The 72,089-nt window shown below is 33.3% G+C and overlaps 3 protein-coding genes across 6 annotated transcripts in view; all 3 read left to right on the forward strand.

Moving 5' to 3' along the window:
- The first annotated feature begins 571 nt into the window (after positions 1-571).
- Positions 572-26,691, forward strand: RNPC3 (RNA binding region (RNP1, RRM) containing 3). Of its 2 annotated transcripts, none has more exons than XM_012751618.3 (15): positions 572-1,119; positions 2,609-2,656; positions 6,996-7,114; positions 7,998-8,081; positions 8,480-8,591; positions 9,326-9,394; positions 10,498-10,640; positions 14,173-14,298; positions 16,469-16,620; positions 19,090-19,251; positions 20,335-20,429; positions 21,075-21,133; positions 23,008-23,140; positions 23,814-23,885; positions 25,001-26,691. In XM_012751618.3, the coding sequence occupies exons 1-14, from the start codon at positions 928-930 to the stop codon at positions 23,871-23,873; spliced, it is 1,554 nt and encodes a 517-aa protein (XP_012607072.1). In that variant the 5' UTR covers positions 572-927; the 3' UTR covers positions 23,874-23,885; positions 25,001-26,691. The 2 variants fall into 2 exon arrangements, with proteins under 2 accessions (XP_012607072.1, XP_012607071.1); XM_012751617.3 differs by having other exon boundaries at positions 26,487-26,691.
- A 6,799-nt stretch (positions 26,692-33,490) lies between these two features.
- On the forward strand, positions 33,491-49,878 carry AMY2B (amylase alpha 2B). Of its 2 annotated transcripts, XM_075999903.1 has the most exons (11): positions 33,491-33,587; positions 41,884-42,097; positions 42,448-42,594; positions 43,452-43,649; positions 44,047-44,277; positions 45,057-45,190; positions 45,956-46,078; positions 46,170-46,269; positions 47,903-48,021; positions 48,135-48,260; positions 49,656-49,878. In XM_075999903.1, exons 2-11 carry the CDS (start codon positions 41,930-41,932, stop codon positions 49,843-49,845), a joined length of 1,536 nt encoding a protein of 511 aa, XP_075856018.1. In that variant the 5' UTR covers positions 33,491-33,587; positions 41,884-41,929; the 3' UTR covers positions 49,846-49,878. The 2 variants fall into 2 exon arrangements, with proteins under 2 accessions (XP_075856018.1, XP_075856021.1); XM_075999906.1 differs by lacking the exon at positions 43,452-43,649.
- A 10,956-nt stretch (positions 49,879-60,834) lies between these two features.
- The window catches only part of LOC105864005 (alpha-amylase 2B), a 14,144-nt gene continuing 2,889 nt past the window's right edge, over positions 60,835-72,089 (forward strand). The window contains exons 1-7 of one of the 2 annotated variants that reach the window (XM_075999907.1): positions 60,836-61,094; positions 67,914-68,127; positions 68,489-68,635; positions 69,429-69,626; positions 70,024-70,254; positions 71,024-71,157; positions 71,914-72,036. In XM_075999907.1, coding sequence (XP_075856022.1) covers positions 67,960-68,127; positions 68,489-68,635; positions 69,429-69,626; positions 70,024-70,254; positions 71,024-71,157; positions 71,914-72,036 — 1,001 coding nt within the window. In that variant the 5' untranslated portion in view covers positions 60,836-61,094; positions 67,914-67,959. Of the gene's footprint in view, positions 61,095-67,913; positions 68,128-68,488; positions 68,636-69,428; positions 69,627-70,023; positions 70,255-71,023; positions 71,158-71,913; positions 72,037-72,089 lie in introns of both variants that reach the window. The other variant, XM_075999908.1, reaches the window with a different exon arrangement.

Raw genomic sequence — 72,089 nt, forward strand, 5'->3', positions numbered from 1 at the left:
CACACAGGCTACGTTTATCTTGCAGCGCTGCCATCTCAATATGTGGCCACCTTGCATGACACCGTTTTCACACACCCTCTTCTGTGCTAGTCTGAAATTGAAACACGATGCTTTCACTGAGGCACCATTAACCAGAATGAATCACAAAGTCCCACCTAACAACAAGGGAGTTCAGAAATGTAGAACACATGAAATAATTATTGAGCCTTACTTATTGACTACGGTCCCTCTTACAGGCTGCCAATTCTGTGAACCTAACTGGGGAAGGAACAAACCAAGTTGTTACATGCCCACTGATTCAAGGAAACAAAACACTGTTCGTCTCAACTTTTTGTCCCTTACACTTTCTTCCACTTGGGTCCTAAGGTGCTGACTAAAGAACCGGAGATCTTTAGGTTTAACCACCCAGGACTGTAGAACACACGCCACATTTCCCTATCAAGTCCCCCTCCCAGCAGGCCAGTCAGATTCACTTCCGCAAGGCGGGAGATTACAGCCCAGCCCCGCGGCTACAGACGCGCTCCCCGCTCGCACATGCGCAGTAGTGAGTCCTTCTGTCCTTGACCGCCCACAACGCTTCACGAGGCTGAGGTTCCCCTTTCTTTCTTTAACAATTTTTGTTAATCTTGGAGCGGCTCTGGGCCAGTTTTTGCTTTTAATACTTTCAGCAGCTTCGTGGAATTTAAATCACCTTGCTCTCCTACCACTGTAGCAAGCTCCTTTCATACTGAGGAGTCGCAGAACAAGCGCCGCGGACCTGCGGCCAAGTTCTCGCGAGAAGGCGACTGTATCGCGGTATTTCCTTGTTTCCAGAATCCTTAGCGCGAGGCGGAAAAATACTCTTATCTCAGCTTCTGCTTCTGGTGGTTCTGCAGTCCGACTTAGGCTGCCTCCCTCGATTTCTCAGTTGTTGTTTGTCCAAGGGAAATGGCAGCCCCGGAGCAGCCAATGTCATTATCAAGGGGATGCCCGAGTTCCACTTCGCTTTCGCCGCCTCGGGGTGACCGAACCCTTCTGGTGAGGCATCTGCCGGCCGAGTTGACCGCTGAGGAGAAAGAGGACTTGCTGAAGTACTTTGGGGCACAGTCAGTGCGCGTCCTGTCGGATAAGGGGCGACTGGTAAGGGCGCGCCCCTCCCGAGTTTCCCGGGAAGGCCCTTGGATAGTGACCCGGGGAGGGGAAGGGGGAGGTCCTACAGAAGGAAGTAGACAGAAACGGGTGGGAACGATGCGCTTGTGTGGCGGGAGCTTCCTCATCTTTCCTCTTTTATATCAAAATATCTTGCGTGCGAAGTGGAGTTGTAACTGGCTGGGGTCTGGATTAGTTACAACACTGCGGAAAGGGGCAAGTGGGAACGACAAAGCAAATGGAAAGTAGCTTAGTTATGTTCCCTTTTCGGACCCATCCCGAGAAACTTTCGACGCTTCTCAATTTAGGGGTATTTCTCTTAGACTCAAGAGTACTCCTGCAACTATGCAACAAGGGATTTTTTTTTTTTAAATCCTGGCTCATTTACAAGCCAGTGTTAAGTCATTCGCCAAAATAGAGTTTAAACTGCAACAGTTATTTAACTAATCTCGATACAAGATTCCTACTAGATTTTTGATAAAGAGGCTCGTCATAAAAAATTCCAGATGGCATCGTTTAAGAAACTATTTTAAAACTGTTAAATGTTCCTGCGCAGAAAGTTACACAGTTACTTTGTTTTGCTTTATACCTAAAGGTATTTTAGATGGATTTTTCTCCATTAGAATAGTAATAGTGATGTTAAGCTTCTGCAAAGTGATCTGTGAAAGGGCAAGACATCAGTGGTTTTAAAGTCTCCCCAAGTGATTTTAATGTTAATGCACAACCAGAGTTGAAAGTCACAGAGTTAGAAGACCAGTTTTGATCAGTTTAAGTGTCATATTTACCAACAAATACAAATAAAAGATTCTATATGGTTTAAATTAAGTACACTTAATTATGTCATCTTGGATCATATTAGACAAAATAGAATGTGTGGTATATTACTTGAGCAACTTCCAGTAAGTATTGACAAGATCTCTTCCTTAGCATAAGGAAGATCTCTTGCTAAGGAAGAGATCTTATTTACTTTTGACTTATTTTTCTGACGATTTAAACTTTTCTTGTTGAACCTTATTTACAAAGATAAAATACAAAAGAAACGTACACCTTGAGGAATGATTTCTCTGTTGGTAAACGTTTTTAAAGTTTTCATTGGGATGTATGAAGGAAAGTGTAAGATCTTTAGGTGTGTCATAAACGGGAGATATTATATGTTTTTAGATGGTTAAGCGTGACCTATGTATAATAGAAGTTTTTAAACTTCTGGTCTGTTGAACTATTTGTATATATAAAATGTGCTATGTATGTACAAACATTTGTAAGAAAAAGTTTGCATAGCTTTCATCTCAGAAGTCTGACCCCAAAATTATTGAAAACCACTGGATTGAAGTTAATAATCAGTTAAATGGTCTCAATTTTCCAACCTTCCCTGTGATTTTATTAATGTGTCAAATTACTCTATGGATAAAATGTGAAACTTCTTTATGAAAAACTGAAATTATATTGGAAGTAATTTGTACCATAACACTTTGTTTTTCAGAAACATACGGCTTTTGCTACTTTTCCTAATGAAAAAGCAGCTATAAAGGTATGACTTTTTCTTTACTATTAAAGTTATCAGTAATATTCCATTATCTGATCTTGGTTCAAAAATGGGAGGCAAGTTAAACTGTACTTTTTAAAAGCAAAAGGATTTGTATTACAAGCGTTTGCCTAACAGGCTACATTTCATTTGTCAGTTGGCAGATCTTGCATAGTGTTTAGGCATTGGGATGTAAGAATAGTAGATTAACTATAAAGTAAATTAAAATTAACTGCATCTATAATTAAAAGTAACAAATTCTAAGTTGTAGAAAGATTTGTAACTGTCTCTGTAACTTTTTCCAATTTTATGTATATATAAAATTCCAGGGATCATTCACAAAAGAGATAACCTTTGAGCTAGACCTCTAATAACTAGTTGGATTTTGAGAAGAATACAGAAAGAGATGGGCCTTCTAGGTTTAGAGAACACTAAATAAAACTGTGGGACATGGAAATTTATAAGTGGGGGAGGAAATAAGGGTTGAGATGGAAATAGGACTTGCAAAATAGATTGAGTCTAAATTTGGATGGGAGAGAGGTATTGAATTTGGTTTAGTAAGTGGGCATTGAAACTTTTGAGCTAGCTCATGATATCATCAGACCTGCAGCTCTACCTGGTAGAGTTTATGTCATGGATTGAATGTAGAGAAATACTAGAGGTAGGAGATCAAATAGAAAGCTGTTACATAATGACGAAAGCAAGAATAAGCATCTGAAGAAAGCAACAAGAAGACAAAGGGGGAAGTAAATATACCCTTGGTAGAGATTGACTTTGTAGGTTTTATGATGTAGGGATTGAGAGAAAATAGTTCAAGATATTTGGACTGAGTTATTGAGTTGTCACATTAGCTGACTTGAGGAGCCAGAGTAAGAGGATGTTTACAAAGGTATGTAATGAATTCAACTGTCATCTGTTAACTTTGAGGAATTATCTGGCCTCTTCTGTATAAATATTTGGTAAATATTTAAAAATAATAGTCTAGAGCTGAGGCAAGGTCAAGAAAGGAAAATTTCTTCAACCATGTGACTAGATACGGTGAGCCAGGAGAGAAGACTGGGAGAGAGTAGTTAAAGTAGGAGAACTAGAAAAGAAACTATCATGGATGCAAAGAGTAGAGAGTTTTAAGAAGAGGAGATCCTGTGGCAATACAAACTGAAGAATGAACACAATCTATTAGTTAAGGACTTTTTACCATGAAACAATAAAAGTGACCCAAATTCTTATCAGTAAGGAAAAAGGATACCTTAAATTTTAGTATATCCATATACTAGATTGTAGTTGAGAATGATGTCAAAGGGTATGTATTATATTGATAGGGAATGATAACCCAGATTGAGTACATGAATAGAATTATGAAGCCTTAGATATGATATAACCTCAGATTTTTTTGAAAACCAATAGTATGTATACATGTTAGTATATATACACACACACAAAATACATGGTAGAACTGTACATCAAATTGTTAAAAATCTCTTGAGAATGGGATTATAGAAGGCTTTCTCATTATATGTATTTTTATAATTATAGGGAATTTTTTTCCAGAAAAAAAAAACTTTTTTTAAACATAGCATTGAAAAATTATAAATAAAATACGGTGATGAAGGCATTGTTTTAGAGTCAAGATTAATTTGGAGATGGGACATGGAGCCAGTCATTGTCTTTGGAAATGTTTGTAGTGAAAGGAAGAGGTAAGGGATTAATGGCAGTGATAGGCTAGAATGTACTTGACCTTATTGGTAACTGATAGATTAAGAAAACAAAAGGAAAGATGTTTAAGAACAAAGTAGGTAGCTGAGAGAGGCAGAGGGATTAGTTAACATTAAAAATGAGAAGCCATAAACACTTGAAAATAAGAAAATCTGTGATATCCATTTTGAGAGTAAGAAAGTTGAAGTAATTCAGGTTAGATGACCTCTAGTTCAAGTAATTAAGGGTTCACTGATAATGAAGAGACCTAGAGTTTGTTTAGGATCCTGAAATTATTGAAACATTTTAAAACTTGCTTTGTTTGATGACATAAGAGTCAAATAAGGATGCATAAGGATGGTAAAATAAAATTGTCCCAGTTAAAGCATATATTTCCATGTATTTAAAAAATACTAAGTGCCTACTATGTGCTAAATGCTGTTTTAGGTCTTAGGATATATGTGAACAAAACAAAGATAACCTCATTGGAGCTCACATTCTCAAAAAGGAAGACAGATCATAAATAATAAACTTAATTGTTTAATATTTTAGAAGATTGTAAATCCTGTGGGAAAAAAGAAAAAGTAGAGTAGTAAATCAGGAGTGCTTAGTGGGGACGGGTCAGGTTGCATTTAGAGTGTTTAAGGTCATATTTGAGCAACAGTTTGGAGGAGATGAAGGGAGTTAACTAAGGGATATCTGGGAGAGGTGCTTTCTGGTTAGAGGAACAGCTGGAACAGAGGATCTGGGATATGACTGTGCTGTCATGTTGTTCAGGGAAACCACTGTGGCTGGAACAGACAAAAAGTGGGTGGAGGGATCATTGGGTTTGAAGTCAGAGAAGTAATAAAGTCCATATTATATAGAGTATGTTAGTAGTAAGGGAATTAGATTACTCTGAGCAAAATGGAGAGCTACTAGAGCAGAGGAGTGACATGATCTGACTTATATTTAAAAGACTCACTTTGGCTGTTGGGATGAGAATAGACAGAAGGAGGAGAAGGATAGAAACAGGGAAATCTGTGAAAATATTATTGTGGTAATTCAGCCCAGAGATGATGGTTGCATGAATCACAGTGATAGAAATGGAGGTCGTAAGCAGTGGTTAGATTCTGGATATAGTTTGGAGATAGAAGCAAACAGGATTTCTTAATGGCTTGCATATGTAATGTGGGAAAAAAGCATTAAGGATGATTCTAAGATTTTTTACCTGAATAACTAAAGAATGGAATTACCATCAACTGAAGTGGAGAAGGCTCCAGGTGAAGCACGTTAGGGTTGGGAGAGAGTTTAGTGATTCAATTTCTGAAACTGAATCAGTATTGACTTTGAAATGTTTGTTATACACCTGAGGGGAGCTAGCCATTATTTGGATATGTGTTCCTGGACTTTAGGACAGAAGTTTGGGCTGAAGTTATAAATTTGTGAATCATCAGCATAGAGATGATATTTAAACTTAGGATGCTGGATTAGATCACCAAGAAAATGCATTTAGATAGAGAGGAAGACCAAGACTAGAGCTCTGGAGCATTCCAACATTAAGAGTGTGAGAAGGCACAAGCCAAAGAGATGGAGGAATAGATACCAGTGAACTAGGAAGAAAACTGTAAGAAAGTATGGTGTCTTGAAGCCAATTGAATGCCGTATTGAGGAAGTGATCAATTATCTTAAATGCAGTAAAGTGAAGACTAAGAGTTGACCATTGGCTTGGCAATACCAAATTTGTTGTTGGCTGTGATAGGCAGTGTCAGTGGATTGATTAAAGCATAAGACTGGTTGGAATAGGTCTGAGGATGAACGGGAGGAGAGGAATTGTAGCTATAGGGTGTAGATAACTTTTTAGGCATTTTACTGTGAGTAATAAAAAGAAAATTGGGATAGGAGAAATAGGAATGTGTTTTTATACTGATGTGGATAATCCAGTAGGACAGAAAATTAATAATGGTGGTAAGAGCACCCCCCTATACATTTCCAGAGAATAGCTAAAGAAAGACCCTTGAATAGAAAAGAATGGATGGAATTTAGTATACAAGTCAAGCAGCTGGATTTAGATAAAGGCAGGGAGAGTTAATACATAGTAACAGATGGAACATAGAATAGATGCATATGTTGGTAAGTGGGGATTTATGGTGGGAATCCAAAATTCTCATCTTACCATGTCACTTCATTTGTCTCAAAGTAGGAAGTGAGGTTATGAGGCTAAAAGAATGAGAGAGAAATATTGTGAGGTTAAGGAACAAGGAGAAAGTAAAAAATATTTTTAGATTTTAGTAGAAAAAATGGACTAAGATTGTAGTATGTAATTGTGTGGCATCATTAAGGGCCACTCTGACATTAGTTGTGGTTATATTAATAAATTTACAGTGAGGTGAGGCAGATTTGTTAAATGATTGTTATCTAGCCATTTTTTAGTCACCTGGGTATAAGCAGAGTTGACAGAGTTGGATTTAGCCAGATTTTTGTTTTGCTAGGTTACAGAAAGCAGTTCTTTATAAAGTAATAAAGCATTGGTAGCCTGAGTTTGAAAGTAAGTAAGAAGTAGCTAAAGAAATGTTTACAACATTAACAAAAAAAAGTATAAATAAATTATTTTTGTAAATAGTCTCAAACCGTTTTTGACACAATTATGAAATTTTTACTCTTCTAACTTCAGGCATTAACAAGACTCCATCAGCTGAAACTTTTAGGTCATACTTTAGTTGTTGAATTTGCAAAAGAGCAAGATCGAGTACATTCTCCATGTCCCACATTAGGCTCTGAAAAAAAGAAAAGGTATGTAGATACTAGGTGTCTCTAACATTTTTAAAGTGGCTTTTAAATCAATTGTACAGTTATTGAATTATTTTTAGACTAGCAAGTAACTAATTTAAAACAGTAATAACACATTTCTCCATTAAATCAAGTACAGTAAAACAATACCTTTATTTTTGCTCCTGGTTATGCATTAGGAACCACAGTGTTGATTTAATATTAGGGATTAATAAATGTAAACTTGGAGGGGAGTGGGCAGAAAAGAATTCAACTTCAACTGTAAATGGAGGGATGTTAAGTAGTATGAAGTCTTTGTATTAGAAATAGCACAGTGTCATGAATGGGCATGGCTTTTGAAATCAAGGACTGATATTTGATTCCCAGCTGTGACTCTATAGGTATACCTTCACAAATTTGCTTTACTCTAATGGTTCTAAAAGTGTGGTCCCTAGACCAGCTGCATCATCTGAGAACTTGATTGAAATACAAAACCATGGGCCTTAACTCAGTCTTACTAAATCAGAAACTTAAGTGTGTTGGGGCGGGGAGATTCTGGGAGGGTGGAGGAGGCTCTAGTGATTGTGGTACACAGTAAAAAAAATTGAGTACCACTATTTAATACCATGTAAACTTCAGTTCTCTTTTTGGTCAATGAAAATTATTATCCATTTTCATAGGCTTGCTGTGAAGAGTAAGTAGAAATGTGAAATGCCAAATAAAATAATAATAATATACAAGGATTCAGTAAAGGTTAATTCTAGTTCCATTTCTTTTTGTTGTGTTTGCTTGAGAATTACTTGGAAATTTTTTTTAATGGAACAGTTTTCATAATGCCATGTTTGAAAAGTATGCAATTTTGCACTCTTTCTGAAGATAAGATCAACTTTGATTCTGTATATCCTAGGTCTGATGACCCTGTTGAAGAAGATAAAGAAAAGAAAGAACTTGGCTGTTTATCAATAGAAAATGGAATTGCACCAAACCATGGGTTGGCTTTTTTTGTTTATTTTTTGTTTTTTTTTCTTTTATGTGTACATATATTGCAAATAAGATCGTTTTTAAAATGTATTTTAATGTCATGTATATTTTTAATATGTTAACTAAACCTTTTCAGTTATGAGTTTGTCATTGAATTCAGTTCAAAGAAACCATCTACTACAATAGTTAAGACTATAAGCTCTGATAAGAGATGCAGCACTTCATTTTTCTTTAATGCAATCAGAAGACATGTTTGTTTTTAAATGTACTTACTTGAATCTTATAGGAACAAGATAAAACTAATAGTACTGTATTGTTTGGGCAATTTTGTATCTTACCAGGATACCTAAAATGAAATGAAATTATTAAAACATGGTAAGCATTTTAAATTTTTTTTTTATATTTTAGGCTGACCTTTCCTCTTAATTCATGCCTCAAGTATATGTACCCACCACCTTCTAGCACAATCCTAGCAAATATAGTAAATGCTTTGGCAAGTGTGCCAAAGTTCTATGTTCAGGTAAGTAGAATGAAGGTTATTTTACTCAAAGTACTTATTTGTATAGTATGATACTTTATTTTCTGTGCTGATCCTCATACTATTTACTTGTTTATATTAGTTGTTATCAAACTAATTCCACACAGGCAATAATATTACAGTATTGTAATTATAATGAAATATTACTAACTTTAAGTATGGGCTTTTATAAACTATAGCATAAATAGGTACTAATAAACAGAAGCTAATGTGGGAAATGTTATTTCTGGTAATTCTTTGTTACTTTAGGATACACCTTTAACATAGAGATTCTTAAAGGAAAAGATATAGTAGACCCCTCAGCAAGTGCTTAAAAATATTGACAATAATAAGATACTACTACTTTGAAGTACAAAATTTAGATGATGTTTATTTTCTTTATTGTACTTCTCCATGTTTCGTAATTTCATAATAATCAGAGGAAAGCATACAAAAACATTTCAGTAGGTTTTATATTGCAAGAACATAACATTTTTAGTAATGGGAATAATTGTATTTGTAAAAATGACAAACACTTTAATAATAATCTGAGTGCCCATTTTACCTTGTCCTGCAATTATAAAGGCAAGAGATAGGACTTCTTTTATAATAAATTATTCAATAGTGTTATTGCAAAGATTTGAGTGCATAAAATACAAGATGTGAATTGAATCATTTTATATTAAATGATTTAAGCGTGTTTTTTTTGTTGTTTGTTTGTTTTTAACCACTTTAAGGTGCTTCATCTTATGAATAAAATGAATCTGCCCACACCTTTTGGACCAATTACTGCACGACCTCCCATGGTAAGAAAGCTCTTAGAATTTTAAAGAGTCAAAATTCCTCTTCCTGAGGGATTAGTGAAGCTAAATTATGCAAGTGTGGTAGCAACCTCTGATCCATATTGGAAACAAGGAACAAATACAAAGTAATGTGATAATAGGAAGGCTGAGAACTGAAAGTGGGAAAAGCCAGAATATGAAAGAAATGTTTTTGATAATAGAGGCCATTATATCTTCCAGTGTTGTTCAGTTCTTTAATTTAGAACATTGTGCCATCCTAAGATAATTACATTTAACCAAATTATCTAAAAATTCTGTCCTGATTTTGTTGCAAGTAGAGCTTCATTTGCAAAAGACAAAAAAGATTGCTGATATTTTTATTAGAATTTACTGTGCAAATCTATCAGTAACTTAGTAGGCTCTGCCTACTCTTGAATAATTTTAGTTATTTTGCTATAGTATTCTTAGTATATAATAGCAATGCAAAATTATTTTGAGTGTTGGCATATAAACAGAATTTGGGAGTTGGTTGCTTTTCTAATTTAATTACTGTTAGGATCCTAATTTTTCTTTGTAACTTTAAAACCTACTCAATGCTTGGTATATTGCAGAGATATTAATTAAGGTTATGCTGGCTGCTGTTAAACAAAACCAAATTCTTCATCATTTAATACAATAAAAATTATTTCTTGGTCATATCAAGTGTATTCCAAAAGCAGGGCAGAGAGATATTCTGCTTTACTAAGCCACTCAAAAACCCCGCATTATTTTCACCATGTACCTTCCTAGGATTATGAGGGCATTAACACACAGTCTGTAGGAAGGAACAGAATTATATGTGGGAGTTTTTTGTGCTCCCATTCCACTGGCTAAAACTCAGTTACTTGTGCAATGTAACTGCAGAGGAGGTTTGGAAATTTAGTCCAGCTGAGTGCCAGGGAAGAAGAAACAAGTTTTATGATCAGCTAGTGGTAGTCTGCCACAGGAGGTATTTCCTGAATATGTATAGAATATATAAAAGAATATTAGGAGATAGAAATGAGAATCAAATATTCAACTGGAATTGGCTTATATATTCCATAAATATCATAGATTGCCATCGCATATTTGTTTTTTTCTTTTATTAGTATGAAGACTATATGTTATTGCATGCACCTCTTCCACCCACATCTCCTAAGCCACCTGAGGAACCTCCTTTGCCAGATGAGGATGAGGAGTTATCTAGTAAAGAATCAGAATATGAAAGCAGTGACGATGAGGACCGACAGAGGTTTGTAATGTGAAATATTTGTTTAGATTCCAAGGAACATAGAATATAGAAAAGAGACTCTTGTTTCCATAAATTTTTTTATATAATTCTTCATAATTTGAGGTCATTAGAATTTATTATCAGTTCCCCAACCCCTTAAGCATACATAGTAGCTATAGATTGAGACCTAAGAATAGATATCAAGTCTTAAAGGAAAATTTATGAATTATGCATACTTTTTCAGATTAATGATTAAAGTATTATATAGTAAAGCCTCATTATTTGTGAATTTCATATTTGCCTACTTGCTAAAATTTGTTTGTAACCCCCAAGTCAATACTTGCGGTGTTTTTATAGTCTTTAATGGACATGGACCGTGGACATGTGCAGTGTGGTGAAAAATTTGAGTCATTTGACACACAAGTTTCCAGATGAGGTCAAATAAAGTGATCCTCTGCCTCTGCCTTCTTGTTTTAAGCTCTTGCACTAGAAACAAGTATCCTTTTCATGGTCTATTTGGCATCATCTTTTTCACATTTTTGAGCCTTTTGTTGATAATTCTGCTGTTTAAAATGGCCCCCAAGAATAGTGTTGAAATGCTATCTAGTGTTGCTAAACTCAAGATGGCTGTGATATGCCTTATATTAAGAAAATACATGTAAATAAGCTTCTTTCAGGCCAGAGTTGTATTGATGTTGACTATGAGTTCAATGTTAATGAATTAACAATGTATATTATGTAAGGTGTCCTTAAACATAAACACTTGTAAAACCAGATAATGTATTGATCAGATGATGAAATATTGTATAAGGAGAGGCTTCCAGAAACCTAACTCTGAATTACCCTAGGGACAATGATTCAGTATTCAGTAATTGAGTGTTTGCAGTGATCTTATAGATCATAACTACTGTGAATAATGAGCATCAATTGTATTCATGTTTTGATACGTTAATCCCCTGGACTCTATTCACCTCAGAATAATTTCTAGAGCAATTCTGTAGGTTTTGTACAAAACTGTTCATAGTAAATACTGCAGATGAATTATTCTTTTTATTGATTGTTGTTTCTTGACAATCTATATATAGTTTTTTAAAGGTTTTTGCTAAGAGTGGTAAGTTGTTAATAATGTTCAGGTATATAATGCACAGCCTCACTTAGGACAGGAATTGCCAGTTTTTTTATAGGTCCAAAGAGTAAATATTTTTGATTTTGTGATCCAGATGGTCCCTGTTGCAGCTATTCAGTTATACACTTGTAGTAGGAAAACAGCCATGGAAAATTACCTAAATGAGTAGGTGTGGCCTTGTTTCAGCAAAACTTTATTTACAAAAACAGGCAGCTAGCTGGATTTGGTCCTTGGGCTACAGTTTGCCAGCCCCTAGTGTACAAGACTGTTATGGGAACTGGGCACAAAATTCAGGTAATGAAGGAGGGGTTGACATGAGTTAGCACTCACACAGAGATTCTGGGCAACATATACAAATAATCAGCAGTAATTTGACATTCGAAAGAGTTATGTCTTAAACCGAGACATTTAGGGGAATTGGCAGTTCCTGATAGATGGTAACTTTAACTTGTTGCTAAATAAAGAATAGTGTAAAGTGTTGCACTGGATTAATTACTTAACCTCTGTGAGCTTTATTTATAAAAAAAAAAAAGTGGTAGTAATTAGAAATGCTATGTGTAGACTGGCCAAACTTTTGTTTGTTTGTTTTTCTTTGTTTTTGTTTTGTTTTGTTTATTTAGGTTTCCATTTAGGGATGTAGCATGACATTCTGCCAATAATTCATCTTGAGTCATCAGAGAGACCATAGCCTTTGCATGTACCAATCTCTGGTTTCATCCTTCTCTACTATCTTTTGGAAACGTAGCGAACCTATAAAAACAAACAAACAAAAAAACCCCAAATGATACAGGTGGAACATCTCTAATCTAAAAATTTGAAATCCAAAATGCTTCAGAATCCAAAACTTTTTGAGCACTAGTATGACATGGCATACATGGCTGAGGTAGTAACACCTTTGCTTTCTGCTGATTAAGTTTATTTCATGTACAAAGTTATTAAAAATACTGTATAAAATTACCTTCAGGCTGTGTGTATAGGTGTATGTGAGACATAAATGAATTTTATGTTGAGACTGGGGTTCCATGCAGGGGTGGGAACCTGAGGCAGCATGTAGCCCTCCAGATCCCAAATGCAACCTGTGGATTGAATTCAAACTTCACAGAACAAATGCTTTTATTAAAAAAGGTTCGTCCTGTAAAATTTGGATTCAGTCAAAATATGTATACTTTATATATATTATGTTGTTTTGTGTCAAATACTCCAAAATCCAAAAAAAAATTGAAGTCCAAAACACTTTGGGTCCCAAACATTTCAAATAAGTGACACTCAACCTGTACTATTTCTTTATTCAGCAAATGTTTATTGATTATCTAATATAAGCCTGAAATTATTGTAAATGCTTGGTATTCTTTAGGTGAGTAACTACTGGTTTTGAGTTCCTACTCTTAAAAATACTAAAATGCCTAGAAAGATTTATCCTTAATATTAAATATTCATACTCTTAGTGGAGAAGAGCTGTGTACAAGATATCTGTTGTCACTTTCTGATTGGTACTTGTAGATTCCTTTGGAGTGTAGTATAGTATTTGAAAACTTCGTTCTCATGTAGTTTAAGTTACCTTATTTTATGATTGATTTGTAACAATTATGTACAAAATGCTTTTAAAGGGAATGCTTCAGTTCAGGCTTTGTTTAATAATTAGAGTATGAATCAAAATAATTTTACTGTATTGATAAGGTTTTTTGAATATCAGTCAAACAAAGAATAGTAAAGTCACATAAGTAGTATTGTATCCTGTTCAGCTGTTTGGCATGAAATCTAGCCATTTTATTTAGATAATTAATAATGTCTATAATGAAACATTTTTTTAAAATTGAGAGGTTGTAATTAAGTAAATTTTTTTTTTTTTTTTTTTTTTTTTTGAGACAGAGTCTCGCTTTGTTGCCCAGGCTAGAGTCAGTGCCGTGGCATCAGTCTAGCGCACAGCAACCTCAAACTCCTGGGCTCAAGCAATCCTGCTGCCTAAGCCTCTCGAGTAGCTGTGACTACAGGCATGCGCCACCATGCCCGGCTAATTTTTTTCTATATACTATATATTAGTTGGCCAATTAATTTCTTTCTATTTATAGTAGAGAAAGGTCTCGCTCTTGCTCAGGCTGGTTTTGAACTCCTGACCTCAAGCAATCCACCCACTTCAGCCTCCCAGAGTGCTAGGATTACAGGCCTGAGCTGCTACTGCGCCCAGCCAAGTAAATTCTTAATTCCTTTAAGATGAAAGTTGGCAAGGCAATTTAGAATTTGAACTTGTGTCAAGTAGATTATCTATTGATGGCTTAGAATTTATACTTACTCCATGTTCTAAATAAGAGTAATAAATCGTTTTATCTGTCAATTTATATACTAAAATTCAAATTTGACAGAAACAGTGGTAAATAGCTTTGCTTCTGAATAAGGAAATCTTATTTATCATCCCTCTCCTCAATGTAGAATGAACAAACTAATGGAACTAGCAAATCTTCAGCCCAAAAGACCAAAAACAGTAAAGCAACGCCATGTGAGAAAAAAGCGAAAGATAAAGGATATGTTGAATACACCTTCATCTGCTTCACACAGGTAATTTTACTTAGAATTATGAAGTAAGGGTTGTCCACATGTAACTTGTTTTATGTGCTTAACTCGTATGAGTAATGACTCGATCTGCCTTTTGTTTCCTATCTGTCTGCTTGGTTCATTATTGGCTTCCTAGTTGCCAGATTTACAAGTTTTCATAATTCTCTCATAGTTGACCAGCATTTGATATTATCAGCTACCCTAGGTCTAAGAATTTTATTAATTTTACTGTACCATTCTCTTTTTTATCTCCAACTTTTACTGCCTTTTTTCCATTTTTACTTCCTTCATTTCTCTCTTTCTCTCTCCCCACACCCTCATTTCCCCCTGTACTCTCTCACCTTTTTTGTGCATTCCACATGCTTCTGTCCATGGTTGTCTTCTGTTTATAAATTTATATTTCTTGTTAATTTCATCATTTTCATGGTTTCACTTGTTGTAGCTAATAAGCACTGAATCTTTATCTTTGTCCTGAGACCTAAAGTCTTTATTTCCAGCTTCCTATCTGTAGACTCAAAATATCTTACAGGCACTTAAGATATTGTCCAAAACAAAACTCAATTTACTTTCCTTTCACTATCTCTTTCTTCTTTCTCCTCCTGCATTCACAGTTTTGATAATGGAATCACCAATATCTGTATGTAAAATTGTTTAGTTTCTCCTAATTCTATTACCTGATATCAAACATTTTTCAAATTAAAATTACCCACCAAATAAAAATTCACATATCTTAACTTGGCACACAGGACCCACCAGAGTGCTTTTAAATATTTATTGAATGCCATGGTAAGGTTCTGTGCAAAATAATGTGTGTGGTTTGAAGAATGCTTCTAAAACTTAATGCTGTGTTTTCAAATGGTGAGTTAATAGTCTTACAGGCAATAAATGATATGCATGGATGGTTACTGCATTAGCAACTATAATACATGACATAAGAAAAAGATATAATCTGTGAATTGAACGGTTGTGAGAAAAGAAATGTCATAGCCAGTTGAGAAATCTGAAAAGGTTTTAAGAGAGAGGAGACATTGAGCTGACCCTTGAAAGATGAGAGGCAAAAATTAGGCGGCAGGGAAAGGATATCTTGTGTAAATGGAAAAGTAAAAGGGAAATGTCCAGAGGTAAGACAATTTGTTGAATAGGAATAAAAATGATGACAGGGAAAGCTAAAAGGTTGTGGATAAATTTGCCTTAAATTTTACCTTAGGGACTTTGAATTTGTTGAGGAAGCCATTGGAATGCCATTGATACTTTAAAAATTAAGAATTCCTTTTGAACTGTGTTACCTTATAATAAACTTCCTAGGGATAAGAAGATTTGGGATGAGAGTGAGGGCCATAGATATGCAAGAATGTTATTAGGTATAAGTTAACTTTCCACTGTATTTTAGGTATTTTGTTACAGTCCAGTAGCTACCAATGAAATATTTGTTATATGTATGTTTCACTTGAAGTGTATTGCCCTTTTTTTCTTTAATCTCTAACAGTGCTGAATAATAGAAATAAATAATGTGAGCCACATTAAATTTTTCAGTAGTCACATTGAAACAGTAAAAAGAAACAGATGAAATCAATATTGATAATATAACTTACCTAACTCATTATATCCAAAATATTATTTCATCATATAATCGATATAAAAAGTTACTGAGATATTTTACTTTATTTTTTCATACAGGGTCATTAAAGTCTTGTGTTTATTTTATACTTATAGCATATTTTAATGTGGACAGCAATATTTTAATTACTCATTGGCCATATGTGGCTAGTGGCTACTCTATTAGATATCATAACACTATTATAAGGTGTATAAAATATAGTATATTAAAAATGCTTAAACAATGAGCTATTTTCACATATTTATAAATATCCTGAGGTTTAGGATTAATAGTCAGGTCTTTTCTCTGTCATTTATGTAGTGAGTTTATCCAAATTATTAATATCTCTTAACCTCAATATTTTTAATCTTTAAACTAGGAATTTAATAATACCTATATTTGAGCATTTGTTAGGCTTTGTTAAGATATAAATTCTAAGTCACTTTGTGTGATATCTATAGCATAGTGAATCCTTTTTTAGTGTTAGCTTTTTAAATTTAAAGTAATTTTGAAATAATATTTTACTCAGGATTTTATTTGCAATTACAAACTAATGTCATGATTGTTTTTAAATAGCAACTTACATCCAGTGCTGTTACCTTCAGATGTATTTGACCAACCACAACCTGTAGGTAATAAAAGAATTGAATTCCATATATCTACTGACATGCCAGCTGCATTTAAGAAAGATTTAAAAAAAGAACACAATTGTGAGGAAAAAAATTATGGTAAGGATATTCTTGTTTTTTCATATGTTGAAATTAGCTTTTTGTGTTAGAATTAAGCTTTTGTATAATGTTTTTGTATTTTAGTAATTGTCAACCTTTAAAATATCCAGTTAGGTTTTCCGGAATGTCATCGTTGACCCATTTTTAGTTTTTTTATATAATTAAAATTGATTCTAAGTGGCAAGATTTTCACTGTTACCTTTTGCTAATAATGATCTCTAGAGTGAAATTTAGTGATTTTTGGTAGTGTTTACACTGGAAATTTAATAGAAGAGTTTCTTGTACTGACTTGATTTTTCATTGCTTGTTTAATGTGATGGTCTATGGTTTTATTAGTATAATTGTCTTATTTGTTAGAAAACAAGCAATGCGACTATCTTATAAGTTGTATATTTCATGTAAATTTTTTTTTATTCAAAAGACATTAAAGATTGTTTGCTAAAAATACTATTCTTAAGTTTAAAATTAATGCATTGATGTTACAGATTTTTTTGCTTGACTTAGCCATTTGATATGTTGTTGTAGTGTTCTTTTGTTCTTTAAATCTTTGAAATTTCAGAAATAATACACATTTATAGAAAAGCAATCAAAACAGAAACATATAAAATAAACTTTTCAAAAAGTTGCAATTCAAACCCCACTCTCCTTTGTCCCACTACCCAGAGGTAAATACTATTAGTAATTTGGCATGTATATGTGGATGTGTCTATGTAGATATTATCAGACCTTATCCTATACATGTATAAACACATTTTTCTTTTACTTATCATTCACTCAATAGCAACTTATGAAAGTTAGTTTTATAGTGGCTTTCTGGACAAGTTAGGCATGGTCTTATCTCTTTTGGAGTTTACAGTCTAGTGGGGGTAGCTTACTATGTTAGAACATAAAAACATGTACTTTATTTTTTTATGGCTTCATAATAATCCATAATATAGGTATATCAGTCTTTAATTGTGCTCTGTTTATAGAAATTGAAGTTGTTTTCATTCTTTTACTATTACAGAAAATACTGGAATGTTCATTTTTGTACATGTATCTTTGAGTACTTGTGTGAGTAAAGGATAGAATTCTAGAAAGTATTGCAAATGTAGTAAATGAAAAACTATAACTAGTTTTAATTCCTATCTCTGACAGTTAGTGAGAATACATTGCCTTTTCAGATAGCTCTTTTTTTGTTTCATAATTATGTTTTTATTTTTCTTAGTTTTTATATCATGGCTAGACACCCCTTCACACAAATTTTTATTTTTAAGCTTAACTTACTCAAAGATTTATACCTTTATGAGAGAGGGACAGTCATCCCATTATGCATTAGTGTTGAAGTAATAATTGAAGTACCAGTGGAAGTAGTTTAAACTTTTTTTTTTTGTTTTTGATGCCTTTGAGCCACAGGAGTTCTGTTTATACAACCTTTTGTTTTGTTTTGTTTTACATTATAAAGATACTTTTATAATCCAAAATGTAACATATTCTTTGCATCATTTTCTCAGATTCTATAGAGCTTTTTGTGTTTTTGATTTTTAGGTAGCTTAACTAGATTGTTTGTTAATGTTTAAAACTGTCTTTCCAAACTCTTTTTCCAAACTAGTTTTATTCTTGCTGATGCAAAAATTCATATTTTCTGAATGAAATTTAGGGTTGCTATCTAAAAGAAAAAATTGGCAGTGTTTTTGAATTTTCTTAATTGAATAAGTAATTTCTTAAGTGTTTAAACACTTGTTTTTCTTCACTACTTACATGATCAAGATATGGACTGGCTTTCTTCGGGGTTGTTAATAGATTTTTTTTATTTTTGGTATTCCAAAATGGAAGTGTCTTATTTTATGATGTGTATTCCAGTGTAATGTGCTGATCTTAATTTTTTAATCATCATTGAGAAGGTTGAAGTTTGTTTCACAGTATTCTGATCATAGTGCTATGAAGTCTTCATAAACGTATAAATAATCTTGGGAGAACAGCATCCCATTAACAGAATACCTATATAATTGATTTAATTAATTGAAAATTTCTTTTTGTTCACACAGTTATTAGTACATCAGAGTGGGTGGGTTAACCAAAATAGATGTTATTGCCCCCCAAAGCATGTGCTATCTACCCAGTTAACATTTTCATCAGGTGCCCCTCTGGCACCTCAAACTAAATGTGTTGGAAGTGGATGGATTTTCTTTCATATTTCAGGCCCTCTAAGTAGCCTCACAAAGCAACCATTTGGCTATTTAGCTATTGTCTTTGGTGGCAGAGCTGAATAGTCTTAACAGAAACGATAATGGCCTATAAAGCTTAAAATACTTACTATTTGGACCTTTATAGAAAAAGTTTATAAACTATGCCAGTTCTAAAACCTTGAGAAACACCAAAGCATTTTAGTGCCTAAAATATTTTATTAAATTAAAAATGGAAGGATAAACCTCAAAAGCTATTTTGAAGTGAGAGGTTTTTAATGGCTAATGTTAATGTTGAACTTAGATTTGCCTGCTACTGAAGTTGATGCACCCAGTATGGGATTTGGAAAAATCTTCCCCAAACCTAACTTGAACATCACAGAGGAGATTAAAGAAGACTCTGATGAAATGCCATCAGAATGCATTTCTAGAAGAGAGTTGGAAAAGGGCAGAATTTCTAGAGAAGGTAATGTCATAAGATAAACAAAGCACATATTCCATTTTACATTTCTTTCACTCTACAGAAACGAAATTCCTTCATATCATTTGCCTTTACTTAAGGCACACACTTCAAAACATCCCTCCCGTTAATGTTTGTAATCTCCTTTTTTGTTTTTTAGTACTCATACTTTATAGGGTAGAATATTCCTTTCAATATAATGTTTTCTAGTTTATATCTGTTTGGGAAAAAAATTTGTTTTCATTTCTATAACATTTATGTGGCATTTAACACAAATTTATATATACCACTAGTCTTAAGTTATGTATTCCAAGAATAGTTGATAGACCATCACAAATACTATGTCTGAGATACATACAAAGTATGTAAAAAAACAAAAAAATTTGTGATTAAACATCCGTTTTAGGATTTTATATAAAATAACATAGTTTTTTACTTCTAAAGAATTTTTATTGTTTTAGTATATTTTAAGAAAATATTTAGAGGTTTTAGATTGGTGTGTAACACAAAATATTCTCCATAATAATAGGAAATAGATTTCTATTTTTTTATTTTGCTATATTTTATTTCCAATAATCCAATAGCAGTTTTACACAGAACATCTGGTTGTCAAGAGCAGATTACTGACATTAAATAGGAGGAGCTATAAAGGGGTTTGAGGGCCACAGTTTGTGTGAAATACCTGATTATTGTGCTCGAGTATTTCATTCTTGCATTTGAATATGGAGGTGACTGCTGGTTTTGGAAATTCACTTTAAGCACAATAATTATACAAATGATTAATAACAGATATGCTTTAGTCTTTTTAATAAAGCAACTCATCTTAAAGGAATAGTAGATATTTTATTGGACAAATCGAAGTTACATTAGGTGCTTGAAGTTTTTAAAACAAAAATTTTTTTCATATAATCAGTTCAGATTTTTAATGAGCATTTTTATACCCATTTGTAATATTGTTACTAATTCCTATGGTTTTAACATTTTCATAAGGCTTATTTTGTCTATGTAACAGTAATTTTTGAATGTTAGTTTTTTTTGAAAAATGGTGAAAACATTTTAATTTTTTATCCTTGTTTTGTTTTTAATAAGAAATGGAAACACTTTCAGTTTTCAGAAGTTATGAACCTGGTGAACCAAACTGTAGAATTTATGTAAAGAATTTAGCTAAGCATGTCCAAGAAAAGGTAAGTTGCAGTTTGTAAGTTGATTTTTTTCCATTATGTAAATGAAAATAATTTGAAGGTTTTATAGTTGATATGTTAATGTTTTTAAAAGTCTGTGTGAAACCACCTTTTAAGAGGATTTTTTACTCTTCAGGCATGCCAAACTGTTTAATTTTTTTCAGGTTAAATTTTTATTACAATAATATTTTCATAGCTTGTTTTCTCTGGCAATGAACACGTAAGAGTTTGAGGTATAAATAAATTTCTTAGGGCTGCCATGACAAAGTACTGCAAAGTGAGGAGCATAAACAACAGAGATATATTGTCTCAGTTCTGGAGGCTGACTCTGAAATCCAGGATTGGTTCCTTTAGAGGGCTATGAAGGAAGTCTATGTCCTGTGCTTCACTTCTCCCATAGCTTCTGCTGATTTGCCACCGATGTTTGGCCTTCTTGGCATGTCAGTGGCAGCATCACCCCAATTTCTGCCTTCATCTTTATATAGTGTTCTTGTATGCATGTTTATGTCCAAATTTCCCATTTTTGTAAGGCCACTAGTCATATTGTATTAAAGCCTACTTTATTCCAAATGTGACCTAAAATTTATTTTTTTTTTTTACACTTTTTTCCTGGCTTGCTTATTTGTCTTTTTCATGTTGAAATTCTAGGACCTTAAATTTATTTTTGGAAGATATGTTGACTTTTCATCAGAAACACAACGGATCATGTAAGTGACAGTGATAATCTCATATTATGTCTCTTTTTATCTGTTGTGAATTTATCTTTTTTAATCCAACATTTTTCTTTCAGAAATAAAAATTATAGGAAGAAGTTGATCTATTCTGTTGCACAATTAATCTTATTAATTTTATTGTAGACCATACTGTGGCTGTTGCAACTACTCAGTTTTGTAGTTGTAGTGTGAAAGTGTCCATAACTAATACCTTAACGAATATTCATAGCTGTTTTCAGATAAAACTTGTTGTAGAAACAGACCTTGTGATAATTTCTTTGCCCCGATTCTCCCTCTAGAGCTGTGGTTCTGACTTTAACATCTCAAACGTTAAACATTAACTCTAGAGCTTATTAGTAAAACGGTTTCTAGGCCTATCTGCAGAAAGTCTGGTTTTCTAGGTTTCAGGCGTAGGGACCATAAATTTGTGTTTCTAAAAAGTTCTTGGATAATACATAAGCTGCTGATCCAGAGACTCTACTTTGAAAATCATTGTTTTAATGATTTATCCAGGAAAGGAATATATAGCAACGAGGCAACATTTTTTAGATTCTTATTGTGGCAATAAATTTTCCTCTTTTAATTGAACTGCATTACACCAGGCTCTCACTTTTATAAAAGCATAAAGGAGGGATCTGATTTGTAAGTGACATAAAAACTAATGTTTGGAGTTAGAATTTCATTCTTTAAAATTCTATATATGTTAATTCCAAAGTAAGAAGGACTCCTTGTCATATAAATTAAAAGTATAAAGAAGTAGAAAAGATAAGGTAAGAGAATCTTGAGTGGAGGTAAAATAGAGAAATGACTCTAACTAGTTAATTTTGTTTGTTTGTTTGTTTGTTTGTTTCTGACCATGCAAAATATTGGATCTTTGTTGTCATCTTTGAGTCATGATTATAAAAAAATGAAAAATGGTTGTATGTGCATATGTATATATAAATACATATGTATATGTGTGTATATATAGATATGTACATTCTTTCAATTTCCAGTAGTGCCTGTATTAGAATTCAAGGACAGAAAGTAATTCTATGTAGAGAATAGAGAAAGCTTTAGACATCAAAATGATATGTTATTTCCCAGGAGACAAGTCATGTGGTTTTTTAAGAAACATTTTAGTACATTTTTTAATTGATACTTTTTTATGTTTTATATTATTTTGCTGGTTCCCATAGACTACATAGTAGGCACTGTTTCCATTTTAAATTACAGTCTGATTTTTCTAAGTAGTTTTTGAATATAATTTTCTCTCAATTTTGAAAAATGAGTACACTGTGAAATAACAGAACACTATATTAGGTTTTTATTTCTGTCTCTGACTTTAGACTTCAGCTGTTTGCTCTGAAGAGTCACTCAGTCTCTCTAGGCATCACCTCTAAAATGATAATTTTGACTAGATAATAAGTGAGGTTCGTTCCTTCTCTGAAATTCTATAATTGCTTACAATCGGCTCCTGTCAGCCCTTCTGTTTTTGGTTGTATAATTTGTTTTTTGTCACTTGAGCAGGTAGGACTGAAATGACTGCAAAAAAATTTTTAAAAAATAGAGATGTGAAATAAAAACTTAAGTTAGCTTTTATAGTTACTAGTAACATAATTTTAAATCACATAAATACATTTATGATAGTTAAAAATAATAGGTATATAAGTACATTATCAAACATATTTACCTGCTTATAGAATCAATTTTAGAATAGAATACAAAATGTAATTTTAGAAAAACTGAAGAAGTAATATGTTAATCAGAGAGTATGGTCATTTTTACTTTGAAATAGCAAAATTTTAAATTGTGCAAGACATTTTCATTTACTTTGTCAAAATTGACATTCTTTGAATCAAAACTACTTTTTCTTCCTTGACTTCTAGGTTTGATATACGCTTGATGAAAGAAGGTCGCATGAAGGGACAAGCTTTCATTGGACTGCCAAATGAAAAAGCAGCAGCAAAAGCCTTAAAGGAAGCTAATGGTTATGTTCTTTTTGGAAAACCCATGGTGGTTGTATCCTTTAAATCAATCTATTTCAAAACTATATAATTTGTAGGAAAAGGACATAACTGACACTAATTTTTGTTATTCTAATTATCCCACTAATTTCAACATTGGCATTTTAGCTTAAGATATTCAGTTACAGTTAAACATGCTTTATCTCAATCAGATGAAATATAATTTAGATTTTTATTAGAAAATAAAAGAATTTCAGCAGCATGAGGTTGTTAAATTTCAGTCAAGTTTAAACTTTTATGCAACTCAAAGTATATACTCATGCTAAGCCTAAGAGAGACTACAGTATCCAGAAATACATTTGGGGTCATTAAATAAAGAACTCATTATAGTTTTATTATTTTCTTATATTGTAATTCACATTTCTACTTGAGAATTTTAATAACCAGAATATATCATTGATTAATCATCTTGCTTTTAATAGTTAACGCAATTGGCAAACTAGAAATCAGTAATGTAAGTAAAGAAACAAGGCTCAGATGTAAAAAAAAATAATGACTGTAAAGAAAAGATTAATTTTTAGTTCCCTTCCAAGGCATGGACATAGGCAGGAGGCAACCAAAGTAAATTAAAAAACTTTACTCCTACCCTACATTACAAAGTTTTTGCTAATTATTTAGAAAAGATCAACTTCATGTTCGTGAAGAAAACCTTAATTTTAAAATACTAGCAATTTGCTCGATCTGCTAGACCAAAACAAGATTCTAAAGATGGAAAAAGAAAGCATTAAAAATTAAGAAAGGTAAGTGTGGATAAAACACAATAAAAAGACAAGACTATTTCTTGAGATAAAATTAAAGAAGAATAAAATCCTGATATAGTAGTAATTCAGGTATCTCTTAAGATTTTTTTAAGGAAATATCTATGTAGTTAATTTCCATTAAACTTCAAAATTATAGAGTAAAGCCCATTTATATGTAGAAATGAAGTTTGGAGAATGAATTTTATACGAGGAGTGTGTCTATTACTCTTTATTTTTTCTGCCTAGAGTAAAGCAGTGGTTCTTAAACATTAACATGTATTACAAACAATCACTTGGAGAGCTGATAAAACAGATGCCTAGGCTCCTCCCTTTCCCCCAAGAATTTCTGATTCAGTAGGTCTGAGATCGGGGCCTAGGGTGACCAACTATTATTCCCCTGACTGAGGAGTTTCCCAAGATGCTGGACTTTCAGTGCTGAAATGGGAAACTTGCCAGCCAGGACAAGTTGGTCATCCTTGGTGACACTTGAGAATTTGCGTAACTAATGGCTTCCCAGATAATGGTGTGGCATCTGGTATAGGGACCACACTTTGAAAACTCCCGAGGTAGACATTTAAAGCTAAATTTTCTAACTTAAAATTCTACAGTGCTGAATATATAAAATTAATTACAATCACACTTCATGAAAATGTTGCTGGAGTTAAATCTTTTCTCTTTGAAACAAGTAATATTAATACATACTTACATAATTTAATGATTATGTAGTGAATAATGAAATAGTGAATTAAACATTTAATCTTTTAAAGTTTGTGTTACTTTAAGGAGTGGAAATATATTCTGCTTTTTGCTTGAAATATCTTTCTCCTTTTGTAAACTGGAAGAACATGAAGTAAATTGGTCAGAATTACTGGTGTTTAGCTGAAAAAAAAATGATATGATTAAATAAGAGAAAATTTTGCTTAATGTTTAGTCTCTGTGAGGTGCTTGAATATTTGAGTTTTGTTATATTTATACTTGAGTAGTCAAAAGTCTTATAAATACCTAAAAGGAAAAATTAAATAATTTCAGTTTGTATTTTAAAACATCATTTATTTATATATCTAATGCTGAAAAATAAGAAAAAAATTAAACTGCATTCTGCTGTTCTTCTTTAGAAGCATTCCTGCGTAAATACTGCTGTAATACTGTCATGCAAAGTGTATCCTTTCTTGTATCCTTTTTGGGGCAGCGTTTTTTGTTTTTTGTTTTTTTCCCTAGAAATATTTGTCCCTATCCCACCTGTTGATCCAGATTAAGCTATATGTTTCTTTATTCAGAAGAAATATTTCTAAAATTATTTGTATAGATTGAACAAATCTTCTATGTGTTTTTTAGATTTGTTGTTGAATTTTTTATACTGTCCTTTAGGTTATACAATCTCTCCAGAGAAAGTTAGTGAATCAGGTCAACTTACTTGAAGAATGTATGCATTTGCTTAACACAGAATGTGGTCTTGTTTCTTTTATTTTTGTATTTCTTAAACCTAATTCAGTAACATAGGCTTTCTATTTTATGGTATATCTGGTTTAGGTGTTCTATATAATGTGTTGTTCAATTTGATTGGGGAAAGGAACTTTTTTCTTTTAAAAAGTCCATGTAGTGAAATTTTAAATAGCTAGGTTTCTATGTGAATTCTAAATAAGACTAGCAGACCCCACATCTGAGGTCTTACTAGTGAAATCTCTTTTGACGTAGATAGCAAGTAGAAATACCTTTGTTCTTTCCTTTTCTTTTTCTAAACAAATAAACAAAAAAGAACAAAAAAAAAGTAACAGAAGATACAAGATGACTCAGGGTAGCACATTAAGTGAAAAGAAAAGCAATCCTTGTAGGTCATAAGTGGTCTCCAGACTGGTGGATGACCAGAATGACCCAGAACAGTGGTTCTCAATCTTGGCTGCACAGTAGAAAAATCTGGAAACTCTAAAAAAAAAAAAAAAAAATCTTAAAAAATGTATTGTTGCCTGGTTGCCTCCCTCAGAGTTTTTATTTAATTGGTTTGGAGTACAGCATGGATGCTGGAATTTCTCAAACCTTTCAGTGTGGTTGTAATGTGCAGGCAAGGTTGAGAACCAGCAAGGAAGAATTTTATTGAATAAAGACTCTATCCTGGAACTAATATATCAAAATCTCTGGGAATGAGATCTAAGAATCTAATTTGAAAAGGTTTCCTTAGTAGTTTCTAAGGACTGACCAGTTTGCATACTACTTTGTTTGAGTGAAATACTTAGACACCTGATACCAACCTAGCCATCCTACCTTTTATAAGTAGGGAAAATAAAGAGTTGGAGCCTCTACATTTCTTTGGTGAAAATTATTAATACTATTAAAATAACTCAAAATTCCGTTAATAATCATTATCACCCTAAAAGTACAAAAGACAATATAGATATTGAAATTGTAATTGTTATTTTTCTGTAGGCACAGTTAACATTTTTTTTAATGTTATAAATAAGTTCCTTTGTAAGTTGTTCATTTAGGTAATTAAATTTTGTTGTACTGACATGATTCACTAATTTTCCTAATATCAATGTTTTAGTTATTTTTAAATAAGATGTTTTATAATTATGACTATTTTAATAGACTTTTATGATGTTTTAGGTTCCTTTTGAATTCCATATTTTCAAGTGCTTTCCAACTTTGAGAGGAAGAATTTGACCACCTGGACTATGGAACTGTGCGTAACAGCTTTGAAAGTGTACTTAAAAATTCAGTCAATATACATTTAACATCAGTTTACTGAAACTATGTTGTCTGTATTTTAATGACTTTCCTCAAATATAATAAATTATTTTCTTTCAGCAAAGTAGTATTTGAAATTTTTCTTTATGTATCCTTGCCCTAATTTCATACTCCATTTTTGTACCCCCAAATCTGTCATATATCAGAACATCATTCAAAGGCGAAAATATTTCCCACGTGAATTACTCTGCTTACTTAGTGAAGTTAGTTAAAGCTGTATGTAGGTAGAAAAAATCACATTGTTTGTGATTTGTTTTTGTTGCTACTCTCTTGAGTATGTAATAACAGCTTCTCCATAAGTCACTGCCTAAAGGCTCAGCTCTTCTGTAAAAATTCTGTTGTGAATCATAGCTTGTTCACTTTTACTTAACAATATTGTAAAGTGGGAAGAGTAAGCCACATTAAAGATAGGAATTAGAAGTATGAAGAAGTGAACCCTGGAACATGCCAATGCTTAGGTAAAAAGTAAGTAACCACTAAAGAAAACTGAGAAGGAATAGCTAAAAGCTAAATGAAGAAAGTATCTCAAGCAGGAATGGGTGATCAAATATTAATACAAATGTTAGCTCTGTAGATGAGTTGAGTTCTTAGGATTAAGTTGAATTCTTAGGATTAAGCATTGGATCAAGCAACACTTGTGACATTGACCTTGACAAACTGATTTTATAGATGCCAGGAGTTAGAGAAGGTATATATAAGAGAATGATAGAGAAGAATTTACTATAGTGAGAATTGAAGACAATTCTTAAGGAGTCTTGCTTTTCAAGGGGATGTGAGAGATGTATTGTTCATGGACAGTAATGTAGTATCAAGAAGTTGTTTTTATCAATTGAAGATACTGCAAGTTTGTATGCTAATGGGACTGATCATTGAAGGGAAAAGACGATGCAGAAAAGAGAGGGATATTGCTGGAGCCGTATATCTGGTGTATAAATAGAAAGTTTTGTTTTAAAAATAGGCCACAGTTAGCTCATTAATTACAGTAGGATGAAGGACAGATAATGTAGGTCTAGATGTTTGTAGTTGGGTAGATAGTAGTAGCATGTCAGTGGTTTGTTATATTTTTTCAGTGAAGTAGGAAGCAAGGTCATGAAGAGGGAAGAAATCATGAAGAATTGAAGAAAGAAAAGATGTAGACACTAGAAAAGCAGGAGCATTAGCATATCCTTAGAAAGAATGCTAGATAGTACTTAAGTACCTACTTTGACTTGCAGTCTGTCGTTAATAATTTAAGTGAGATCAGTAAATGTGGTTTGTGCTTTTTTCCATTTCAGAATAGGTGCCCTCACTGAGTAGACACAGAGTTGAATTTAACCAAAATTGAATTTCCCTAGGTGAACACAACAGTCAGAGATGAGCTAAGGTGTTGATATATTCAAGAGAATGATTATAAAGGAGAGACATGGAAGTAATCTGAGTAAAGTGAAGTGAGAAAATAAAGGATGAGACACAGTAGAAAATGGCATGATCAATTATAGATTACAGTATGGTTGAAGATGTCTTTACTTGAGAGCAAGAAATTTGAGAGGTTGAAATAAGAATAGGGTGACTGAAACTGGGAATATTAGAGAGAGTACTGTACTTAATGCTTATGAGTTTTAGGATGTGGAGCTGGGAGTAGTGGGGGCTGAGGTGATAGGAAAAGATGAATTCAAGAAATTGAGAACCTAGGGTATTGAAAGTATTATCTAAGTGGATTTTTAAATCTCAAAAGGAACTGTGCTGAGTACTTATAGTAATTATTTTATCTTTACCACCTATATGAGGAGAGCACTTTCCTTTGTGAATAATAAAAAGTTCTTTAATATGTCAACTATAAAATATTCCATTACTTTTAATTCCCTTTACTAATACATATAAAAGAATAGTGACTTCAGTAGGATTGTCCAGTAGAGATGAGACCTAAGGCCATGTGTCAGACACCTAAGAGTTAGAACTAACAGGTGTTAGGAGGAAGAGACAGTTCTTACCACAAGTACATAAGCTACTAAATATTCTACCCTGACATTGCCTGAAAACAAACAAATTGTATTAGAGATACAGCATTCACATAAAAACTAATAGAAAATCTTTTAAAAAGAAAAAAAATATTCAAGCATTGAAAAAGAATCAGGAAAGAGACTCTGTGTGCAACAAACATAAGAGAAAGAAAATGTAGGAAATCAAGTAAGACTTTAGAACATCTATGATTAATATAGAAAGACTTTAAGCATTTTACATCCATTACAAAAGTATTCATTAGAAATGAGAAAAGGGGCATTTAACTACACAAGAAGAAATTTAATTTTTAAAAATTTTAAAATAGCACTTAATATAATATTTATATACCAGGATCTTTGAAAATCCAAAAGTTCAAGAAGATTGAAGCAATTTTATGAAACTTCAGAGTTTAGGAAAAGATACACAAAATATCATTATGTATTATTTATAGAAACATAAGATAAATTACAAAAAACTTTCATGGAAAACATCATACCAACTGTGGAAGACATTGAATATCTTGCTATGGAAGGGAAGGAGATTGAGGTTGAGTGAGAAGCTCTGCATATTTGTATTTTTGTTTAAAAGATATATTTGAGGCTGGGCGTGGTGGCTCACGCCTGTAATCCTACCACTCTGAGAGGCAGAGACAGGTGGATTGTTTTAGTTCAGGAGTTCGAGACCAGCCTGAGCATGAGTGAGACCCTGTCTCTACTAAAAGAATAAAAAAAAGAAATTAGCTGGACAACTAAAGACATCTAGAAAAAATTATCCGGGCATGATGATGCATGCCTGTAGTCCCAGCTGGTCATGAGGCTGAGGCAGTAGGATCGCTTGAGCCCAGGAATTTGAGGTTCCTGTGAGCTAGGCTGACACCACAGCACTCTAGCCCAGGCAACAGAGTGGGACTCTGCCTCAAAAAAAAAAGAAAAATTTAAACTCAGTTATTTTTCACAGGTTCACACCAATGAAAATACTGTTAACAGGTTTTTTTTTTTGTTTTTTGTTTTTTTTTTCTGATCTCATACTTAAACACAGAATGTATTATCGGTTACAAATACAGGTGTTCATTCTGGCAAGTGAAATTGAAATCCTGTTAAATTTAGGAGTATCCCTATGGTTTTCTTTGACAGTGAAATATGAGCAGAAAAAATGTTTTACTTTGGCGTCTCCTGGATTGTTAAAACGTGTCTAAATGACGTTTCTGTGACATAGCGCAAAGGAACTAATAAGAGTCCTCTTGTTGATCTGAGATGAACATGAGAAATAAACGTGATTATTTTATAAGCCACTGAAAATTTTTCTTTTATTGTTAGTATAGCATAACCCATTCTATCCTAATTGACACAACCACTAAGTTTCCTGAGGCTCTTTGATTATCACAAGACATTTCCCTTGGGATGTAGAAAGTCAAGAGAAGAGAATAATAAATCATATGATCAGAAAATGTTAACAGTAAAAAACTATTAGAATAAATTAGTTCAGTGGTTTCTACACCTTAGGTTCTAAGTAACTAGTAAAATTGCCAAAAGTTGTGTAAAAAGATATTTCAATATAAAAAGTAAAGACATTTAATTTTAGAAAAAAATCTTCCATCAATAAATTGTTCTGTTCCTTCCCTCCCTTCCTTCTCTACTTAAATAAATCTAAAATAAATCTAATCTGATTTTATTAAATGAGATCTAAGGATGAGACAAGTAGCATTTACTGTAAGCTCTCCCTGTTCATGAGTTGCACAGCTATGGATTCAACCAACTGGATTGAAAGTACTAGAAGAAAGAAAGATGATTGCATCTGTACTGAACATGTACAGACTTCTTTGTATCATTATTTCCTAAACAACACAGTATAACCACTATTTACATAACATTTGCATTAGGTGTTACAAGTAATCTAGAGATGATTTGTGGTAGTCTCTAACCTTTTTCACACCAGGGACGGATTTCATGGAAGATTTTTCCAGGGGAGCAGAACTCTATGACCCAGTCCCTAACAGGCAGTGGACCGATTGCAGATCATAGATTTAAAGTACACAGGAGGATGTTCATAGGTTACATGTAAATACTACTTTATTAAAGGACTTGAGAATTTATAGATTTTGGTATCTTAAGTAGATCCTGGAATCCATCCCCCATGGATACTGAGAGATGAGGGATGACTGTACTTAAATAATTACTTTAAAAATTAACAAAACCATTTGCATGGTGAGTACAGACATGCACCACATATATGATGGTAGTCTCATAAGATCATAATACTCTATTTTTACTGTACCTTTTCTATGTTTAGAGACACAAATACAATGTGTTACAGTTGTCTACAGTATTTGGTACAGTCACATGCTATACAGGTTTGTAGCCTAGAGCGATAGGCTATATACCATCTAGGTTTGTGGAAGTACATTCTGACATTTCCGCAATAATGAAGTCACCTAAACACACAATCCTTGTGACCCTGCCATTAAGGGAAGCATGACTGTAGTTAGAGAAAAAATAGTGCAGGCATACCTTTGCCATTACCATATTTCTTACATCCATGATTACTTAAATTTACACTGGAAAAAGAATTCACAAAACAAGGGACAGACTAGGAGAATTTATTTGCAATATATAACAATAACAAGAACATAAGAACTCCAAGTACTCCTTAAAAAGAAAAAAAAAAACCTAAAACAAAAATAGATGGGAAAAGGAACAGGTATATCTCAAGAAGAAACCCAAATGGCCAAAAAAAAGTGAAATGATGCTCAGCCTTGCTAGTAATTTGGGAAATACAAATTAAAATCAATCATTTTACATCTATTAGAAAGCCAAAAATTAGAGGCTTGATAATATATCAGTTTGTGGTGAGAGTAAGATAAAAGGTGCTATGATATTCCGTGTCACTGCTAGATAGAGTACAAATTGGTACTTACGTATGGGCAATTTTATATAATGTTAAAATTTAATGTGCTTTAATTTCCACTTCTCTAGCCTACAGAAATATTCACCTATTTGTACAAGAGACATGAACACGAATGGTCATAACATTTCTCATAACAGCGAAATCTTTGGAAATGTTCATTACATTGAAAAATGGCTAAATAAAATGCAGTGGACAAGAGCCTACTACGTGATCTTAGTCCAATTAGCATATTCTGTATTTCAGTCCTTTAAAAGACTCACCTTCTTACTCAATTAGAAAATTGTAAAAAGAATGTGTTCTTTTGTATGTCCATTTGGTCAAGTTAATTAAAACTGTTCAAATCTGCTTGTTCTAACAGCTACTGAGGTGGATATATTAAGAATCTCCCATTATACTTGTAGATTTATTATCTATTATTTCTTACTATTCTGTCAAGTTTTTACTTTATCTTAAACCTAAGTTTTAAGAGAAGTAAACACTTGTAATTGTTGATTTTCTAGTCAGAGACAAACATATTTATGAAGTGTAACCATTTTATTTTTGTCATTAATTTGATTTTAGATTCATTTTGTCCAATACTGATAAAGTTACACTAGCTTTCCTTTGGTTAGAATTTGCATGGCTTATTGTGTTCTACCTTTTTATCTTTACCTCTTTTGTATTCCCATTTTTAAAAATCATGTCTGAAAATGCTTGTCTTTTAACAGAAACATTACCTTTGCACTGAATGTGATTATTATATTTGTGTTTAAATCCACTTTCTTAATGCCCCACTCATTCTTTTTTTTCATATTCTTGCCTTAAGTTTTTATTAATCTTTTTTTTTAACTCTTTACCACAATAGAAATTATGTACTGTTTCTATTCTGCTAATGGTTAACACTGAAATTATACCACGCATATTTTCAAAGTCCAAAGTGAATGCCTATGCCCATTGCCAAATGCAATAAACTGACCTTAGAACACTTCAAGATTATCCTATTCCAGTTTATAGTCAATATTTTTATTTTTGAAATTGCTCTCATATTTTTAATTCTGCAAGGCATTATTTTTTGAATAATTCTTACCACTTCTGTAATCTTCTAAACATAATAATAACTAGCTAAGCAGAACTTTCAGATTTTAAAATATTTTCACATATAGTATTTTATTTGATTATCATAACAATCCAATGAGGGAGAATGAGTAGTAGGTAAGAGCTAATTGTGCAGTTAGACTGCTTGGCTTTGAATTTCAGTCCCAATAGTTATTTCAATTTGACCATGGAAAAATCCTATTAATCTTTCAGTGCCTCTGTTTTCTCATTTTAAAAATAAATGGGAATAATCATAATTCTATCTTGCAAGGTAAAAGTGTGTGAGGAATCAAAGTGATAATGTAAGGAATTGGCACATAATAAGTAACCTGATGCATTTTGTATTTATTTATCAGTACTACTGTCCTCACATTCTAAAGACCTAAATGAAATCTATAGACTTGAATGTTTTTTCTAATGTTTACATAATAGATGGTGAAGCATGGATTTAAAGTAAAATTTTTTATTTAGTGACTTAGTTTACACTCTAGTCCCATTTAACTAGCTTGACCTAGTCCTATGCTAATCTGGTCTTTAAGGTCATTTTAGCAAAAGTTTTTTTTCTATATATTGATATAAGAGATTCAAGAAAAATATATATATTAGTTGAGATTGTGAGACAAAATTATAGAAAGAGAAAGGAAGACAAAGAGAAAGCAAACAGCACAAGAGGTACAGTGTAATAAGAAGAGGTTCAGGGCAGCAAATTGAGCAGGGGAGGGAAGACAGTGGTTTGCTTAGGAGACAGGAGTGTAGTAGCCAATCTGGTGTCATCCTGAAATTCAGACTAGTACAAATTGAAATTGGAAAGTTGGAGGAGGTCTGTAAGGCTACACATTGACAGGAAGAGGTTATAGAAAATCAATAAAATCCTAAATCCAGCAATTTTTTTTTTCCAACTGAAGAGAAAGCAAAAACAAAACGCTGAGATATTTTGTTACTTTATGATTGGAAAACAGATCTGTGGATTTGGAAGATTGCTGACTTAAAGAACTCAAAGTGGTAAGTTATTTTAATGTGGTTTTGGAGTATCATATTGGTTGCCCCCCACCTCTGCCTTTTGTCTTGAAATGAGTGGTTTCTGTCATATGATTCGATATAGTTCAAAGTTTCAGAGTCTATTTTAGGTTTGTTGACAACTTGTGTTTCAGTGTCCTCCAGTACAAAATGTACTATTTATATTGGAAATGTGTCTTAGCCTTGGCCCAAAAGGTTTCTCTGATTTCAGAGATCTGGCAGGCAAACTTGATTATCTTTGCCTCTTTTCTCTAACCTTCATATGTGACATGTTTTGAGTCAGGTTTATTTCATTCTTTTATTTATTTTGATTGGAGGGCTTATGGGGAGGGCTACTTTACTGTTTTAAGAAAACTTTTCATAATTCAGTGTAAAACTCAGGGGAATTATGACTTTTTTTTTCAGTAAGAGAAACCACTAACTTGACCGAGTCCCATAGTAAATTACTACCTAAAGCTTTAGAGTATTGAAAACTGGGAAAACAGAAAAAAAAGTCAAAACATTTAGAAATAAATATAAATGATAAAATAGCATACATACATGTGAGATTAAAGTATCACTATTAATTTTTTTTTTTTTTTTTTTTTTGAGACGGAGTCTCACTCTATTGCCCCAAGCTAGTGTTCCATGCCATCAGCCTAGCTCACAGCAACTTCAAACTCCTGGGCTCAGACGATCCTTCTGCCTCAGCTTCTCGAGTAGCAGGGATTACAGGCATGTGCCACTATGCGCAGCTAATTTTTTCTATATATTTTTAGCTGGCCAATTAATTTGTTTCTATTTTTAGTAGAGACAGGGTCTCGCTCTTGCTCAGGCTGGTTTCTAACTCCTGATCTTGAGTGATCCGCCCACCTCGGCCTCCCAGAGTGCTAGGATTACAGGCCTGAGCCACTGCGCCCAGGCCCCTAAAATTTTTAATGATACTTCTATAAAATTACTTGGTATAAAGATTTAATTATGAGACATTTAGGCTAAGAACTGTGAATAAGGAGAGTAGATAACTTGTCTTTTCTTGGTCAATGTTAATTCATTTTCATGTTGAAGTTCATTCTCTGGTACAGATATAAAGCTACATTGGATGGGAGAAAACTTTGTGAATAACTAATATATAGGTAGAAAGGAAGTTATAGAAAGACAAGTTTTTTGGATGTTGCTACTTTTTGCTTAATGTTTAACTCTTTGTTTAAGTCATGACTTTGGTGCTGTTTAAGTTGACTTTAAGCTAAATGACCAAATTTATAGTGCTTGATGTGTTCAGAGAAATCCTGAATTTATACTAGAATCTTCCCTCTATAATACCATTTCATATTATGGACATTAAATAAAATAACAGATACTTCTTATGTAATATTAATTGGAAAAAAATACTTTCTAAAACATGAGAAACTGGGTAATTTTGAGTTAACAGAATTTTCTTCTTCTTGACATTGGATATGTTTTATTGAAACTTCATGTATGAATGCCCCTTAAGGACTATTGGGTTTTTTTTGTTTGTTTGTTAGGTTATTATCAAATGTCCTATTTCATATTTTTAAAGGAATTCCCAAGGTATCTCATTTGGCCCATTATAGTAACCATTTAAGCTTTAGAGTAAAGGGAATTTCTTTGCAGAGCAATCCAGGAAATATGCAATATGAGCAATAGAGCATTGATATTAACAATTGTGAATAGCTACTCTGAGGATAACTCTTTTGGGATAATTATTCTAGGAAATGGACATAACAATTATTTTAAATCCTTATTTTTTGTTTTGTTTTTGGCCTAAGACATCAAGGATTTGTTTGCAGACTGTATTTCACAAGATAAAAATATATTTTAGTTTTTTTAATGCCTCTCCTATGGGGTTTATAGCTCTTCATATTGCTTGCTTAAGTTAAAAATTAACATTAAATGAGAAAATATATGACACTGCATGGCCCTTAGTAGAAGCTTATTATATGTTTGTATAACTTCACCTATCCTGAGATGCTAACAAAATTCCCCACATTTCTGCAAGTTATCCCTTATTTTAATAACATCCTACTTTGTGAAAAACACTGATTTGTTATTAAAAGAACAGTTCAGAGTTAACTGATAAGAATTAACAGTTCAGAGTTAACAATAATAAGAAATATACTTCAAAACCAATGTGTAATTGCCATAAATTCTTTAGGGGGTGGTGGGAAGGGAATAAAATGTGGAAAAAATTACAAGTGGAACACATTGCTGATTCTTCTCATCTCTATCCATTTCTCTAGGGGAAATGAAAATAAGTCTGTGATTAGAATGGGAAGTAAGAGTGGAATGGGAAGACAATGGCCAAGTGATAATAGAATGATGGTGGGAAGAGAGTATAAGTTTATGGCAGTTTAACACAAGTAGTAAAAATAATAATACAATAATAAAACATTACAGCAACCAAATATATTGAGCTTCTACTATATCCATACACTGGGATAACAGCTTTATTTGCATTATCTGTTTAATTATGGTAACAACTCTATGAAGTACTTACTACTTTTTCTAGTTCATAAATAAATTTAAAGAATTACTTTCTAGGGTCACACAGATGATAAATGGAAAAGTCAGGATTTAAACTACAGTTCATGTAATTCCTAAGGTCATGTTCCTTAACCATTACATTTTAGCATTTGGAGCCTTGTGTCAACTATGAAGTTCAAAGGTTGCTTCTTTTCTCTCTCACTTTGTACCATGAGCCCTATTTCACCCACTATCTAGTGAGTCTTCTCTCCTATTCTGATGCTAATATTTATGTACAACCAGTTGGTCTCTTATACTCCTTGCAAATTTCCCTTCCTTATTTTTCTTTGAAACACTTTCTCTGATAACAAAACTCTGAGTTTGGAGGTACCTCTTTATCCTCTCCTTCCTACTGCCCTGCCCCATCATTTATGTAGATTGGGGCTTTGCCCAAAGTTGTGTCTTTGTGTTGAACAACTCTTTTGGTACTTTGTCAACTCTCAAGGATCCAGCTCTCCAGACCTGATAATTCAGCCAGTATGCACTGGCCTATATATACTAGTTGCTTAGCGATAGCATCTGCTCTGTGTCTGTACTAAATCAGTAATTGTTTTGTGTTCTATTTTTCAAACTATAATTGCTGTTTAAAATTCCCCCAAATTTTGCTTCTTTCTTCATGTCCTTTTTAATTGTTTTTATATGTCCAATTGCCTTAAAAGTGATACCTCAAAATCAGTTTCTCCCCATATTAGTCCCTCAGTTTCCCTAAACCACGTCTGCCACTAGATTGCACTATTAGTGGTAAAGGCATTGCCATTCTTAACATTCACCCAAACTTTAAATCATGGAGCCTCCTTTGACTCTGTCTTTTCTCTATTACTATCTTATATCTGATTCACTGTCATTTCCTATAGAGTAAGTCTCCACAAAATCTATTACATCTATTACAGTAATCCTCCCTTATTGGAGGGGGATATGTTCCAGGACCCGGAGTGGATGATTGCATACACAGATAGTACAAACCCTATATAGTCCTCTCTCCAGTATCCATGAAGGATTGGTTTCAGGACATCCATGATACCAAAATGCACAGATGCTCAAGTTGCTTATATAAAATTGTGTAGCATTTGCATATGACCTACGCACTTCCTTCTGTATACTTCATATCATCTCTAGATTACTTATAATACCTAATATAATGTAAATGCTATGTAAATAGTTGTTATACCGTATTGTTTAGGGAATGATGACAAGAAAAAGTCTGTATATCTTCAGTAGAGACACAATTATCCATTTTTTAGACTATTTTCTATCCACAGTTGGTTGAATCCAGGGATGCAGAACCCACAGATATGGAGGGCCAACTATATATACCATGTTTTTTCCTATATATACATATTTATAACAAATTTATAAATTAGACACAGTAGGAGACTAACAACAACAATAAAATAGAGCAATTATAGCAATATAATATAATTAAAGTTACAGGAATGTGGTTTCCCTCTCTCTAAATTCTGTAATATTTTTAGTAATCCTAGCACTCTGGAAGGCCGAGGCGGGTGGATCGCTCAAGGTCAAGAGTTCGAAACCAGCCTGAGCAACAGCGAGACCTTGACTCTATTAAAAAAAATAGGAAGAAATTAATTGGCCAACTAAAAATATATAGAAAAAATTAGCTGGGCATGGTGGCGCATGCCTGTAGTCCCAGCTACTCAGGAGGCTGAGGCAGGAGGATTGCTTGATCCTGGGAGTTTGAGGTTGCTGTGAGCTAGGCTGACGCCACGGCACTTTAGTCAGGGCAACAGAGTGAGACTCTGTCTCAAAAAAATCAAAAAACAAAAAAAAACACACTGTAATATTTTTGGACCATAGTTGACCACAGGTAACTAAGACTGTAGAATGCAAACAAACTGCAGAAACTGAAACCATGGATAATTTGGTGGAGGGGGGAAACTACTCTATTGCTGAGTAACAATAATAACTCATGTCTCACAATTCTATGGGTTGACTAAGTGGTTCTTCTGCTGGCTTAGCCCTGGCTGAACTCACTGAACTTCTCTTAGCCAGTGAGTCAACTCAGATGGTTGGAATAGCTAGGGACAACTAGACTTCATGTGGTCCTCATCCCAATTATACTCACAGCACAATTAATAAGCTCAAAGTTTCAGGAGATCAAGCCCCTTGTGCAAATCATAATCAAACTTCTGCTTATGTATTGTTTGCTGGCATCCCATTGGACAAAATAAGTCTCAAGCTAATCTTATGTGGAAAGTTTATATAGAAAGAGACTCCACATAGTTGTGGAGACTGGGAAATATTGTTCATTGAGTGGCCATTATTGTATTAATATATTTGATTTACATTGTAAATTTATTATAATTGATTGAACATTTGCATGTCCAGCATTCTGGACCAAGCTTCTTGAAGGTAGATATCACATCAAATATTACCAGAACCTAGCAAAATGATCGGCATTGCCTTATGTGCTCAATAAATGGCTGTAACATACAAATTCTAAGTTCCATATATGGTGTAAGTCATTAGCATAACATGGGGTATGTACTCAATGATTTTTTAAAAATTAATCTTATGTTAATAATTGTATGATGTACTCAACTCTAATTCTTGCAAAAATATTGTACATTTGAAGGGAGTAAGGCCTAGAGGGATTGAATAAATTGTCCAAGCTCCTGTGGTAAGTAATAAAGGCAGAATTTGATAATAAGTCTAATTATAAATTGACATTCTCTGTATTACACTAATATTTCTTCTAGAATACTGGAGTTATGATGTCCAATATGGTAGCCACTAGCAACAATTGGCTACTAAGCAATTGAAATATAGGTAACCTAAACAGAGATATGCTATAAGTATAAAATACACTCTGGACTTCAGATTTTGTATATGAACAGAATGTGAAAAATTAATATTTTTATATTGTTTACATGTTGAAATGATAATATTTTGTGATACATTAGGCTAAATAAAATTTGCCATTAACATTAACTTCCCTGGTTTCTTTTTGCTTCTTTTAATGCAGCTAGTAAAATATATTAAATTATATATATGATTTACATTATGCTTCTGTTAAAGCTGATCTAGAGGTTATGTTAAGTTAGAGAAGGGACACATCCACATACAAAATAAACAATAATAAAAAGAAGGATATGATCACTGTTGTATTGATAGGAAAAATTCATTCAGATGGGAATAGGGGAAGACAAAATTGATTTGAAGAATGGGTTTGACTTCAATGAAAGGTAAGGTGAAATTGCTGTTAAGTAAAAAAAAACAAACAAACAGAATTATCAAGTGTAGAAGAGGAGCAATGAGAATGGTAAGAAGTCAAAATAGTGTTTTAGAAATGTAAGTTAGGTGTGAGGGAACCATGGGAGTTAAATTAGGAAAGGTATATTGGGGACACTCAAAATCAGGGAGATTTTCTTCTGAAAGCTATTGAAACTATTGAAGTTTTTATTTTGCTTATTTTCTTTTAAACAGGAAAGTAATGATTAAAACTTTTGGAGTGTATCAGATGCATTAGAAGGCAAAGAACAGAGATAGACACTAGAAAACATGTGTATTAGTAAACAGAGCAATGATGAAAATTTGAACTAGGATTACAGCAGTAAGAATGAAAATTAGGAGGGCATGATTGATTGTTACAATAGTTTTCCCTGGATAGTGTTCACAAGGTTGGCTAGGGGAAGGACCAATGAAGAGCATTAGGATTGATAAAGGAATACTGAAGATTCATAGCATTCTATATGCCCTTCCCCAAAGCTGGAACTTTCTCATTTTTCCTCATGTTAATAAGTGGGTATCACCACCAAATACCTATATCTTTAATATGTTTCTTTTCTTCATACTTCACCTCTGGTTTATCCATAAACTGATTGCTATTTACCTCTGAAATTTATATATGCACTAGTTCAAGCCACTCACCTCTTCCCTTGACCACTATAAAAGTCTTTTAACTGATCTTTCTCTCTCTCTTTCCTCTTATCCTACCATAATTTGATTTCTTCCTAGAGTCAAGAGAGAAGTTATTTTAAAATTTTCCCCTTCATATAGCCTCAATGTCCCTCTTTTTCTTCATGTTCTACAAGGTCCTACATGATCTGGCCTACCTCTCTGATCTCATCTCATTTTACTCTCTCCTTTATCACACTGGCATTAGGATTTATAAAGGAATAATTAAGATTCATAGCATTCTTTATGCCCTTCCCCAAACCTGGTATCTCCTCGTTTTTCCTCATGTTAATAAGTGGTATCACAACCAAATACCTACATCTTTAATATTTTTATTTTCCTCATTCTTCATCTCTATCCATAAACCAATTGCTGTTTACCTCTGAAATATATCTTATCTATGCCCTAGTTCAAGCCACTCACCTCTTTCCTAGGCCACTATAAAAGTTTTTTAACGCACTTCTCTCTCTCTCTCTTCTTATCCTCCCATAATCTTATTTCTTCCTAGAAGCAAGAGAGATTTTATTTTAAAATATTGCAGTCTTCCATTTCCCCTTCCTATAGCCTCAATGGCTCTCTCTTTCTTCGTGTTCTACAAGGTCCTACATGATCTGGCCTACCTCTCTGACCTCATCTCATTTTACTCTCTCCTTTATCACACTGGCTTTCACCATGCTGACTGTATTTTTGTAATTGTTTGGCATATTCTTAGATTTTTTTCCTTCCTTGGGCTTTTGCTCTTGCTTTTTATCTAGATTGTTCTTTCTCCGATCTTCTAATGACTGGATCCTTCTACTCCTTCAAATCATAGCATAAAGTCACTTCCTCAAGGATGTCCTCCCTGACTACTCAGTCTTAAATACCCTCATGGTGAAGTCACTCTCTATTGTATTATCCTGTTATTTCATAATAGTTAACATTGGTATCTGAAATTATTTTTATCATCATTGTTAGTACTACTGTTATTACTACTGTGTACCAAAATATTTTCTTTCTTTCCCTTCTACTAAGCTCTCTGAGAACAGGAACCTGTCTGTCTTATTCATCTTTTTGTCTTGAACATCACCCACAGTGTTTAGCCAAAGCAGACACTCACTTAATATTTATTGCATGGATGAAGTTTTTCCCACCTGTATTATTACTCTCTTTGATAGGATATCACTTACATTAAGAAGGAAAAGGGATGTGAATTCATTTATTTAGTGTTTTATTAGTTACAAGAGGTATTGGGCTATGGGGAGAAAACAACACCCACCACCACCACATATTTACTACTATAGCTACTATATTAAAGATATGATTTGATAAAGACATGAAAAAGTCTTTTTTCAATTCATGGGCATTTAAATTCCAAAGAGTTTTTAAAATCTTAATGCAGAAATTTAAATAACCAAAAATTTGCCTTTGAGGTAGCAAACAGCTGAATTTTTGAAATTGATACATTACATAATTTTTCTTTTTGAAATGGAAACATTACAAACATTTGCAAATAGATACTTAAAGCAATATTTGGGATATTCCATTCAGTTGGCTCTGATTTTTATTTTCTTTTTGTTAGTGAGGGACATCAGAAGTAAAATCTAATCCTGATTAAATAATACATAAATAAGCACTATTTATATACATATAATGCCAGAGGTTTGAAAAGGTTAATATTATCACAATAAGAAAAAATCATTAAGTTCTAAAGGTCATTTAGATTATTTTATGGGAGATTTTTTGTATGTTCTTCACCTGTTGAGTTACCATTATTATTGATAATTCTTTTCAGATTATGAGTAAACAGTTTGTGCTCCAAGTATTTTATTCATGCTAATATTTACTTTGTAAAATGTGCTTCTTACAGGAGTATAAATAGTTTCTAAAAAGGACACTGACAACTTCAAAGCAAAATGAAGTTCTTTCTGTTGCTTTCAGCCATTGGGTTCTGCTGGGCTCAGTATTCACCAAATACTCAAACAGGACGGACATCTATTGTCCATCTGTTTGAGTGGCGCTGGGTTGATATTGCTCTTGAATGTGAGCGATACTTAGCTCCATATGGATTTGGTGGTGTTCAGGTAGGTGTTGTTTATAGTATAAATTGCTGCCTTCACTGTGCTTATAGTAAATGGTATTCTCATCAGTGTCTGTCAAGCTGAAGCACCATTTTGTAATACTTCATATATAAGTACTCTAAGTAAGTACTGCAGAAGAAGCAAGTATTGTTGTAATTTTATAGGTTGTTTCTGATACCTTTTTTCAGCAGGAAATTTCCAGTGTGTGCTGTTAATATTTTCAAGTGATTGAAAAGAAATGTAATTGCATATACAAGGATTCAAAAATAATTTTATGTTATCAATTAGTTTCTAGAACATCTAATGATATAAAGTAAGCCATGAGTTGATGCTTATTAATGTTTTATTTATAGGTCTCTCCACCCAATGAAAATATTATAATTAACAGCCCTTCTAGACCCTGGTGGGAAAGATACCAACCAGTTAGCTATAAATTGTGCACAAGATCTGGAAATGAAGATGAATTCAGAAACATGGTGACTAGATGTAACAATGTTGGTGTAAGTGAATTCATTTTCCTTTAAATTTTTTGTATAGGAAAGTAATTTCTCTCTTCTATTTTTTTGCTCCTTTTGAGCAGAAAGTTTTGCATATTTTAAATTATTTCATTTTATATCATACTTTAGTTATAAGTCAAAATGAACTGTTGCTTTATGTTCAACTTTTATAAATTGTTACGAATGTGCCATTTATCTACTAAAGAAGAGATAAGTTAAAGTTTAAAGCACAATTTACTTATAAAAGCAAAATGTCAAATTTTAACCCTTATAACTATATGTATTTTCTGGAAACACTTTTCTGGTTAGGAATTGAAAATTCCAGTGAAAGTATTTGCGGTCATTTTTGTGTGACTTATGTCTCCACGCATAATTCCTGTGTCTTCTTCCCCATAGGTTTTTAAATAGTGAATAGCTTTTTTCTTATTTTAACCAAAGGCATAAATGAGAGATTAATAGTTACCTTCCTCTCTTCAGATGCTAAGTAGACAGTAGAAACTAAGTGCTTCTTTCTCCTAGTGACCCACTGAAAGTTCACAAACCAATAATCTCTTATGCCTCAAGTGATTTTAACCTACCCATATGGCTCTTTGCATTTATAAATATAAATTCATGGTGGTTTCTGATTCTCTTAATGTATCAGTCCTGTGAATATTTGACCAAGTGTCTAGAATAGACATAGGTTTTCAGCTCATGTTAGTTTTTTTTCATACTCAACCTTTGGTATTTTAGGAAAATAAGTTATAAAATAACAAGGAAATATTTTGGAATTTAATTAACATGGTATAAACTTTAATAAATAATTCTTTAGATTTTTGCCTTTGTATAAATCAAACTAAAGTAGAAAATTTGTTTTTCAGGTCCGTATTTATGTGGATGCTGTAATTAATCACATGACTGGTAGTGAAGGGAGTGGAGGAACAAGCAGTACTTGTGGAAGTTACTTTGACCCTGGAAATAGGAATTTTCCAGCAGTTCCTTATTCTGGTTGGGACTTTAATGATGGTAAATGTAAAACTGGAAGTGGAGGAATTGAGAGCTATAATGATGCTTATCAGGTAATTTTTAAAAAAATAGTGATCTGAATAAACAGCTATCTACGCTTTTAAATATAGATATGCAGCACATTAAATTCCATTTTAAATACTAGTTTAGACCCCTCAGGAAACCAACTTACCAGGTCTGACTGCTTGAAAATAAGAAACTCAAATCAATATTTAAAAATTTTCCCCTAATCAATTAAAAAGCTTATCTACTTTATTTCCTATATTCTCCATTTTATACTAGAAAATATTTCAAAGATATGTCCATAGTACAATGTCAATAATCCAAGAGCCCAGTGCAAACAAGGAACTATAGAAGTTTCTATTGATGAATAAGTGAATGAATGTCCAATGGATTCTCAGGTGAAAGATGATGTTTTATGAATCAGTCACAAAATTTTCACCTCAACAGGTCAGAGATTGTCGTCTGGTTGGTCTTCTTGATCTTGCCCTGGAGAAAGATTACGTGCGTTCCACTATTGCTAACTATATGAACCATCTCATTGACATTGGTGTGGCAGGTTTCAGAATTGATGCTGCCAAGCACATGTGGCCTGGAGACATGAAGGCAGTTTTGGATAAACTGCATAACCTAAACACAAAGTGGTTCCCTGAAGGAAGTAGACCTTTCATTTACCAGGAGGTACATCTACATATATAAATATATATGTGTATGTGTATAAAATAATATTGTATAAAATTAATGGAAGACTTAATTAAATATGCAATTTCTATACATTAATGGCTGAATCATTTATGTAGAGCAGTGTTCTTTAGTTTTATTTTAATTCAGATACAATACATCTAATTCTTTATCACAATAGGTTCTATGGAAGTACAGAGAATTTATTTAGGCTACAAACTTCACTGTGCCATTTACTATCTCTCCAGAGACTGTTATGGAAGACTGAGAATCATAGTTTTTGTTGTCTTGAGCTGATCTATCTGAGTTTAAATCTTGGCTGTACCACCATTAGCTCTGTTAGTTTTTAGGCAAATTAATTAAACTCTTTGCTCAACAGTTATTTCATGTGAACAAAAGGGCTAATAATAATGGTTGTGTTTTTATTTTCTTTAGAGAATTAAATGGGTTAATATTTATCAAGTGCTGAGAAGTGTTGTTGGTCAGATAGTAAATGCCAAATTAATGTGACCTATTGTTATTATCATTTATGTACAAGGCTAAAAATTAGGTCAGCATCCTCACAGTGCAATAGGTCATCTTGTCATTATGTTTCCTTTAATATGGTACCACATATTTCATTAGAATAAGTAAGAATTTTGGTATAAGGAAAACCATTTTGAGTATTTCAAATAACATAAATAGTTTAAAGCTATTTTCTATATAATACTAATTTTTGGTTAAAATAGTTTAAATTTCTTATGTACGTAAAATGATATTTTTTCCTGTCTTTCTACTAGGTAATTGATCTGGGTGGTGAGGCAATTACAAGCAGTGAGTACTTTGGAAATGGCCGTGTGACAGAATTCAAGTATGGTGCAAAACTAGGCACAGTTATTCGCAAGTGGAACGGAGAGAAGATGTGTTACTTAAAGTAAATAAAATACAATTTGTCCTTTGAATTATTTCACAGGGCTATTAGTCATATTACCCTAATATGAGTCATCTTCTCAGAACCTTCCTATTTAGAAAACTGTTGGGTCAGTTATTAATTTAAATGTTATAGTGTCACAAACACCAATTGATTATCTTTTGTATTTAGAATGTCAGTCATAAGAAAGTATGCCTAGAAACCCAAAATGTTTTCAAGGCATTTTAATCTGTATATGATATTAGTATACTAGATTTGACTAATGTTTGCATATGATCTTTTAAATCCAGATTATTATTAAAATAATCATACTATTTATAAAATACCTAAAATGTGACCATACTATAGAATTTACATGTATCAATTCATTAATTCTAAATATTGAAATGTTTATAACAATATAGTATTGAAGCCTATTTTAATCCAGGTTGCCATTCTGTATAATGTGATATGGATGTTGACCCTTCTTAGGTTCATCTAAATTACAATATACTGAAACGTCTAAAAGGACCCTTTTTTATACCAAAGATCTATAGCTGTAACATGAATGGAATACAAGTAATCCATACATATATACAAACATAGATTATGTTTGTAGATTGTGTGTGTGTGTGTGTGCGTGTGTGTGTATACATATATATCCCCTACAGAATAAACATTTAATTAGAGAATTTAATCTGAATATGCTATACAGAAAGAAATGCACAGAGGTTACTCTAAAGTTATTGTAAGGGAATACAAAAATGTATATATTATTTTTTTTAATAGGAACTGGGGAGAAGGTTGGAGTTTCATGCCTTCTGACCGAGCACTTGTCTTTGTGGATAACCATGACAATCAACGAGGACATGGAGCTGGTGGAGCATCTATTCTTACATTCTGGGACTCTAGGTAGCAAACAAAGTTCTCTAGTGTTTTTGCCTACCTTTCAATCATGGTAAGAAAATTCTATTCTTCTATAATAATACTTTGTGACTTTCAGACTTTATAAAATGGCAGTTGGATTTATGCTTGCCCATCCTTATGGATTTACACGAATAATGTCAAGCTACCGTTGGCCAAGATATTTTGAAAATGGAAAAGTAAGTTTTGAAGTTGTTCAAAAGATCTTTTTCTCAAGGAAAAGGAGGGAATTTTGTTGTAATTTAACATGAGGCTATGACATCCAATATGTATTTATCAAATATTAAGTGTAAACCTCATGCAGAACTCTGATTTTGGTAATGCAGAGAATAGTAAAAAAATAAAATTCATATTTTCTGTTGTCAAAGAGTATGAAAGCTGTTTCAGAAATATAACAACAATCCCCTACCCTCTAGAGAAAATACTTAAAGATAAGAGCAAGATATAGGGAGTAAAATATGTATTTCTAAGAAATAGCTACCTCATGGGACAGATATGAGGAGTATGCAACTAACCCTTGTAAAGAACTTAAAACTTTACCTGCCCATTGTGAACACAATATAAGTATTTGTTAAATACTTTAAAAAAAAAGAAGTTTTATGGAATGCAAAGAAATAATTCAGTTGAGATGAAGTTAAATAGGGAAAGTACCTTACAAGAGGAAGAAAATTACATATATTAAGGAATGTACAGACTATTTCAGGAAAGGTAAAAATAAGAAAAATAATGGAGTATGTGGTAAAGGCATTAATCTGACTAGCAATTTCAAAAAGGAACCAAGAAGTAAGATTACGAAGACATTTAGAAAACTAGTGGAAGGTTTTCTTTTTAAACTGAAGATTTCAGAAGCAGCCGTCATACAGAAACTTCACACCTAAAGCGGAAATTTTTCATCCCTACGAGTCAGACAGGTATCTATCTAGTTTTTCCTAGACTCCTTTGAATTTGTGAAGCTTACTACTGTGTACAGTATATTTTACTGTTAGATTTAGTATTAAGAACATGTTCCTTTATATTGAGCCAACTTCACATAGTTTCCGCCAATAGGTCTTATTTTTGATGTCAGGAATCATGACCTATTTCATTTTCCCTTTTTCCAATAACATTTCCCTTTCCAGAGACTTTTGCATACTAAAAACTCTTAATTTTGTTCATTATTCAGCATAACACATGATTTTAAGACAGGCACTGATTATGCTCCTAGACTTTCTTTTTTTTCCTGTGAATATCTTTTAAAATGCCCATCAGAAAAACATGCTATTAAAAATTTGGTCAGTTTTGTAAAAAATATTAAGATGGGTGAATTACTACATATATCCAAAAGGAAGTATGAAAGGAACTAATATTTATGTAACAATGATCATATTCAAGGCATTTTCCCATACATTATTTAATTTTTATAGCAACGGAGCAATATCCCCATTTTATAGATAAGCAAACTGAGAAGGTTTTCTCAGCTGGTAGTGATGGAGATTATGTTTTAGTCCTGGTGTTTCTAACACTAAAGCCCTTGCCATTTCAGTGAGATTGCACAGCTTACAGTGATTTTAAGAAGACATTGCAGTTCCTCAGAAAGAAAACAAGAGGATAAAAAGTTGTTAGTCTGGTTTAAAATGTGGCACTAAAGAACCAGAGGATAGAGAGATGATGAAGACTCAGTAAAAGGCTGTAAAAATAAGGGAAGTGTTAGATTCTAAATAAAGACACTGCCCAGACTCAAGTAGCAGGATAGACCAGCTCTGGTGTAATGGAGAAGGAAGAGGCCAATACATATACGTTAAAACATGAGTATTTCTCTTCTTCCTAATTAAGGATGTTAATGATTGGGTTGGGCCACCAAATAATAATGGAGTGATTAAAGAAGTTACTATTAATCCGGACACCACTTGTGGCAATGACTGGGTCTGTGAACATCGATGGCGTCAAATAAGGTAAGAATATCCATTTAGAGATATCCTTTAATAGCAAACTTTCTTTAACATTTTATTTCTAACTGTTGAAGTTGAAAAAAATCAATATTTTTTAAATGATATTATGTGTTTAGGAACATGGTTGTTTTCCGTAATGTAGTTGATGGCCAGCCTTTTACAAACTGGTGGGATAATGGTAGCAACCAAGTTGCTTTTGGAAGAGGAAACAGAGGCTTCATTGTGTTTAACAATGATGACTGGTGAGTAGATATCCATTAAAAATAATGTTTTATGCTCATATGTTCTTAGTTTATTCTTTTCTCTTCTGCTCATTTACTTTTTTTTGCATCTGAAAACTCCTTTCATCAGTGGAATAAGCAGACAGAGAGATCAGAAAAGGGCAGAAGAAAAATGATGATGGCTCTTATTCTTTTGTTCTCCTATTTTTATAAGGGCTTTCTGTTGTAAGTAGAGTTTGTTTTGTGCACCCTTGCAACATCATATACATATATATAATGCACACATTTATATATGCTCACATATATAAACCCCACAAAATACACAAAGTAGTTAATATAAGGATTGTGACATCATTAACGGGGCATGTTTGTAGTCTTGTTTTTCTTAATCATGGAAAAATGCTGCCTAAATACTTTTATATATATATATATGTTTATATATGTTCATATGTATATATATACATATATATATAATAGTTATTTTTCTCAAGTACTCCTCTATCATTTCTTTCGTACACTTTCTTCACTACTCTGTCTCTCTGTGAGAAATAATATTTTTTAAAGCATATATATGAAGAATAGGTATCATATGGTTAATGATTTGCCTCATGAGATATTTAAGTTTTTGTTCTGAAACTTCACATTACTGGCCTTTCATTTGTCATATTTATATCCTCTCTGTCTAGTATACTAGTTCCCTTATATAAAACTTATAAGATCTCTTTGCAAGCAGTTGATATGTTTCAGTCCAAGGCCAACTTCCATTCATGCTTAGTTCCTTCTGACCTAAATTACATTTATCTAGCAAAAAATAAATAAATAAATAAATCAGATACATCTCCTTGCCAAAGATTCTATGTCTAATTTTTTAAATTTCTCTTGTGAATAGACTACCAAAATGAATTTATATGATGCAGCTTTATATTTCAAACTAGGTTCTTCTTCATAGAAATGCTAGATTATTTTTATTTCCAGACCAAATTCTTTTTAGCCTCTTGGAGGAAAAAAAAAAAGAGATTTTGAAAAAATAATCTACTTAAATTCTTAAAAGTAATCAGTATTTTCTTAAGTTCATATGAGGACAAATGTGAAATATTTATGTTTACCACAGGTAGTACTTTTATTAAAGTGTGCCAATTCCTACAAATCTTCACTGATATTCTCTAACCTTTATTTTTTTGGTAATATTCACTACTACCTAGGGAACTGTAGAGTCTTCTGTGAGGACTTTTAGTCCTGAAAAAGCTATTTGCATCTTCCAGACAGGTCTTTGTGTTTGGATTTTCTTCTTACTGGGACCTTGACTGCTTAGAGTTCCATAGCACAAAGTTAAAATGTTTATTTGTTTTATAGATAGTCTGTATTCTTGCTCTTCATTGTGTTGAATTTAAGTTAAATCTTAAATTTTTTTTACAGGTCCTTATCTTTAACTTTGCAAACCGGTCTTCCTGCTGGAACATATTGTGATGTCATTTCTGGAGATAAAATTGACGGCAATTGCACAGGAATTAAAATCTATGTTTCCGCTGATGGCAAGGCTAATTTTTCTATTAGTAACTCTGCTGAAGATCCATTTATTGCAATTCATGTTGAATCTAAATTGTAAAATTCAGATTAAATACATATCTCAAATCAATAACCATGTGTGTTTCCTTTTTTATATATAAACTCATATTAATTAATTTTTAGTAAAAGCTATAAGTAATCAATTTGAAAAACTCAGAAAAGCATAAATAATCATTTATAATTACATGATTATAAGATAATTGCAATCAACATGTTGGATGTTTTAGAAGACTCACTTTAACATATTTTTCATGGGAATTTCTAAGAACTCAGAAAGACATCTTAACAAATATGTTTGTCATCATTAACACCATTTACCCAGCTATGCATCTCTAAATTCTGTCAGTCTTCCATAGAGTATTTCTATCAGTTAATTGGGGATAGCTGATTTAATGTTGATTCCCATGCAATGTGAGTGCATTTGTGTAGTTTTCACAATATGAAAATACTTTGTTGTTAATGGAGTTGAAAAATAGAAGAGACCTAAATTATACAATCTACAATTATGAATTATACTGAGCTCACAGGAATCTATTGTTTCTCAATATTCTTCCCTCTTTTTCATTTTTTTTCTAATGACTTAGACTTACAGTTGCATGGCTTTTTGTTCCTGCTTATAACCTCTACTATGGATGTTTATTTAAAGCTTTCATGACACCATGTGGTCAGGTTTTTTTTCCTAATCCTCTAGCTGTTCATTCTCTTTCGTCTTGACTTTAAGTGTGGAGTTTGTTTGTGCTCCCTCCTAGGTCTTCTTATAACTCTCAGTTGTTTTACTTCTGCTCATATGAGAACATAATGGCCATAACTCAGAAGTTCTTTCTTCCTTTCACCTATAAACATATCTATCTCTGCTGTGAAGTAGATTCACTGTACATTAGTTACCACTTCAGCTCATTCATCTTGGGCTGCAGTCTACTACTTGCATGAGTCCAGTGAGACAGAACACATGCAGAAAAGAATTTGCACATGCAGGGAGATTAGCTAATTCTTCCCATGAAAAATCGGGTCCCATAGGCAGGCGTCATCGCAAAAAACAAGAAAGTAATAGAATATAGAAATAATGGAAATGAAAGAATACACAGAGAGGAAGGTAAAGTTTTATAGATTTATATAAAGAAAATAGGAAAGCGAGGGTACTCAGCAGACCCCATAATATCCCTGTCAATTTTGAGGCCAGGAATGAAGTTTCACATAGGTGTTTATAGGTACAGATATCTGTTGCTAGGGGTAACAGGTTTACATAATAACAGTTCAGTTGTCATGGGTAACAGGTTTATATAATAACAGGTAATTTGTTTGGATTAAAAGTTTTTCAGGCCGGGCGCTGTGGCTCACGCCTGTAATCCTAGCTCTTGGGAGGCCGAGGCGGGCAGATTGCTCAAGGTCAGGAGTTCGAAACCAGCCTGAGCAAGAGCAAGACCCCGTCTCTACTATAAATAGAAAGAAATTAATTGGCCAACTGATATATATATAAAAAATTAGCCGGGCATAGTGGCGCATGCCTGTAGTCCCAGCTACTCGGGAGGCTGAGGCAGAAGGATCACTGGAGCCCAGGAGTTTGAGGTTGCTGTGAGCTAGGCTGACGCCACGGCACTCACTCTAGCCTGGACAACAAAGCGAGACTCTGTCTCAAAAAAAAAAAAAAAAAAAAAAAAGTTTTTCAGAGAGCTTCTGAAGATTCCTTAATGAACTCTATCTGTGTGAACAAATGGTTACAAAATCTTTCAAAGACAAATTTCTAAGTTCTAAGAGATAGCTATCACTCAACAGAGGGGCAACACAGAGATACAGTGGCTTCATATTTCTTTATCTAGTTATTGTGGATTGAGACAAATAGGAGTAAGCAGGAACTTGTTCCCTTGGGCTAATTGCTTTTAGCCACAGGCGTCTGTCTCATGGGCAGGACACTCTTTGGCTCTCATCCTGTGGCTCCATGTAGACCTGCTTTATAGTTCAAAGCAGGGGAAAACCACAGCATTGAAATTGCCACAGCATTCTTGGAATGCACCCTACCTACATTTGAGAAGCCCTCCTGAGGTGAGGCAGCCTTTGATATGCAAACTAACACGTTCACATATTCCTTCAGGGCAAAGGGCTGCAAAACTCCTGAGATTATTTGTCTCTAATATAGCAATATTAAGCAATTCAATAAAGTAGCAATTTTATGAACCAACATTGCAACATGCATGGAACAGGTTTATTACTTTCAGACAGGCATCAAAGTACAACAGAAGCCTAGGATTCATGATAATCCAGATTTCCAAGGGTCAGAAAAGTTTCCCAGGGTGGATGAAGTCTCAGCTGCATGTGCCTCATTTGCACTGCAGGCAAGGAACCTGAGAAAGCAGCCTGCCCTGGGTTTTATAACTGGGGGTCACATGATGAGCTAGACTAAAGCAATGAAGAACATCCTGTTCTAGGAGGAATAGTAGCAGAGCCTGGGCTGTTTTTGCCAGTTTCTCCTTATCACAGGATATTGAATCTCAGGATTCCAAGCACATTCCACATTTATTCTTGAGAACAACAGGTGACAAAGAGCGAAGAACTGAGTCAGTCCCTGGCCACTTGGAGAACTGTCCTGCATTTGCCCCTCACATTTTCTTCTTTCTTCTTGTCTTGATTGTAGATGGAAAAATCTAAACTCTGAAATATTTGAAAGAAGTTTATTCTGAGCCAAATTTGAGGACCATGACCTGGAGCCACTCCCAAGAAGCCTTGAGCAGGTGGACTCACTGTGCCTGGGTTACAGTTTAGTTTTATACATATCAGGGAGATAGGGGTTACAGGTAAAGTCATATCAATACATGGGAGGCATACATTGGCTTGGCCCAAAAGGTTGGGACATCTTGAAGTGGGGGGCTTACAGATTATAAATGGGTTTAAAGATTCTTTGGCTTGTAATTGGTTAAAGACATGAAGCTTTGTCTAAAGGCTTGGAATGTTTTAACATAAGGAGATGTTATCAGAGATAAGCCACCAGACATAGATTTGTTGTGTAAATTGAGGACCTGCAGGTTTGTCTTGCATACCCTTAGGCCTGTTAATGGGTTATAAAGGATGTCCCCAAGAAGGGCAGAGGGCATTATGGGACATATCTGACCTCTCTTCTTTTGTCAGACAATTTAGGATATTCCTTTGGTCACAAGGGAGTTCATTTAGTGAGCTGGTAGGGGTGAGCCTTAAAATTTTATTTTAGTTTACATGATGAAGAAATGATACCTCATTTTACCTAAGGCTATCTTCTCCACTTGTGTTAATGATACCACTCCATTTTTACCTTTTTGAGGACTTTATTTCTTAAACTATCCTCTCTCTTTTGATTTAGTAATCTTTCCTTTACTGCTATATTGGTTCCCTCAGATTACATGTATAATAGCAGGGGACCTCAAACTTTTTAAACAGGGGGCCAATTCATTGTTCCTTAGACCATTGGAGGGCTGGACTATAGTTTAAAAAAACTATGAACAAATTCCTATGCACATTGCACATATCTTATTTTGAAGAAAAAAAAAACAAATGGGCAAAAACACCCGCATGTGGCCCACAGGCCCTAGTTTGAGGACACCTGTTACAGTTTTCCAACTAAAAAGTCCATGATTCCCCATATATTCTTCTAGATTTAGGTTATTATTTTCCTCCCTTTCCTATTCAAACGTCTATGTTTTCTTCATACCGTCTCCACATCCTCAATTTCAGTTATTTTTAATCTTTCTACTCTCAGGTTTCCATCATCAGCACTTCATTGACACTGCTCTTGTCAACTTCATTAATGACATATATGTTACCAGTCCAATTCTCTATTCTCATCTTACTGTATTTCACAGTACTATTCAAGATGGTGGGCCACTCTCTTCTCCTCTCTTCCTTTGGCCACTGTGATTCTACTTTCCTGGTTTCCTTCTGTCTTACTGATTATTCATTTTCAAATTTTACTGAATCATCTTCTGTTTGACCTAATACCTTGATTGTATCTAAGTCTCTTCTATCTCTATCTTCTCTATCTTCTCTTCTCCTGGCGATTTCCATCATTTCTATGGATTTATAACAGATCCTTTTGTAAACTGGAAGAACATGAAGTCAATTGGTCAAAATCACTGGTGCTTAGCTGAAAAAAAATGATATGATTAAATAAGAAAAAATGTTCCTTAATGTTTAGTCTCTTTGTGAGATGCTTGAATATTTGAATTTTGTAATATATACTCAGCCACAAATAACAATGGTGATCTAGCACTGCTTGTATTATCCTAGATAGAGCTGGAGCCCAATCCACTAAGAGAAGTTTACAAGAATGGAAGGACAAGCACCACATGTACTCACCATCAAATTGGTATTAACTTATCAACACGTAGGTGCACATTGAGTAATAAGATTCATTGGGTGTCAGGCAGGTGGGAGGAGGGACCAGGGGATGGGTATATTCACACCTAATGGGTGCAGTGTGCACCTTCTGGGGGATGGACATACTTGAAGCTCTGACTTGGGTGAGGCAAAGGCAATATATGTAACCTAAACATTTGTACCCCCATAATATGCTGAAATAAAATAGCAGATTAAGTGAAAAGAAAAACAATCCTGGTAGGTCTTAAGAACAGTGGTCTCCAGACTGTTGGATGACCAGAATGACCGAGGACAGTGGTTCTCAATCTTGGCTGTACATTGGAATGATCTGGAAATTAAAAAAAAAATACTAATTAAAAACAAATCTTAAAAAATATATTATGCCTGGTTCCCTCCCTCAGAGTTTTGATTTAATTGGTTGGGAGTACAGCATGGGTGCTAGAATTTTTCAAACCTTTCAGTGTGGTTGTAATGTGCAGGCAAGGTTGAGAACTTCCCAGGAAGGGTTTTTATGCATAAAGATTCCTAGACTCTATCCTGGAACTAGTATATATATTAAAATCTCTGAGAATGAGATCTAAGAATCTAATTTGAAAAAGTTTCCTTAGTAATTTCTAAGGACTGACCAGTTTGCATACTACTGTGTTTGAATAAAATGCTTAGACAGCTCATACAAACCTTATCATCCAACCTTTTATAATTAGGAAAACAAAGGTTTAGAGACTGTATATTTCTTTGGTGAAAATTATTAGTACTATGAAAGCAACTCAGAATTCTGTTCATAATCATTATCATCCTAAAAGTACAAAAGATTATATAGATATTGAAATTGCAATTGTTATTTTTCTATAGGCACAGTAAATTTTTTTTCTAATGTTTTAAATCACACTTTCTGTATAAATTGTTCATTTAGGTAATAAATTTTATACTGACATGATTCATTAATTTTCTAAATACCAATGTTTTAGTTATTTTTTAATAAGCTTTTTTATAAGTATGATTATTTTTAATGGACTTTTTGGTATTTTAGATACCTTTTCAGTTCCATACCTTTCAAGTGCTATCCAACTTTGAGAGGAAGAATTGACCACCCGGACTACAGAACTGTGCATAGCAGCTTAGAAAGTGTATTTAAAAATTCAGTCTATATGCATTTGAATCACTTTGTTGGAACTACATTGTCTGTATTTTAATGACCTTCCTCAAATATAGTAAATTATTTTCTTTCAGTAAAGTAGTATTTGAAAATTTTCTTTATGTATTCTTGCCCTAATTTCATACTCCATTTTTGTACCCCCAAATCTGTCATCTATCAGAACATCATTCAAAGGTGAACATTTTTCCCACATGAAATTATTTTGTTTCCTTAGTGAAATTAATTTAAGGTGTATATAAATAGAAAAAGTTTGGTATTCTTCATGATGTGTTTTTACTGCTACTCTCTTGAGTATGTAATAACAGCTTCTCCATAAGTCACTGCCTAAAGGCTCAGCTCTTCTGTAAAAATTCTGTTGTGAATCATAGCTTATTCACTTTTACCTAACAATATTGTGAAGTGAGGAGAGTAAGCCACATTAAAGATAGGAATTAGAAGTATGGAGAAGTGAACCCTGGAACATGCCAATGTTTAGATAAAAAGTAAGTAAGTAACCACTAAAGAAAACTGAGAAGGAATAGCTAAAAGCTAAATGAAGAAAGTGTCTCAAGCAGGAAAGGGTGATCAAATATTAATACATATGTTAGCTCTGTTGATGAGGTGAGTTCTTAGTATTAAGATGAGTTCTTAGGATTAAGCATTGCATCAAGCAAGATTTGTGATGAGTTCTTAGGATTAAGCATTGGATCAAGGAACATTTTTGATATTGACCTTGACAAGCTGATCTGATGGATGGCAGGAGTTAGAGGTATATAAGAGAATGATAGAGAGGAATGTACTATAGTGAGAATGGAAAACAACTCCTAAGTGTCTTGCTTTTCAAGGGCATGTGAGAAATGTATTGTTCATGGACTAGTATAAAAAAGTTGTGTTTGTTTGTTTTTGAAGATTGAAGATATAGCAGGTTTGTATACTAATGGGACTGATCCATCGAAGAGAAAAGATGGTGCAAGAAAGAGAGGAATATTGCTGGAGCCGTATATCTGGTTTGTAAATAGAAAATTCAGTTTTAAATATAGGCACAACAGTAGCTCATTAGTTGCAGTAGGATGAAGGACAGATTATGTAGGTCTAGATGTTTGTAGTTGGTTAGATAGTAGGAGCATGTCAAAGTTTTATTATATTTTTTCAGTGAAATAGGAAGCAAGGCCATGAAGAGGGAAGAAATCATGAAGGATTGAGGAAAGAAAAGGAGAAGTAAAATAGACACTAGAAAAGTAGGAGCATAAGCATATCCTTAGAAGAAATGCTATGTAGTACCTAAGTACTTACTTTGACTTGCAGTCTGTAGTTGATAATTTAAGTGAGATCAGTCAGTGTGATTTTGTGGTTTTTTCCAGTTTAGCATATTTGCCCTCACTGAGTAGGCACAGAGTTAAATTTAACTAAAATTGAGGTTTCCCTAGGTGAATACCACAAAGTCAGAGATGAGCTAAGGTGTTAATATACTCAAGAGAATGATTATAAAGGAGGGACATGGAAAGTAATCTGGGTAAGGAGTAAAGTGAGAAAATAAAAAAAGGGAGAGACACAGTAGAAAATGGTATGATCGATTTGTAGATTACAGATTACTTGAGGTAGGAGCAAGAAATTTGAGAGGTTGAACTAAGAATAGGGTGACTGAAACTGGGATATTAGAGAGAGTATTGTACTTAATGCTTATGAGTTTTAGGATGTGGAGATGGGAGTAGGGTAACGGTGAGGTGATAGGAATTCAAGAAATTAAGAACCTAGGGTATTGAAAGGATTATCTAAGTGGATTTTAAATCTCAAAGGGAACTGTGCTGAGTGCTTATAGTAATTATTTTAACTTTACCACCTTATAAGAAAATAGCACTTCCTTTTGTGAGTAATGAAAATTTCTTTAATGTGTCAACTGTAAAATGTTCCATTACATTTAATTCACTTAGTGATGGATATAAAAGAATAGTGACCTCAATAGGATCGTCTAGTAGAGATGAGAACTAACCCCATGAGTCAGCCACTTAAGAGTTAGAACTGACAGGTGTTACGAGTAATAGAGAGTTCTTACCCCAAGTACTCAAGCTACTAAATATTCTATCCTGACATTGCCTGAAAACAAATTGTATTAGAGATACAGCATTCACATAAAAGCTGGTAGGAAATCTTAAAAGAAAAAAAATTCACCAAGCATTGAAAAAGAATCAGGAAAGAGACCCTGGGCCCAGTAACCAGTAAAATTTCCAAAAATTGTGTGAAAAGATATTCTAATATGAAAAGTAAAGAAATTTAACTTTAGAAAAAAATCTGTCTTTAATAAATTGTTCAATTTCCTCCCTCTTTCCCTCCCTTTCTCCCTTCCTTGCATCTTTCCTTCCTTCCTTCCTTGCTCACTCACTTATCTAAATCTAATCTTATTTTATTAAATGATTCTAAGGATGAACCAAGTAGCATCTACTGTCAGCTCTCCCTATCCATGGGTTCTGCAGCTGTGGTTTCAACCAACTATGGATTGATGATACCAGAAGGGAAAAAAGGATGATTGCATTTGTACTGAACATGTATAGACTTTTTTGTGTACTTATTTCCTAAACAACACAGTATAACCACTATTTACATAGCATTTGCATTGCATTAGGTGTTACAAGTAATCTAGAGATGATTTGCAGTGATCCACAACCTTTTTGGCACGAGGGACGGGTTTCATGGAACATAATTTTTCCATAGACAGGCAGTGAGGTGGGGGAGCAGAGTTCTATGTCCCAGTCCCTACCAGGCAGTGGACCAGTTGCGGATCACAGATTTAAAGTATACAGGAGGATGTGCATAGATTATGTGTAAATACTACTTTATCTAAAGGACTTGAGTATCTGTGGATTTTGGTATCTTCAGTGAGTCCTGGAATCAATGCCCCATGGATACTGAGACATGAGGGATAACTACTTAAATAATTACTTTAAAAATTAACAAAACCTTTTGAATGGTAAATACAGATATGCACCACATACATGATGGTAGTCCCATAAGACCATAGTGCTTGATTTTTACTGTACCTTTTCTTTGTTTAGATATGTTTATATATACAAATACAATGTGTTACAATTGCCTACAGTATTTAATACAGTAACATTATGTACAGGCTTGTAGCCTAGGAGCAATAGGCTGTATACCATCTAGGTTTGTAGAAGTACATTCTAACATTTCTACAATAATGGAAACACCTAAGCACACATTCCTCAGAATGTATTCCTACCATTAAGTGTAGCATGACTGTAGTGAGAAAAAAAAAATAGCGCAGGCATACCTTTGGCACTACCCTAATTCTTACCAACATCCATGATTACGTTAATTTGCACTGGAAAAGCTGTTCACAAAACAAGTGATAAATTCCAAGAATTTACTTTCAATATATAATAATAACAAGAACATAAGAACTCTAAGTACTCCATAAGAAGAAAAAAAATCTAAAAACAAAAATAGATGGGAAAAGGAAGAGGTAAATCTCAAGAGAAAATCCCCTCCAAAAGTGAAATGATTCTCAGCCTTTCTAGTAATTTGGGAAATACAAATTAAAATAAATCATTTATATCTATTAGAAAGCCAGACATCAGAGGCTTGATAATATCAATTTGTGGTGAAAGTGTGGTAAAAGGTACTATGATAAACTGTGTCACTACAAGATAGAGTACAAACTGGACTATGTATGGACAATTTTGTGTAACATTAAAATTTAATGTGCTTTAATTTCCTCTTCTCTGGCCTACAGATATATTCACCCATTTGTACAAGAGCACATGAACACAAAGGGTCATAACATTTCTCATAACAATAAAATCTTTGGAAATAAATGTTTACTATATTAAAAAATGGCTAAATAAAATACAGTGAACAAGAGCCTACTATGTGATCTTAGTCCAATTAGCATATTCTATATCATTTCAATCCTTTAAAAGACTCACCTTCTGACCCTGTATTAGACAATTGTATAAAGAATGTGTGGTTTTGTATGTCCATTTGGTCAAGTTAATGAAAACTTCTGTTCAAATCTGCTTGTTCTAATAGTTACTGAGGTCAGTATGTTTAGAATCTCTCTTTATAATTGTAGATTTTGCTATTATTTCTTAGTATTCTGTCCAGTTTTTGCTTTATCTGAAACCTAAATTATGAGAGGAGTAAACATTTATAATTGTTGATTTTCTAGTCAGAGTCAAACATATTTAATTATAATGTGTAACCATGTTATTTTTGGCATTAATTTGGCCTTAGATTCATTTTCTCCAATACTGATAAAGCTACATTAGCTTTCCTTTGGTTAGAATTTGCATGATTCATTGTGTTCTAACTGTTTATCTTTACTCTTTTTCTATCCCCATTTTTTAAAATCATGTTTGAAAATACTTGTCTTTTAACAGAACATATATTCCATTTACACTGAATGTAATTATTGTTATATATGTGTTTAAATCCACTTTCTTAATGCCCCACTCATTCTTTTTTTTCATATTCTTATATTTTTATTATTATTTTTTACTCTTCACCACAGTAGAAAGTATGCACTGTTTCTATTTGGTTAATGATTAACACTGAAATTATACCATGCGTATTTTCAAAGTCCAAAGTGAATGCCTGTAACCATTGCCAAATGCAATAAACTGACCTTAGAACACTTTGAGATTATGCCATTCCGGTTTATAGTCATTATTTTTATTTTTGAAATTGCTCTCATATTTTTAATCCTCCAAGGCATTATTTTTTGAATAATTCTTACCATTATTTTTTGAATAATTCTTACCATTATTTTTTGAATAATCTTCTAAACATAATAATAACTAGCTAAGCAGAACTTTCAGATTTTTAAATATTTTCACATACAGTGTTTTATTTGATTATCATAACAACCCAATGAGGGAGAATGAGTAGTAGGTAAGAGCTCATTGTGCAGTTAGACTGCTTGGCTTTGAATTTCAGTCCCAATAGTTATTTCAACTTGACCATGGACAAATCCTATTACTTAATCTTTCAGTGCCTATTTTTTCTCATTTTAAAAATGGGGATAATCATAATTCTATCTTCTAACGTATAAGTGTGTGTGGAATCAAATTGATAATGCAAGGAATTGACGCATAGAAAGTAACACAATACATATTGTTAGTAGTTTTTTAAATTTTTATGATGTTTATCAATAATACTTTCTTCATTTTCTACGGACTTAAGTGAATCTATGGACTTTAATGTTTTTTTCTAATGTTCACATATTAGATGGTAAAGCATGGATTTAAAATAAAATTTTTGATTTAGTGACTTAATTTACATTCTAGTCCCATTTAACTAGCTTGACCCAGTGCTATGTTTATCTGATCTTTAAGCTTATTTTAGCAAAAATTTTTTTCTCTATATCGATATAAGTGATTCAAGAAAAAAAATATATTAGTTGAGATTGGGAGAGAAAATTGTAGAAAGAGAAAGGAAGACAGAGAGAAAGCAAAACAGCCTAGAGATACAGTGTAACAAGAAGAGGTGCAGGGCACCAAATTGAGCAAGGGAGGGAAGACAATGGTTTGCTTAGGAAATAGGAGTGTAGTAACTAATCTGATGTCATCGTAGAACTCAGACTAGTTGTACAACTTAGAATTGAAAAATTGGAACAGGTCTGTAGGGCTGCACATTGACAGGAAGAGGTTATAGAAAATCGATTAAAGCCTAAATCCACCAATTTTTTTTCCAACTGAAGAAAAAGCAAAAACAGAACTCTGAGATTTTTTTGTTACTTGATGATTGAAAAACATTGATTTGTGGATGTGGAAGATTGCTGATTTAAAGAAGTCAAAGTGGTAAGTTATTTTAATGTGTTTTTGGAGTATCATATTGGTTGCCCCCCACCTCTGCCTTTTGTCTTGAAATGAGTGGTTTCTGTCATATGATTTGATATAGTTCAAAGTTTCAGAGTCTGTATTAGGCTTGTTGGCAACGTATGTTTCAGTGTCCTCCAGTACAAAATGTGCTATTTATATTGGAAATGTGTCTTAGCCTTGGCCCAAAAGGTTTCTCTGATTTCAGAGATCTGGTAGGCAAACTTGATTATCTTTGCCTCTTTTCTCTAACCTTCACATGTGACGTGTCTTGAGTCAGTTTTATTTCATTCTTTTTCTTTTATTTATTTTGACGGGAGGGTTGGAGGGTAAAGGTTTACTGTTTTAAGAAAACTTTGCATAATTCAGTGTAAAATTCAGGGGAATTATGCCTTTTTTTTTTCAGTAAGAAAAACCACTAACTTTACCAAGTCCTATAGTAATATTACTACATAAAGCTTTAGAATATTGAAAACTGGGAAAATAGAAAAGAAAATTAAAAGTCAAAGCATTTAGAGATAAGTGTAAATCATAAAATAGCATGCATAGATTTGAGATTAAAGCATTTCTATTAAAATTTGTAATGATATTTCTACAAAATGACTTGGTATAAAGATATTTAATTATGAGACATTTAGGCTAAGAACTGTGAATATGGAGAGTAGATAATTTATCTTTTCTTGGTCAATCTTAATTCACTTTCATGTTAAAAGTTCACTCTGGTACTGATATGAGGCTACCTTGGATGGGGGAAAACTCTGTAAATACTGTTACATATATAGGTAGAAAGGAAGTTACAGAAAGACACAAGTTCTTTGGAGGTTGCTACTTTTGGCTTAATAGAGCTCTTTATTGAAGTCATGACTTTGGTGCTATTTAAGTAGACTTTAAACTAAATGACCAAATTTATGGTACTTGATGTGTTCAGAGAAATCCTGAATTTACACTAGAGCCTTCCGTGTATAATACCATGTCATATTATGGGCATGAAATAAAATAACAAATACCTCTTATGTAATATTGATTAAAAAATACTTTTGAGAACATGAGAAACTGGATAATTTTGAGTTAACAGAGTTTTCTTCTTCTTGACATTGGATATGTCTTATTGAAACTTCATCTGTAAATGCTCCTTAAAGACTATTGCTTTTTTTTGTTAGGACATTATCAAATGTTCTATTTCACATTTTTAGAGGAATTCACAACGTATGTCATTTGGACAATTATAGTAACCATTTAAGCTTTAGAGTAAAGGGAATTTCTTTGTAGACCAATCCAGGAAATATGCAATATGAGCAAGAGAGCATTGATATTAACAACTATGGATAGCTACTCTGAGGATAAGTCTTTTGGGATAATTATTCTAGGAAATGGACATAATAACTATTTCAAATCCTTATTTTTGTTTTGTTTTTGGCCAAAGACATCAAGGATTTGTTTGAGAATTGTATTTCACAAGATAAAAATATATTTTAGTTCTTTTAATGCCTTTCCTATGGGGTTTTTAACTCTTCATATTGCTTGCTTAAGTTGAAAATTAACATTAAGTGAGAAAATGTATGACACTATATGGCCCTTAGTAGAAGCGTATTATATGTTTGTATAACTTCACCTATCCTGGGATGCTAACAAAATTCCCCACATATCTGCAAGTTATCCCTTATTTTAATAACATCCTAAATACTTTGTGAAAACACTGATTTGTTATTAAAAGAACAGTTCAGAGTTAACCGATGAGACAATAATGAGAAGTATACTTCAAAACCAACGTGTAATTGTCATAAATTCTTTAGGGGCTGGTGGGGAGGGAAGAAAGGAAATGAAATGTGGAAAAAAATGTAGGTGGAACATATTGCTAGTTCTTCTCATCTCTATCCATTCCTCTAGAAGAAATGAAAATAAGTCTGTGAAGTAGAAAGTGTTATAAGAAGTTTGGAAGAGTGAAATGCAAAGACAGAATGGCCAAGTGATAATAGAGTGATGGTGGGATGAGAGTGTATGTTTATGGCAGTTTTGATAGGACCAGTAGTAACAATAACAATACAATAATAAAACATTACAGCAACCAAATATATTGAACCTCTACTGTATCCATACACTGGGATAACAGCTTTATTTGCATTATCTGTTTAACCATGGTAACAACTCTATGAAGTACTTACTACTTTTTGTGGTTCATAAATAAATTTAGAGAGATTACTTTCTAGGGTCACACAGATGACAAATAGAAATTTCAGCATTTAAACTATAGTTTGTGTAATCCCTACAGTCATGTTCCTTAACCATTACATTTAAGCCTTGAGTCAAGTATGAAGCTCAAATGTTGCCTCTTTTCTCTCTCACGTTGTATCATCGGCCCTATGTCAACCACTATCTAGTCTTCTCTCCAATTCTGATTCTAATACATGTCTACATCCAGGTAGTCACTTATACTCCTTGCAAATTTCCCTTTCTTATTTTTTTTTTGAACAGCTTTCTCTGCTAACAAAACTCTCTCCCTCTTTGAAGGTATCTCTTTATCCCCTCCTTCCTACTGCCTTGTCCCATCATTTATGTAGATTGGGGCTTTGCCCAAAGTTGTGACTTTGTGTTCAACAACTTTTTGGGTACTTTGTCAACTCTCAAGGATCCAGCTCTCCAGACCTGATAATTCAGCCAGTGTGCACTGGCCTATACACAATAGTTGCTTAGGGATAGCATCTATTCTATTCTCTGTCTGCACTAAATCAGTTATTAAGTGTTTTGTGTACCATTTTTCAAACTGTAATTGCTTTGTTAAAAATTCCCAAATATCTCTGCTTCATTCTTCCTATCTTTAAAATTGTTTTTGTATATCCAATTGGCTTAAAAGTGGTACCTCAAAATCAGTATCTCCCCATGTTAGTCCCTTAGTTTCCCTAAACCAGGGGTCCTCAAACTTTTTAAACAGGGGGCCAGTTCATGGTCCCTCAGACCGTTGGAAGGCCGGACTATAATTTAAAAAAACTATGAACAAATTCCTATGCACACTGCACATATCTTATTTTGAAGTAAAAAAACAAACAGGTGAAAACACCCACATGTGGCCCGCAGGCCGTAGTTTGAGGACACCTGCCCTAAACCAAGTCTGCCAGTAGATTGTACTATTAGTGGTAAAGGCATTGCCATTCTTAACACTCACCCAAACTTTAAATCATGGAGCCTTCTTTGATTCTGTCTTTTCTCTATTACTCTCTTATATCTGATTCACTGTCATTTCCTATAGAGTAAGTCTCCACAAAATCTATTACATCTATTACAGTATTCCTCCCTTATTGGAGGGGGATACGTTCCAAGACCCCGAGTGGATGATTGAATACACAGATAGTACAAACCCTATATAGTCCCCTCTCCAGTATCCATGAAGGATTGGTTTCAGGACATCCATGATACCAAAATGCACAGATGCTGAAGTCGCTTATATAAAATTGTGTAGCATTTGCATATGACCTACGCACTTCCTTCTGTATACTTCATATCATCTCTAGATTACTTATAACACCTAATATAATGTAAATGCTATGTAAATAGTTGTTATACCATATTGTTTAGGGAATGATGACAAGAAAAAGTCTGTACATCTTCAGTAGAGACACAATTATCCATTTTTTAGACTATTTTCTATCCACAGTTGGTTGAATCCAGGGATGCAGAACCCGCAGATATGGAGGGCCAACTATATATACTATGTTTTTTCCTATATATAAATATTTATAACAAAATTTATAAATTATACACAGTAAGAGACTAGCAACAATAATAAAACAGAATAATTATAGCAATATAATGTAACTAAAGTTACGTGAATGTGGTTTCTCTCTCTCTCTCTAAATATTGTAATATTTTTGGACCACAGTTGACTACAGGTAACTAAAACTGCAGAAAGTGAAACCACTCATAAGTTGGAGGAGGGAGGACACTGCTGCATTGTGGAGTAACAATAATAATTCATGTCTCACAGTTCTATGGGTTGACTAAGTGGTTTTTCTGCTGTCTTAGCCCTGGAACATCATTGAACTTCTCTTACCCAGTGTGTCAACTCAGATGGCTGGAATAGCTAGGGACAGCTAGACTTCATGTGGTCCTTCATCCTAGTTATAGTCAGAGCACAATCAGTGAGCTCTGAGTTTTGAGAGATCAAGCTACCTGTGAAAATCATAATCAAAGTTCTGTTTGTGTCCTGTTTGCTGGCATCCCAATGGACAAAATGAACTTCAAGCTAATCTTTTTTTTTTTTTTTTTTTTTGAGACAGAGTCTCGCTTTGTTGTCCAGGCTAGAGTGAGTGCCGTGGCGTCAGGCTAGTTCACAGCAACCTCAAACTCCTGGGCTCGAGCGATCCTTCTGCCTCAGCCTCCCGAGTAGCTGGGACTACAGGCATGCGCCACCATGCCCGGCTAATTTTTTTTTTATATACATATCAGTTGGCCAATTAATTTCTTTCTATTTATAGTAGAGACGGGGTCTCGCTCTTGCTCAGGCTGGTTTTGAACTCCTGACCTTGAGCAAACCGCCCACCTCGGCCTCCCAGAGAGCTAGGATTACAGGTGTGAGCCACCATGCCCGGCCCAAGCTAATCTTATGTAGAAAGTTTATATAGAAAGAGAATCCACATATGTATGACTGCTGGGAAGTGTCATTCATTCAGTGATCATTATAGTATTAATAGATTTCATTTATACTGTAAATATACTGTAATTGATTAAGTATTTTCATATCCACCATTCTGGACCAAGCTTCTTGAAGGTAGACTTCACATCTGATATTCCCAGGACCTAGAACAATAATTCGCATTGTTTTATGTGCTTTTAGAAATGTAAGCTAGGTGTGAGAGAACCATGGGAGTTAAATTATGAGAGGTATATTGGGGACACTCAAAATCAGGGAGAAGAAAACAGATTTTTCTCCTGAAAGCCATTGAGGTTTTTGTCTGTTTATTTTCTTTGAAACAGGAAAGTAATGATTAAAACTTTTGGAGTGTATCAGTTGCATTAGAAGACAAAGAGAAAAGAGAAACACTAGAAAAGGTGTATTAGTAAACAGAGCAGTGATGAAAATTTGAACTAGGATTACAGAAGTAAGAATGAAAATTAGGAGAGCATGATTGATGATGACAATAGTTTTGTCATGGATAGTGTTCACAAGGTTGGCTAGGGGAAGGACTAATAGAGAACATTAGGATTGATAAAGGAATAATTAAGATTCATAGCATTCTTTATGCCCTTCCCCAAACCTGGTATCTCCTCGTTTTTCCTCATGTTAATAAGTGGTATCACAACCAAATACCTACATCTTTAATATTTTTATTTTCCTCATCCTTCGTCTCTATTCATAAACCAATTGCTGTTTACCTCTGAAATGTATCTTATCTATGCCCTAGTTCAAACCACTCACCTCTTTCCTGGGACACTGTGAGTTTTTTAACTTACTTCTCTCTCTCCATCTCTCTCTCTCTCCTCTTATCCTCCCATAATCTGATTTCTTCCTAGAAGCAAGAGAGATTTTATTTTAAAATATTGCAGTCTTCCATTTCCCCTTCCTATAGCCTCAATGGCTCTCTCTTTCTTCGTGTTCTACAAGGTCCTACATGATCTGGCCTACCTCTCTGACCTCATCTCATTTTACTCTCTCCTTTATCACACTGGCTTTCACCATGCTGACTGTATTTTTGTAATTGTTTGGCATATTCTTAGATTTTTTTACTTCCTTGGGCTTTTGCTCTTGCCTTTTATCTAGATTGTTCTTTCTCCGATCTTCTAATGACTGGATCCTTCTACTCCTTCAAATCATAGCATAAAGTCACTTCCTCAAGGATGTCCTCCCTGACTACTCAGTCTTAAATACCCTCATGGTGAAGTCACTCTCTATTGTATTATCCTGTTATTTCATAATAGTTAATATTTCTGCCTGATATTATTTTTATCATCACTGTTAGTATTACTGTTATTATTATTTTACAGCAACATGTTTTCTTTCCCTTCCACTCAGCTCTCTGAGAACAGGAACCTGTCTGTCTTACTCATCTTTTTATCGTGTACCTCATCCACAGTGCTTAGCAAAAAGCAGACACTCAATACTTGTTGCATGGATGAAGTTTTTCCCACCTGTATTATTACTCTCTTTCATAGGATATCACTTACATTAAGAAGGAGAAGGGATGTGAATTCATTTATTTAGTGTTTTATTAGTTGCAAGAGATATTTGGCTATGGGGAGAGAATAACACTCACTACCACCACAAATCTTACTACTATTGCCACTATATTAAACACATGATTTGATGAAGACATAAAAAAGTCTGTTTCTCCAATTCATGGGCATTTAAATTCCAAAAAGCTTTTAAAATCTTAATGCAGAAATTTAAATAACCAAAAATTTGGGTTGGAGGTGGACAACAGCTAAATTTTTTAAATGGAAAGATTACAAACATTTGAAATTAGATAGTTAAAGCAATATTTGGACTGTTCAATTCAGTTGGCTCTGATTATTTTCATTTTGTTAGTAATGGACATCAGAAGTGAAATCTAATCATAATTAGATAATACGTGAATAAGGACTGTTTATGTACATATAGAGCCAGAGGTTTGAAAAGGTTAGTATTCTCACAATAAGAAAAATCATTTAGTTCTAAAAGGCCAATTAGATTATTATTATGGGACACTTTTTGTATGTTCTTCACCTGTTGAGTTACTATTGTTATTGATAATTCTTTTCAGATTATGAATAAACAGTTTGTGCTCTATTTATTCATGCTAATATTTACTTTGTAAAATGTGTTTCTTACAGGAGTATAAATAGTTTCTAAAAAGGACACTGACAACTTCAAAGCAAAATGAAGTTCTTTCTGTTGCTTTCAGCCATTGGGTTCTGCTGGGCTCAATATTCACCAAATACTCAAACAGGACGGACATCTATTGTCCATCTGTTTGAGTGGCGCTGGGTTGATATTGCTCTTGAATGTGAGCGATACTTAGCTCCATATGGATTTGGTGGTGTTCAGGTAGGTGTTGTTTATAGTATAAATTGCTGCCTTCACTGTGTTTATAGTAAATGGTATTCTCATCAGTGTCTGTCAAGCTGAAGCACCATTTTGTAATACTTCATATATAAGTACTCTAAGTAAAATAGTTTTCTGCAGAAGAAACAATTAAGTATTTTTGGCAATTTTATAGGTTGTTTCTGATATCTTTTTTCAGTAGGAAATTTCCAGTGTGCTGTTAATATTTTCAAGTGGTTAAAAAGAAACATAGTTGCATATACAAGGATTCAAAAATAATTTTATGTTATTATTAGTTTCTAGAACATCTAATGATATAAAGTAAGCCATGATTTGATGCTTATTAATGTTATTTTATTTATAGATCTCTCCACCCAATGAAAATATTGTAATTAACAGCCCTTCTAGACCCTGGTGGGAAAGATACCAACCAGTTAGCTATAAATTGTGCACAAGATCTGGAAATGAAGATGAATTCAGAAACATGGTGACTAGATGTAACAATGTTGGTGTAAGTGAATTCAAATTTCCTTTGAAATTTTTGTATAAGAAAGTAATTTCTCTCTTCTATTTTTTTGGTCCTTTTGAGCAGAAAGTTTTGCATATTTTAAATTATTTCATTTTATATCATACTTAAATTATAAGTCAAAATGAACTGTTGCTTTATGTTCAACTTTTGTAAATTGTTGTGTATGTGCCATTTATCTACTAAAGAAGAGATGAGTTAAAGTTTAAAGCAGAATTTACTGATAAAAGCAAAGCATCAACTTTTAACATTTATAGCTATACACATTTCCTGGAAACACTTTTCTGGTTAGGAATTGAAAATTCCAGTTAAAGTATTTGCTGTCTCTTTTGTGTGGCTATTTTCTCATTATAAAGAAGAGTATAAATGAGAGACTCATAGCCACCTTCCTCTCTTCAGATACTAAGTAGACAGTAGAAGCTAAGTGCTTCTTTCTCCTGGTGACCCACTGAAATTTCAGAAACCAATAATCTCTTCTGCCTCAACTGATTTTTACCTCCCCAAATAGCTCTTGGCATTTATTTATATTTCGGGTGGTTTCAGGGTCTCTTAATGTATCATTGCTATAAATATTTGACCACGTGTCTGGAATGGACATAGGTTTTCAGTTCACATTAGTTTCCTATCATACTCGACCTTTGGTATTTTAGGAAAATAAGTTATAAAATAACAAGGAAATATTTTGGAATTTAATTAACATGCTGTAAACTTTAATAAATAATTCTTTAGTTTTCTGTCTTTCTATAAGTCAAACTGAAGTAGAAAATTTGTTTTTCAGGTCCGTATTTATGTGGATGCTGTAATTAATCACATGACTGGTAGTGGTGGGAGTGCAGGAACAAGCAGTACTTGTGGAAGTTACTTTGACCCTGGAAATAGGAATTTTCCAGCAGTTCCTTATTCTGCCTGGGATTTTAATGATGACAAATGTAAAACTGGAGGTAGAGAAATTGAGAACTATAAGGATGCTTATCAGGTAATTTTTTTAAAAATAGTGATCTGAATAAAGAGCTATCTATGCTTTTAAATATAGATATGCAGCACATTGAATTCCATTTTAAATATTAATTTAGACCCCTCAGGAAACCAACTTACCAGGTCTGACTGCTTAAAAATAAGAAACTCAAATCAATATTTACAAATTTTTCCATAATCAATTAAAAAGCTTATCTACTTTATTTCCTATATTCTCCATTTTATACTAGAAAATATTTAAAAAATATGTCCATAGTACAATGTCAATATCCCAAGTGTCCAATGCAAACAAGGAACTATAGAAATATTTATTGATGAATAAGTGAATGAATGTCCAATGGATTCTCAGGTGAAAGATGATATTTTATGAACCGATCACAAATTTTTCACCTCAACAGGTCAGAGATTGTCGTCTGGTTGGTCTTCTTGATCTTGCCCTGGAGAAAGATTACGTGCGTTCCACTATTGCTAACTATATGAACCATCTCATTGACATTGGTGTGGCAGGTTTCAGAATTGATGCTGCCAAGCACATGTGGCCTGGAGACATGAAGGCAGTTTTGGATAAGTTGCATAACCTAAACACAAGTTGGTTCCCTGAAGGAAGTAGACCTTTCATTTACCAGGAGGTACATCTACAAATATAAATATATATGTTTGTGTATAAAATATTTTATAAAATTAATTGGAGATTTAATTAAATATGCAATTTCTATACATTAATGGCTGAGTCATTTATGTAGAGCAGTATAGAGCAGTGTTCTTTAGTTTCCTTTTATTCAGATACAGTACATCTAATTCTTTATCACAATAGGTTCTATGGAAGTACAGAGAATTTATTTAGGCTACAAACTTCACAAACTTCACTGTGCCATTTACTATCTCTACCGAGACTGAGAACACTGAGAATCATATAGTTGTTGTTGTCTCGACTGATCTATCTGAGTTTAAATCTTGGCTGTACCACCATTAGCTCTGTTAGTTTTTAGGCAAATCTTTAAACTCTCTGCTCAACAGTTATTTCATGTGAACAAAAGGGCTAAGATAATGGTTGTGTCTTTAGAGAATTAAATGGGTTAATATTTATTAAGTGCTGAGAAATGTTGTTGGTCAGATAGTAAATGCCAAATTAATGTGACCTATTATTATCATTTATGTGCAAGACTAAAAATTAGGTCAGCATCCTCACAGTGCAATAGGTCATCTTGTCATTATGTTTCTTTTAATATAGTACCATATATTTCATTAGAACAAGGAAGAATTTTGGTATAAGGAAAACCATTCTGAGTATTTCAAATAACAAATAGTTTAAAGCTATTTTCTATATAATACTAATTTTTGGTTAGAATAATTTAAAGTTCTTATGTAAAATGATATTTTTTCCTATCTTTCTACTAGGTAATTGATCTGGGTGGTGAGGCAATTACAAGCAGTGAGTACTTTGGAAATGGCCGTGTGACAGAGTTCAAGTATGGAGCAAAACTAGGCACAGTTATTCGCAAGTGGAACGGAGAGAAGATGTGTTACTTAAAGTAAATAAAATACAATTTGTCCTTTGAATTATTTCACAGGGCTATTAGTCATATTACCCCAATATGGGTTATCTTCTCAGTACCTTCCTATTTAGGAAACTGTTGGGTCAGTTATTAATTTAAATGTTATAGTGTCACAAACACCAATTGATCATCTTTTGTATTTGGAATGTCAGTCATAAGAAAGTATGCCTAGAAACCCAAAATATTATCAAGGCATTTTAATCTGTATATGATATTAGTATACTAGATTTGACTAATGTTTGCATATGATCTTTTAAATCCAGATTATTATTAAAATAATCATACTATTTATAAAGTACCTAAAATGTGACCATACTGTAGAATTTACATATATCAATTCATTAATTCTAAATATTGAAATGTTTATAACAATATAGTATTGAAAGCCTATTTTAATCCAGGTTGCCATTCTGTATAATGTGATATGGATGTTGACCCTTCTAAAGTACATCTAAATTACAATATACTGAAACCTCTAAAAGGACCCTTTTTTATACCAAAGATCTATAGCTGTAACATGAATGGAATACAAGTAATCCATACATATATGCAAACATGGATTGTATTTGTAGATTGTGTGTGTGTATGTGTGTATATATCCCCTATAGAATAAACATTTAATTAGAGAGAGAATTTAATATGAATATGCTATACAGAAAGAGATGTACATTTAGGTTACTCTAAAGTTATTGTAAGGGAATACAAAAATGTATATATTATTTTTTTAAATAGGAACTGGGGAGAAGGTTGGAGTTTCATGCCTTCTGACCGAGCACTTGTCTTTGTGGATAACCATGACAATCAACGAGGACATGGAGCTGGTGGAGCATCTATTCTTACATTCTGGGACTCTAGGTAGCAAACAAAGTTCTCTAGTGTTTTTGCCTACCTTTCAATCATGGTAAGAA

The sequence above is a fragment of the Microcebus murinus genome, chromosome 2, assembly GCF_040939455.1.
Source record: "Microcebus murinus isolate Inina chromosome 2, M.murinus_Inina_mat1.0, whole genome shotgun sequence".
NCBI classification, from domain to species: domain Eukaryota; kingdom Metazoa; phylum Chordata; class Mammalia; order Primates; family Cheirogaleidae; genus Microcebus; species Microcebus murinus.

Bases quoted from the DNA above. Each gene is read 5' to 3' on its own strand.
- RNPC3 (XM_012751618.3), top strand. From the start codon at position 928: ATGGCAGCCCCGGAGCAGCCAATGTCATTATCAAGGGGATGCCCGAGT. The intron at 9,395-10,497 runs GTAAGAAAGCTC...TTCTTTTATTAG, and splicing joins TTACTGCACGACCTCCCATG to TATGAAGACTATATGTTATT. The intron at 16,621-19,089 runs GTAAGGATATTC...TGTTGAACTTAG, and splicing joins TTGTGAGGAAAAAAATTATG to ATTTGCCTGCTACTGAAGTT.
- AMY2B (XM_075999903.1), top strand. From the start codon at position 41,930: ATGAAGTTCTTTCTGTTGCTTTCAGCCATTGGGTTCTGCTGGGCTCAG. The intron at 43,650-44,046 runs GTAATTTTTAAA...TCACCTCAACAG, and splicing joins GCTATAATGATGCTTATCAG to GTCAGAGATTGTCGTCTGGT. The intron at 48,261-49,655 runs GTGAGTAGATAT...TTTTTTTTACAG, and splicing joins GTGTTTAACAATGATGACTG to GTCCTTATCTTTAACTTTGC.